Source organism: Oryza brachyantha, chromosome 9 (assembly GCF_000231095.2).
Source record: "Oryza brachyantha chromosome 9, ObraRS2, whole genome shotgun sequence".
In the NCBI taxonomy this organism is placed as follows: domain Eukaryota; kingdom Viridiplantae; phylum Streptophyta; class Magnoliopsida; order Poales; family Poaceae; genus Oryza; species Oryza brachyantha.
The window spans coordinates 5,027,044-5,099,132 of NC_023171.2; the positions used below are offsets into that span (position 1 = coordinate 5,027,044).

General features: G+C 39.9%; 4 protein-coding genes and 1 long non-coding RNA gene across 5 annotated transcripts in view; 3 read left to right on the top strand and 2 right to left on the bottom strand.

Annotated features, from left to right (window-relative positions):
* Positions 1-14,539: 14,539 nt before the first annotated feature.
* Positions 14,540-17,386, bottom strand: LOC102720630 (putative disease resistance protein RGA3). Its single transcript, XM_006661014.2, has one exon. It carries the CDS (start codon positions 17,384-17,386, stop codon positions 14,540-14,542), a length of 2,847 nt encoding a protein of 948 aa, XP_006661077.2.
* Positions 17,387-17,509: 123 nt separating this feature from the next.
* Positions 17,510-19,697, top strand: LOC121055346. The gene is made up of 3 exons (XR_005812484.1): positions 17,510-18,193; positions 18,282-18,399; positions 19,454-19,697. It is a non-coding gene; the product is annotated as an uncharacterized LOC121055346 (long non-coding RNA).
* Positions 19,698-37,313: 17,616 nt separating this feature from the next.
* LOC102720907 lies at positions 37,314-43,813 on the top strand. The gene is made up of 3 exons (XM_015840797.1): positions 37,314-37,430; positions 42,762-43,244; positions 43,385-43,813. The coding sequence occupies exons 1-3, from the start codon at positions 37,314-37,316 to the stop codon at positions 43,811-43,813; spliced, it is 1,029 nt and encodes a 342-aa protein (XP_015696283.1).
* A 7,951-nt stretch (positions 43,814-51,764) lies between these two features.
* Positions 51,765-54,121, bottom strand: LOC121055341 (probable E3 ubiquitin-protein ligase RNF217). The gene is made up of 2 exons (XM_040527694.1): positions 53,107-54,121; positions 51,765-52,443 (listed from the first exon to the last, which is right to left on the bottom strand). Exons 1-2 carry the CDS (start codon positions 53,988-53,990, stop codon positions 52,317-52,319), a joined length of 1,011 nt encoding a protein of 336 aa, XP_040383628.1. The 5' UTR covers positions 53,991-54,121; the 3' UTR covers positions 51,765-52,316.
* A 15,064-nt stretch (positions 54,122-69,185) lies between these two features.
* LOC102721193 (enhancer of polycomb homolog 2-like) overlaps positions 69,186-72,089 on the top strand; it is an 8,591-nt gene continuing 5,687 nt past the window's right edge. The window contains exons 1-4 of the mRNA XM_006661015.3: positions 69,186-69,679; positions 70,383-70,512; positions 70,591-70,693; positions 71,098-71,221. Coding sequence (XP_006661078.2) covers positions 69,485-69,679; positions 70,383-70,512; positions 70,591-70,693; positions 71,098-71,221 — 552 coding nt within the window. The 5' untranslated portion in view covers positions 69,186-69,484. The remainder of the gene's footprint in view (positions 69,680-70,382; positions 70,513-70,590; positions 70,694-71,097; positions 71,222-72,089) is intronic.

Sequence of the window (72,089 nt, forward strand, 5' to 3'; positions counted from 1 at the left end):
CCCTGCCTGCACATATAATATCGATCTCGGTGAAATATTCCATCTGTTTTGGGAGCTGGTGCTGCTAATTTGCCCTAATTGCATGCATATTAATTAATTGCAACCGTTGTTCATGCAAGCATGCATGGCAATGGCTTCTGCACTCAATGAGAGGACAGGAATGTTTCTTCGGGATGTGCCCACATCATGTTTGTTTTTTACCTTTTGTCGGGGCTCCATTAATTTTAATTCGGAGCTTCTGCATATATTGACAGTTTATATTCGTTCAAGACCACTTATTGTTTGAGCCTAGCTGAGAGGACCAATTATTCAGAGGAACTCAAATATTGTTTGAGCATAGCCTTGCTATAAGCACATTATTATCCTTACCCTAATAGACTACTACTATATATATTAACTAAGAGCAATAGTGCTAGTGAAGAGTAAATTTCATAAAACTGCAAATATTTTGTAGATATCGTTTTTCTATGGCTCTAGCCATGGGTATTTCACGAAACTGGGACGATTGCTAACTGAAATATTTGATAGAAATCTACAAGTTACACCTATATAACAACAACATGCGTGAGTGTTGCATCGGCGTATGACAGCTGATCCCATCTATCGGCGTATGACAGATGATCCCAGAATATTATGGTAATTTGCATGAATAGGTATTTATTTTGGAATAAATTCTTTTTGAAAAATCTACTGTCTAATTAATTGATATACCAGACTACCTCAAGAGAAAGGTCGGTTAGGTTTATACTTTATTTTTTTCAGATAATGGATGATAACATCCGGTCTTTACGTTAAAAAAAAAGCTAGAACCAATTATTTATTACATGAGTTTTAGACCAAAGCCGTTTGTCATAACACAAATATAAACTAAATGATGCCAACTAGCAAGGAGATAATATGAAAAATAGGATATGCTATTGCTAACTCTCCACCTAAAATTGTCAAAAATTTGTAATGTCATTGACTCTAATCTTCCGCATGTAACAACAATAATTAAGTTTGTTGTCATCATCGTACCTTTGTAACTGACCCAAAACCTGAGCAAATGGATGCTCTAAATATTGCGTACATGAATTAATAATTGGAGCTTTGTCAAAAATCATATTATTTCTAGTACTAAGCCTAAGGCTCAAACTCTAATTATCATCACGGATTTTACCATTTTATTACTTAAATTTTAAGTCTAACATAGTCTCTGCAGAAACCCGAATCCGCAATAAATAGTTCACTATATATCCTGACTGATGACGATCAGTTGATCCCAAGCCAGTATATATTCCTTTATCCTCTGAACATATATATGCGCATGTCCTGTGCATTCGATCCCGTGATGCATGCACAGCCTTTCTGCAAACTACAGTACGTACATGTAGCTAGGGCTCTCCGTGGAGACTCGGCTTCGATAAGCCGCGATAACCGAATTTAAATTTGAGGATAATTTAAAAATTTTGAGGAAATTTAATGAAAAAAAATATGTTGTATATGTTGATATATAATGTAGTTTTGTCAAAGAAATGAATGAAAAAGTCTATTTCCGGCATAATTAAAAATCATATATGAGAATTTTGGGAAACAAAATTAAAAAATAGCCTATTGCATTTCATAGGAAGATGGTTAAGAATATTTTGTTGTTCAGTCATTATTAATTTGCACTAGACACTAGGGTACATAATGTTGAAATACAAATATACAACGATAGATATATGGAGAATATGCATAGAGAAAAATTATATGCGCATATTAGTAATAATGGGTAGTAGGTATAGTTGTGACGCAACAATCTGTTATCCATGTGAATTATTTGGTGAAGGGTGATATGACGGTATATGTTTGTGTGTTGCCATATCAAGAATTTAGAAAATGTCATGTGAAAATTTTCTTGTTTTCCTATAACATGACTATTTTTCCTATTTCACAAATATAATCACAAAATATTTTTCCTATTTTTCCTGTATTTTTTTAGATTTTTTAAAGTTTTTTCATTTAAAATCACACCCACGGTAACCACGGTTTTGGCCGCAAAAACCGCTCAGGAAACTACGGTTTCCGCCGTTCTCATGCGTTGTTCTAGCAAGTAGTTACCGCGGATACCGTGTGAAACCGCGCGGTAACCGCATTTACCGTGCGGTTTTGAATTCAAATTTTATGTTTTCAAATTCGTTGTGGTTTTTACGGCGTTCGCTACCGTGCGGGATCCGCGGCTGCGCGGCGCCGTGGTTTTGGCGGCTCGCACGGTAAGTGAAACCCTGGCCGTGTGTGTGTATATATATATGTATATATATATATATATGTGTATATATATATATATATATGTATATGCAGCTACTTTTGTATATCGTTCGCCTCTCCATCTTTCGTTTCTACTTGTAACCTGTTGTTAGCCAATATTTAAATTTTTAATCTTAAATTTGGAGTTAAAATTTGGGTACGGTTCAGCATTGTTTATTTCTTTCAATCTTAGACTGTTAATAACACTTATATAAAAGTTTTATTCATAAATTATTTTTTATTTATAAATATACCATTTGGCATTTTTCTTGAAAAAAACGAAAAGATGACCCCTGTATGTCCTCTATCTGACAGTATATAGTTAAACATGGTTTGCTAGCTGTATGCATATATGTACATACATGTGGGACTAATCTTTTGTTGGATCGATCTTCTAGTGTGTAGGTATTGCAAACTACATATATACGCTCATCCAACAGCAACATGACGAAAACTACTGTGTGTCTACCCTTGAGGAGCAGCCATATACGTACGTACGTATTTCAGATCTAATTCAGACTTTCAGTGGTCACTGCATGCTGCTGTAAGCTCTGAAGTTACCCAGAGTGTCTAGAGATTCTACCGTAACTAACTAACTACTTGCAGAGACCGTTTTTACTCATATGAGCTCGACTTTTACTGAAAGCAAATTTGTTCAAGGCTTACAGCTAATCGCACCACAAAATGCAAGATAGCCACGAACTTCTTTTGGTTAAGAGAGACCGTTTTACGAGGTAGTTCTGGCTAGCCCGGCCGTAGGGTTCACAAGTGAGAGATATTGCAGAAAAACTGTATTTTGATACCGATCAGATACGTGAATTTATCTTAATTAGCTGCTACTATACAATGTTTATCAGTTGAATTTATCTTCGTCCCTGAAAGTTCGCAACTTATTAAGTGACCAATTTGCCTCCAAATTGTCATTCGTTTGAAGTAATCAATGCGCAGGCATTCAATTAAAACGTTTGTCTGGTGGTGAAAAAAACATACAAAAGCGAAGGAGTACATTGTAATTATACATTAGGAATTAAAGAAACTCGCACGGACCTAGCCAGTGACGCACTTTGTGTTTTTATTTAAGTGAATTTACGCCGCCCTAGGTACCTGCATTTAAATAAACTCGTACGTATGACGCACAATATAGTTTTTATTTAAGTGAATTTACGCATCTCTAGATACCTGCATTTAAATAAACTGGCACGACCCCAGGTCTATTAGGCCACCTCTAACAATAGAGATAACATACTATCTCTAAGCATTCTAAAAGACAACTTCTCTAATAGTCTAGCTCTTAGCAAATAGCTCATACCCTACAATTCATTCTCATTTAATATTAAAATATGTGCAAGAGACTATCTCTTGATTAAGAGATAGCTTTTATCTCTTTTCTATTAAAAAATTGTATAGTACACCTTATAGATATCTATTGGAGGAGGCCTTAGGAGGATGAATCTCCTAGTATGCTCCCGGTGTCCCGGCCAGAATGTAACGTCTCTTATGGAGATGAGTACGAGTATTAACAAAGTAAGTGAAAATAATTAGGAGAAGAATGTGATTGATGTAGAAGCTAGAGAAAGTGGATGAAAAATTCTACAACAAATGGGTACGTTCTGGTCGAGATGAGAGGACACAACTTTCTTTTCAAACAAATGTGCTAAGCAATAGAAATAACATTATTTTAGGACGGAGGAGTATAGAATGGCTTATAACTCCCGACATTATTGACAACCGATGAAACCCTCCCTCCCAAACTAATAAGTAGAGCAAGCATGCACTGTCGCAACAAGCAGTTAGCTAGCTAGCTAAATAGGTTCGTGCTCGTGCACAGGCACATGTATATAGCTAGCATCAATACATCGATACATCCATGATCCATATTTGCCAACGGGGTCCATATATATATCACTAAATGCTGGTTATTGATCAACCATATATTATTGTTCAGGCCAGTTCAAAAAAAAAACCAAATAATTGCCGGTCGATCGATGCATGGATCGGTTGATCCTAGACAATGCCGAAAAACTACATATTCTGGCCCTGTACGTCGGCTGCATCCCAAAACACTGTGGACATGCATGACAGTGTTGTATTCTATGAACAGCTAGCTTTGGTAGTAGTGATCTGCTACCAAACAAATTAAGTGAAACAGTAGTAAGTGCACATGCATCTGATCGATGGACCAGCTAACCGAGCATGATGATCATCGATGCAGTCTATGTAAATTAATTAAGGGCAGTCCTAATGGTGTATTAATGATGATTTCTATCCTCATTAAATAGCTTGCCACATAAGCAAAATGATAATATGACATATTAATGGTAATTTTTATCCTCATTAAATAGCTTGCCACATAAGCAAAATGATGATATGGCAACGTAATTAATGAAGAAAGAGAGGAAAAACCATAGAAATGGTTTCCTCATCAAGAAACCAAGTCTTTTATTTACCCAATGCACCAAGAAACCATGAATTCACCATTGAGAAGAAACCACTAGTTTCTAGGGGGCATGTCTCGTGCTAACAATTGGTGAAAGAATATAGAGTTAAGAGAGACGAAGAGAAAACAATTATTATTCGAAGACACCTCCATTGTGAAATATGGTTTCTATAGATGATTTCTTATACTATGGCAAACGTGTCGGTTTCTTTCACTGTGACTGCCCTAATATGGTTGTTTATCGTACGTAAAATGTATGTACATATCTTCATAAAATTTTAATTTAATTGACAAGGTCAAATAAAAATGGATCTTGCATGACACAGTTAATCTCAGGTTGCATGCACAGATCGAATAATTGTCGTCATCGATGCTGAGTTTTGATCGGAGATGGTAGATATATTGCATGCATTCATGAATCATGGCATGATCGACAGTTGATGGATCAGTCGATGCCCATGCACGGACAGATCACTCCAAGGCACAGCGAATAATATTATTTCCATCTGTTTCTCATATCAACTTAGCTAGCATGCAGCATGCAACGTATGTACTCGTAGTTAAATTTTCTTATTTATCTTTTTGTTGAGTTATATATATGGAAGACACATGTAAGATCATAGTGATCTCATGATCAATATTTTATGATGAACAATTATCAATTAACTTGTAAATTAATTTATTAATAGAAATTGGTTTGAAAAAAATTAATGCGTTGGTGTGAGTGTGTGTGACTAATGTGTGTTTGGTTGTGATATATATATATATATATGTCCAGAAACAGTTGGTTTATCTCTGTGTATGCAGGTGACTTGAGATCAACCTTGATCAATAGTGAGCACTGAGACTAGGTTCAGCCGTTCAGGGAGGAATCAAGGTCTACAACACATACTATATTCTTTTCGAGTTGTAAGAAAAGATTTTCGCAAGCATATGGACATACCGCCTTTAACAAAATGGCCAATTTTCATAGCCACAAGTAATAAGTACTGTTAGAAGCATTACTCAAAGGAAGCACAGACCAGAATTGCATGGTGATGTTTACCATATCTTTGATCTCTGGTTAATTTTGGGGGTTTGGAATTGGGGATTTCTCTTACTGTAATATCGTGAGGGTTTGGCCGGGGTAAATTGTAGAATAAGGGCAAATATGTTATTGGTTCGACACCGATATTGATCTACTGCAGATTACAGAGAAGGATAATTCTTTGTGAGTAATCTACCCCATTGTCCAGACCAGATCTAGAAACGTGGCTGCATTTATGCACAGTAAGAACTGAACCTGGGATAGTCTCAGCCGATCTCCCAATCTCCTATAAAGGTATATAGGCATCTCCTTTTTTGTTGTTAGCAGATCTTCCTGTCATTCAAAAATTTTGTTTGATTTGGACATATATTGTTGTAGATCGAACAGCAGTTCAGCAGATTTTCCTATTTAAGACCTAATCATGCAGTGCTATTTTGGTAACAATTTGTGATCTGCGGAAGTTGCCATGAACTATATACATTTGGCGTAAAATTGCAGGCATCTCAGCATTGATAGATAGGTTCAGTTAAAAATCAATAGGTAGATGAACCTGTCTTTACTGTAAAAAAAATTACAAGCAAGAGAATGTGAATGGACTTACAGTGAGATTTGAGGGCATGTGGTGCATGAACATACCAGTACTGTTACCATTATTAACATGCGAGATATAAAAGCAGAAGGATCGATCCCATTTAACTTCACTCAAGTATTGAATAGGTAATCAAGTATTACTCCTATAGTTCCAGCTTCAACTTGATTTTAGACATATTTTAGAAATGTCCTAAATGTGATTTTGAAACATTTTAGCAATGCCAAACTTAGGTATTTTGTATTCAACTTTTGTTATAAATGGGTTAGGTAGCTTCTTTTATATTATAACTCAATTCACACGTATACCTATTTGAGACGGAGATTTTTATATGATTGTGATTGGATATATGTATGTGAATGGATATATGTGGATTTGTGAATGTACGGATTGATATATATATTTGTTGGGGGTTATAGGAATATATATATATATATATATATACTTCATTATGTTATTTTTTGGAGGGCATGGCTAACAACAGCCTAAGGCTAGCCAATAATTCAATTATTATGTTTTAGTATATCGTTATCCGGGAAGGTCTACAATATGTGCTTGTCACGGACAAGTCATTCGTAACATGCCTTGCGTTATCTTTGATATACATGTGTTCCTGTCAAGGATGAGTCATCCGTGACGAGTTCTAGGTTACTCATGCGTGGGTATGAACATCATCGGTCACGAGCTTTACTCTAGGCCTGTTAAAGACGAGACACATTGGTGACAACATTTGGCTTGACACAGATGAGTTTTCCTCATTAGTAACTAGGCTGCCGGCCATCACAAATATAGGTCTAGGCTTGTCACAGATGACCCATTCCGCATTAGCGTACAATTGTTCCAATTTATTATTTTAATAGTTCTTATAATTATTTGCTTTATAGGATGATGCTTCGAATGTGCTAGCGGAAGTTAGCTTGCAATATATCTTTCTTGATGTGACGAATGAGATTGAATATCAATTGACCTACTCTCTATCTACTTGACGCCTACTGTCGACGAACATGACTTCTAAACAATGCTATTGTACGAGCCTGTTTCTCGCCATAAGCCATTAGTCCACTAGGCAGCTATAGAATCTTGATATTATTCAAATATAGGGATCTTTAATATATAGAATTTTGGTAGCAAATACTTAACATAGTTTGATTTGCTGGACATTACTAGCGATCAGCATATATGTATTGTCAATATCCTTTAATTTTTTTTTACTTGTATGTGCCAATAATTTACCTCTATTGTCAATTCCATCCATTCACACATCTGAGCAGATATATGCATACAGTACGTAGACAGGTTCCTGTGCAAAATTCAGGGTCTCACGTGATTGTCTGCCAATTTGAAGTCGCGGTTCACCGATGCTTGCATATGCGTCCAAGAAGAAAAGCCCAACAGCTCGCTCAGAGAGTTTGATCGTATGACCAGTTCTTCTCTTGGGCTGTACTGCATGCACACCATTTGTCTGAATTCTGAAACCCCTGAATTGAACTCTCCTAGTTAGGAAATTGGGGTTGTCATTAGACCGATCTAGAGTTCAGAATTGTTACTATATTCTACATATACTGCGTATTGATCGAATAAAGTAAAAGAAGTACTGGTTCGTTTACCTGCATGCATGCATATTCGGCAGAAAATTAAACTGTATCTACTTTTGCAGTCCCTGCATGAATTGGACATGCAGCATGATCTAGGCCTGTTCCAATCAAATTTGTACATATATTCACCCTATACGTACAATGACTTTTTACTATATTTATACGATAAAAATGTTTCTCTTTTAATTGGGCCTTTGAGTCTATAAGCATCGTTACCTTTGATTGCACCAAGATCTAAACAAAATATAGTATACATGCATAGCACTTTCCTATTCACCCTCGCCTTTTCGCTATTGCTTATCATTATAAGCTAACATTTGAATTTCCAACCTTAAATTCGAAATTGATTTTATGGTTTTTTTAAGTCGTAATTTACTTTTCAGCCTTGGCTTTTAGATCCCTAAGAGCATGTATATTCATAAATTATTTTTCGCAGATACGCCATTCGACACGACATCAACCCCATCGCCGGCAGCATATATACATCTCTCGGGCCTAGTGGACGTCCTTGATCTGCATATGCATGCAGACGTACACAAGAACACAAGAGCTTTTGTCGATCTTGCCGATGTGATCATCGTGGATTAATTATACAGATGAACACGTATCGATGATGTGCGTGCATCCGTGGCCGGACAAACTGCTGAAGAATTGAAAGACGGATCTACCGGCTGCATATGCATGCTGTCTGTCCGCCGGCCCTCCGGTAGAGTTCAGAAAGGATTTGGGAGCAGACAAGCTGAAACTGTAGGAGCTGGTTTGGACCATTTCTTTTCTTTTCTTCTTGTGGTGGTCGGCCTGCAGGAAGAGATCGATCACAAGAGTGACCTCTGCATGAACACCATTGGTTTGGGACCAGCTAGAGCGATTCCAGCTTATTCGAATACTATGGAAAGGTCAGCATAGTACAGCTGTGTCTCAACTAATTGGTGTTTCATTCTTTGAATCTATATAAATTAATGGGTTTGTTTCATACTTCTTGTGCATGGATCGATGCACCTACTACCTATGTCCTGAAAAAATCTTTATTTTTTTATTTATGCGTCCAGTGTTTGACCATCCTTTTTATTTGAAAAATTTATGAAACAAACTTTAAAAAAATTAGTCACACGTAAAGTACTATTCATGTTTGATCATTTAATAATAAAAAAAATATTAATCCTAAAATTTTTTAAATAAGACGAAGAGTTGAACATTGTATCCAAAAACTAAAAAATCATATTTTCGAACAGAGGGAGTCGATTTCTTATCCCATCTGCATAGTAGTTTGGTTTGTTGCCTAAATCAATGGAACCAAACATTTGGTATTATCAAACTTAGGCAAGGTCGAAAATGCGGAAGTTTTATTTGGTTTGAAAGCTTACCAAAATTTTAATGTGTAGTTTATTTTTTATAGAAAAAATTATGCAGTTTTGTGAGTTGATTTTGGTATGGATTGGATTGTTAAGTTTGCTGTGAGTTTATTCCATTCGTTTTGTTTCCGCGGGGAAGAGTTTATTTTGCTCACTACCCTACCTAGCATTTAGCAATGTTAAAATTTGGTAAATGTCACAATAGTAGTACTGTGTCTGAATTAATTAGTGATTCATTATTTCAAACTGAAGGGTTTTTGTTTCAGATTGCTTGTGCATCCAATTCATGTATATTTGAGTTCATTCTAATCTGGACGGTTAAACGCCTATTTTATTTGATGCCTAAATCAATGCTACCAAGATTTTTGGCATTATTAAAATTGGTACGGTTAAGAATGAAGTGTTGTAATTTATTTTTTAGAAAAAGATATGATTTGGTTTTGTGAATGCAAGATTATAGCATTAGCAAATTTTGATTGTAAGAGTAAATTTTCTCGTTTTCCTCGTAGGGGAAGAACTTTTGTGGTGAATTGATTGGAAACAATAAGACGCCAGGAACGGTGCCCTCCAAATTAGCATGTTTTTAGGTTGTGTTCAAGCCAAGCCATGATTTGGCGACAATCAAAGGCCACAATTTTTTTATTTACCATTTATTTGCGTATTTTTTATGGTGATGTTTGCAAGACTTCGATCCATATCTCATGTCATAGGTTGGTTGCCAGTTGTTTTATGACGAAAGCTACAAATTGAGTTAGAAATAGTAAAAGTGGTATATACATAATGCTTCAAAATAAAGCTCGCAAGTCTACAAATTAGAAATAAAACGAAAGTATCCATGATGGTTTTCAAGGATTTATGTTGAAAAAAAAGCCATTTTACTCCCCAAAACTAACTAATTGGACCATTTAACCCTTTAAAGTATGTTCTTTCTCGTTTTACTCCCTGAACTATTTTCAAATAGTTCACTTGATCACTACTTCATAATATTTCTCTTTGTTGTTATTGTTAATATAAGTTGTCAAAGTTTATCAAAGTTTACAAACATTTTCAATACTTTGTGACTATTTGCTTAAACTTTAAAAAAATTGATGTTTAAATAAATCTAAGGTGCTTCAATCCTATGAAACAGTTTGAAAAATTCTAAAAGATTAGCAAGATGTAAGTTGTAATGCATCTGTCTCCTCTTAAAATTTCAATGCAAACTATGACTAATTCGGAGAGAAAAAAATAAAAGTATTGTTAGAGGGTAAAGTGAACTATTTTTAATAGTTCGGGATATAAAATGAGAAAAAAAATAGTATAGGGGACTAAGAGCTCTGCAGTGTGGAGGCAGAGCAGGAGTGGCTCAATGTCCTCAACCATTAAGGAGAGGAGAAGAGAAAGAAGAGAGAGGAGAATATTGATAAAGAGTGCTGTTGTATTATTTCACCTACTTTAAACTTTTCTAACTACAGTACCAAGTAAATTTAACGTAGGCACTACGTCAGTTAAAATAATAGTGTAATGTACCATGTAAGCACTACGTAGGATGGAACCACTGTTAAGACCGCTAGGGAGTCAAATTAAACCAGTTTTCAGAATGGAGGGATGCTCCTTACCTGGTTTTGCAGTTGAGCAAAGGAGACAGGGCTATAGTTTAGAAAGGCCTAATATACTTTTTTTTTTCTTTCAACCGGCATGGTTTGATTCAGGCTAGGAACAGGCCTTGGCTTGGGCTTTTCAGCCCTGGACGACCAAGGGATCAAGTTATATATATAAGTGCAATTTTCCTTTCATTCTCCTTCTCTTACACTTAAATGGTTTCCGTTTGTATGAACTGCTGCGTTCGTTTCATAATATAAGATATTTAACTTTTTTGATTGCAATGTTTGACCATTCGTCTTATTCAAAAATTTAGTATAAATATAAAAAAATAACAAGTCGTGCTTAAAATTCTTTTGATAATAAAGTAAGTTACAAGTAAAATAAATAATATTTCTATAGTTTTTTAAATAAGATAAGTGGACAAACATTATAAGAAAAAAAAGTCAAACATTTACGTAAACAGAGGGAGTATATATTATGTCTACATGACGTACAGCAACTAGTTAACAAAATCCATCCCTTTTCCTCTCTCGAATAAACAAAGTCCATACCTCACTTCCTAACTTACTGTTGTGAAGCATAACAAAATTGCATTAATATAAGGACAGGGTGCCAGGCATAATGTTATTCCCAATTGTATACTTAACATCTGTTTCTATAGAAACATTAGCGCTGAGAGTATCAGAGTAGCCTGGTGACAGATAAATACAAAATGGCAGACCATCTTTTCGCTTTCGTTTATTTTTATAATTCAAAATTTAAATTTTTAATCTTAAATTTAGAGTGTATATAGTTTTAGTTTATTTTCTAGCTGGCTCTTAGATCACGAAGAACACGTATGTAATAAAAGTTTTATTCATAAAAAATATTTTTCATTTATCAATATATCATTTTATTTTGTCTAAATAAGCCGAACAATCACCCCTAGATTGGCTACTGGATTACCCTCGAAGGGAACCAAAAAGATAACCTTCTCTAAATGGTTATATCACTACTATATATTGAAAGTGAGCAATAGTCCTTCAGAAGGTAGCATGAGATACCAAAATTCTAGTGTAAAGATATCCAGATGTATTAAAATTTTACACTTGTTAGCTTGGCTGCTTAGATCACAATGCTTGTGTGATAATACTTGTTGACGATTGCTTTGCTTCATATATTGGTGAATTATATATGCAACTTTTATGGCCAAGCTTCTAATCTCAAAATAATAAAGTACAATCCACCCGTATTTTCTCTTTTGCTTATGTTTATAAGCCAAATTTAAATTTTTAATCTTAAATTTAGAGTTGATTTGGATGTTTTGTTTGCACCGAAGTTTATTGTGTAGCGTTGACTTTTAGATCAGTAAGAGTACATATATAAAGTTTTTTATTCAGAAATTAATTTTCGTTTACAATACCCCCAAGCTGCTCGATCAACCAACTCTATGCAAAGGCTACAAAACTAATTTGCATGTCTTCTGGTCACCTATGGAATACACACGACTATATAACACAAATAATAATATATACTTTATCTTAGATTTTACGCATACACTTTCTATACTTTTAAACGATGTATTTATTTTTAAAAATTCTTTTATTATTTCATATTTTAAAATAGATTTTTAATTTCACAGTGGTTTATTCCACGGTTAATAGCCCAAAATACTGTGCGAGACTGCAACTTCAACAACCTTTTCTGCATGGAAGCGAGGCACGCTTGCCTTCCTCGCCTCGCCGGCGGTCACCGCTTCCGCTTCCTCGGGCCCGCCACACTGCGGCGCACACTACCGGCCGCATGGGGTTGGGGTCAGCCAGGCGGCGGCGGTCCAGAGTTCCGCGCCGACCCATCGTGGGGACGAGCGACTGGTGTGGTGAGCTTCGTCCCCGGGTGCGCGCCAGCTGCTCGACGAAATGCGCGCGCAGGCATCCTCGTCGTCGGCGGCGGCTGTCTGCGTAAGCTTCTTGCTCTTCTCACCTCATCGTTTCCAGATTTGTTTCTCTGCGTGCGCGGATGTACCCGCATCGAATTTTCTGTCTTGCGTTGAGCCGTTGATTAAGGATGCAGAAATTCCTTCTAATTTTCTGTTTTTTTACGTATTTTGGGCGTAGCTACCTGGCTTTTAGTTAATCTTAGTAGATTGCTACTATATTTCTGTTTCTTCGGCGCCTTTGGCTGATAGAGGTATCTATGAAAACGTTGACAAGAATCTTCATTATCCGTTGAATCAAGTGTACTATGTTTAGGAATGCAGATCTGTTTTTCTTTCTTAGGCGATGGGAATGGCTACATCAGTCCATGCAACATTGCTTGATACTGATACTCATTAAGACGGTCTTAAACAATTGTGTAGCAAAACTGCTGTGAATTTCTTTTTACAAAGAGAGAGAAGTCTCCAAAAGTTGAAAGAACAATTTAATATAGCGATGCAACACCCAAAAGTAGCAATTTCAGCATTAAAAAACAAAGATCTAACATTTATGTGTATATGCAACAAAACTAAGATTCAGAGAAAGGATGCTATAGGCATCTACAGTCACCAAATCCAACCTCCACAATCATCGTCATTAAACTTAAAGTCACTTGATTCAAAGTGTTTTCTTTCTTGCAGCTTAGATTCAATCTCAACTTCTGGCTAGGCTGAAGCATCAAAGGGGACCAATCCAGCCCTGTGTCAATTTGCTTCTGCTTATCTGCACGCAGAGGGCTCCAGCACCAAAGTTGCCAAGGACTGGTAAGGTAAGAAAAGTTGCCAAGGACTAGGCAGGTTGTGGCCAACTGTCGCACGGTAATTCAGTAAGTTCGTTCCTAAATAGTCCTACTACACGTTGCAACTTAAAACACATTTGCGTTTCAAGTGGCTTCATTACAAGTGAAGTCAGTAAGTTGACCACACTTTTCTTCGACTGTGCACATCCTTGCTGGATGTAAAGGCTGGGTTCTAATCCACTATAAAGAAAAAATTGACCACACTCTTCTGTTGGATTAAGCTTGCTTAGCGTTCTTGATTCTTTCACCATGATTAGTAGCACTCATGAGGCCATACAAACATTGTTGTCATATATTTACCTTTAGGTGAGTGCTGTAAAACATTTATCATCCTACCACAGCCAGACAAGGTCATCTTCTCTAGTTGTTGTTGTAGGCCTTGATTTGCATAAGTTCTGGGTATCATAAAAGAGCAGTTGCTATCAAGGTAGTAGACAACCAACTCAAGAAAGTTCTCAATTCTCTCATCATTTTGGTTGCTGGAGCTTTGGAAACACCGAAAATTATTGTGTTCTCAATGGTTCCTTGCCTTGAATCAATTTGGTCGTATGAGCAGTGACCAAGGCACCTTGCGGTATGCTGTTGGGGCTAGGCAGCTCCACAGCTTACTACCAGGTAGCTAGAACGTCAATCAGAATTCCAATTTTTGGTCACTGGTTTTTAGTTTGTGGTGTGAAGTAGCAAACATCTTGTGTGTATATATGGGTTGGGGTGTGTGTGTTTGGTATTGTACATCATACTTTTCTTCTTCTCTAATGAAATAACATTCAGCTCTACTGTGTGTCCAAGAAAAAACATTTTTTTCGCCGGGGAAGAAAAAACATTTTTCATTTGGAAGAAATGAGATATATAATTCTCCAGAAGCAGTTGTGTTTCACGGTATAGGAGAAAATGCAATACTTGTTTATAGGGCTAAAAAGTGAAGCACCCTTTCTATTGTAGGTTGGTGAAATAATACCCAGTTTTCTGGTTGTATTCCAATACTGCTGACCTGTCATGTGTGTAGGCAGTAACATGTGGAAAACACCTGATGGTAGTCCAGTCTGGGCCCTCTCTCACACATCTTTGCATCATAGTGATGGTGCATCTCAATGTCAGGTGGAAGTCATTTGCGAGGTTTTGATTTGTGCGAGCAAGACCTTGCAACCATTCTGGTAGTTTGTCCAATGAACCACTGCATAACTCCAGATATTGAAGTGCAGGCAAATGTTCAATATGCTTCAGTGCGACCAGGTCAGTTATGATCAGCTTATTCAGAGTAGGGAGGTTAGAGATTATTTCTAGTCCACTACTCTTCTCAATAACAAGTTGTTTATGCAGATAAGGGAAGTTCCTAATACAAGTGAGATGATGGGATCTAGTGATACCAATAGTTTGGATGCTTGTGATATTTTGCAGACTCTTCGGAAGAGCTCTTAACTTTGGGCAACCCAAGACCTGAAGCTCAATCAAATGAGGCATTGATAATAGTTCCATGAGAGGTTCTTGTTCTTCATTCTCAGTCATTGACCATTCTTCCCAATTGGGCATTCCATTGAATGTAAGGTATTCAAGCTTCGGGAAGGCGGCTGAAACTACATGCATGCCAATAAACTCTCTGCCAATTTTAACAATGGCTAATGCATCCTCAATATTGAGGTATCTCAGTTGGGGCAGTTGTCCAAATGGTGGAAGTTGTGTGCAAAAGGAGCAACCGATGAGATGTATATATTCTATGCAAGGTAGATTGGTTTCCATACAGGAAGAAATGAGCCATCCTGGAAAGCTTTTCCCATGAAAGTTGATTAGCTGTAGCTTCTCCAATGAAGGTGGTGGGAACAGCTCCTCAAAGATGGCCTCAATTGTACTGACCTCTGCAAAAGATGATTTCTCATATAGCATAGTAGAACATGACAAGATCAGGTGCCTAAGGAAGCATTTGCTTTTGAGCATTGTTGTCGAGATCATTGCTCTCTCCAGCCTAGTTATGGAAAGCCACCTTAGTTGGGCCAAAGGCTCTAGCTCTTCCAAGCCCCATCCTTCCTGCAATTCGGTGCCACATGTTTTGTGCCCACCTGCCACAAATCCACCAATGTCATTGAGAAGTTTCAGTTTTCCCAATCCTTTTGGAACGTGTGTCACAGGAGTACCATTGAGACCAAGACATCTGAGGTCATGAAGCTGAGTGATACTAGCAGGAAGGCTATGCAAACACAAGCATCTTATTAGATACAAGATCTGCAGGTTCTTTAGAGAGCCAATGGATGTTGGTAGGCTGTCTATGCTAGTATAATTGAGATTAAGCATGCGCAAGTGAAGTACACTTCCTATGGTGCTTGGAAGGTTCTTGATCCCTTTACCATTGAGGACCAATACCCGAAGGCATGGAAAAGTGAACATTGCTTCCTTTTGAAAGATTGAAGTTCCCTCCAGCAACATCAGCGTCCTCAAGGATAAATTCTTTGCCTGTGATCGTGCGAGGGGAACTGCCTCCTCCTCTACCTCTTCATCCATAAGAATGGATAAGCGGCGAAGTTTTGACATGGAATAGGCATCCATTTTTCTTGGATCTCCATACCAGCTTTCACCTCGTGATAGATATTGAGCAAGAGACCGGAGAAGATCATGCATTCTGCATTTACGTTGGTCAGCGTAGAGGGCAACTGGCTGCAAGAGGCTTCTACTTACTAACTCGGCATAACAATGTTCAGCCAGTTCCTCAGGTATGAACTGCCCCTTTGGGTGTAAAAATCCTTCAGCCACCCATAGTGCACGCAGATCCCAAATAGCAAGATCATAATCTGCAGGAAAGAGTGACAAGGACAAAAAACATTGTTTTAGATGTGGTGGCAAATCGTCGTAACTCAAGTATAGGGCACCCCATGCCTCTTTCAGCTCTCCTGGTAGCTCCTTCATGTTCCATAATCTTCTTCTAAGAACATCGCTCCATTGTCTTGGATTCTTATCCTTCCTTGCCAAGAGACTACCAATCAGTTTGATAGCAAGGGGAAGACCATCACATTTTTGAACAATTTCTTTCCCTATTTTCATCAACATGTCAACATCTTTCTTTCTATCCACCCCTGCTTTCTTCCAAAGTAGCTCCAGGCTTGAACTGGTGTGTAACTTCTGAACCTCATGAGTATACACTGCTTTAATACCTCTTGCGACATCTTGATGCCTAGTGGTTACTAGGACACATCCGCACCTGGAAGTAATATGCAAGGGAGTGCAGAGCAATGCATTCCACACATCTACACTCCAAACGTCATCTAGAACAAGAAATAAGCATTTATGGGCTACTGTGTTGGCCATGATCGGTAGAAGTTCAGCTTTTGTTTTGGCCTGTCCATAGTCTCCTCGTGCCTGCCGGATTATCTCCTGTATTAATTCCACCTCAGAGAACTTCCGTGAAACGCATATCCATATGGCGGTAGGATAGAAATTTCTAATTTTCACGTGGTTATAAACCCTCTGAGCTAGTGTAGTCTTACCAATCCCTCCCATTCCAGTTACTGCAATAACTTTGAAGTTATCCTCATGTGAAAAGATTGTATTAACTATTTTTCTTGTGCTATCCTCAATCTCTGTGCCGACAACATCAAGATCAATCAGCGGCGAAGTCTGCCTTATGTTGACAGTAGTCTTGTCTTCTTGGTCATATGGTCTCAAGTGGCATAAAGTTAATACAAGGTGGTCATTCTCTATCTCAGTTAATCTACCACATAGTTTTCTGATCTTGCTTCCGATTTTATGTCGCAGACGAACTGTACTAACGAATGAAGGCAGAGCAAAATGCATTTTTCTTTGATGAGCAGGAGATGGTTGTTCATCGAGCAGTTCTCTGCCTTTAATTCTACACAAGTCAATTATGTCATCGGCTTTATACAACACATCTTTCAAATTGTTCAACCAAATGTCGATTGCTCTATGATGGAGTTTCTTTCTCTCTGCATCCTCTAGAACTGCTTTGATCAGCTCCACTTTTGCCTGTAGCTTCTTGAGATCGTCTTTTACCCCAAGAATCATTACAGCCTGCTCCTCAAGCAAATTGGCAATCCTATTCACACAACCAATAAGAAATGCTTCTGACTGTGTTCCCATTTGTGATTGGTGAGTCCAAGGTAAGTGTTATACTTCCTACCTTCAATGAGAACACAGAAATTAATACGATAGTCAAATTTATGGTAACTACGATTCAATTCAATTATTGAGGAATGAAGGCCATGCATTGTTTGAACAAATACGATGTGATCACCCAAATTTGATGACAAAAATGTGGGAGTCTGCAGCCATACTAATATCTGGTAGTAATGTTTATGTGTCCATGCGTAGAAAGGCCAACAAAATTATCTTTAGTATTTATATCAATCTGGGTTGAAATGCTAGTATATTACATTATGTATGCAGTGGTTTAAGGCAACATTGGTATGCCTCGGAGCCATAACATTCAAGGCATAAGGCATGATGATGCAATATGAGGTGCCTGAGTTGTGATTGATAGAGAAATTTGCAAAGAAAAAAGACATGGAAAATGAGAAAAGCCCACTACCAGGCTGCAAATTCCGTTCAAAGTCATGAAGTCAGCTTACTGGAAGATATGTGTTGGTATTCATTGTGGCCTGTGAAGGTTGTTATTTGAAGCATGTGTGCCTAACACAAGTTACTTACACTTCTTAATTGTGATTGTTTTTAGGCAATGTTGCAAGAGCTCTTTCAATCACTACTAGGAAGACTGTTTGCTTCTGATTTCATTCTGTTCAAATTGCCACCGATGTTTGCCTCTGCAGAATGCATAGTTTTCTTAAATTCTGGTAAGTTACAAAGTAGTCCCCCCATTGTTTTTACAAATTTGGATTTCGTGGTATGATTTCTCTTGACAAGAAAAGGATATGAAGATAATTAGCTCATGAAACTGATTAGTGGAGTATTAGGATTATTGCTATTCCCAAGCTCCAATCAATTGGAATCTCAACCTCTTTCTGCTCAGTCCTCCACTGGGCAATTATACACTTTGAAAAGCTTATCCATCTTTTTATGGTATATTTGAAGTGGAAAAAAATCATTTCTGGAGATTCCACATGTATTTTGAGGAAATCTTGTAGGTGTAAATCACAAAACTCCAAAGCATGCAGTAGATTGAATTTATCTGATGTACACTTTATCAACCTAATTCATCTGATGAATGATATATGCACATGTGTAGGGCTCAAAGATCGAACTATTCTTTTGTTAGGCAAGTATTTTAAGCTGCCCCATAGCACTCAGAATATCGTCTTGAATATTTTTTCCTTCTTGGTTAAGATTGATTTTTGTTCATATCACAATTAAAGTCTTTCCGTGGAGGTATTCACCATATAATCCAAAACAAGATCGAGTATAATAATCTTGAATTCATTTGAATGTAAAACAATATTCTATACTAGCACTTCCCTGTTTAATGGTCTTACACTAATATGAATCGATTAGCAATTGCAATAGGTCATGAAACATTACCTGCCAATAGGCTTTATGTACTTATGCAGTAAAAATATGTTCTTAAGAAAAATATGACTGGATCTGGAAATTTTTTAAAAAAAACTACCTAACGCCCTATCAATAATCAGTTGTTCACTATTTCTTTATGACCTTTTCTACAATAAGGAAAAATACATGATTAATTAACAGAGTATAACTGGTCAAATTATACTTTAGTGCAGTGATAAGATTCATACCTGAAGGATCAGTCGTCAATTAGAACACTGCATGCACCAAGTTCAAAACGTGATGAACTTCACCAGAGAGAATCTAGTGGAAATGTAGCTGTAATATGGGTTATATCTTATATTCCCTGGGTATCATTAGAGGTTAATTGATTACACTGGACAGGTTGATGCCAAGTTTGCTTGTCCTACCGAGAGAATGCACCAATCGATAAGACACCTTCTCTTCAACATGAAGCTGATGGAATCAATGGTTTCACATTTGATATAGTGGTACCGCTGCAAAAGCCAGCAGATTTGTGTTGTGATCAGGACTGAATTGTCAATCTAGTTCCATTTGATAGAATTGACATGAAACCACGGTGACCTTAATTATAATCTATAGCAGGGAGTTTGAATAATATTGGCTGTTCATCTTGAAGTGTGACATTGGCCCAGGTGGCAAATTGCCTGTCGAATTGATCGCCAAATCACCATCGCGTGTAAAATTAACAACAGAGTCTATTGCCAATTTTAGTCCTCAAATTAAAGCGTTAACTAAATTAACTACTGTTGATTAACTTTTAACATTAGACAAGTATTATGTAGCTGTAGTAGGCACGTATCGCTACTTACTGCTCATTTGTTTTGTTTTATAACGGAAGACTTTCTGTTCTCGTCTAAATTTATATGTATATTAATACATCTAAATATATACAAATGATATATTTTGACAAGTGAAAAATATCTTATGTTATAAAATAGATGGAGTACTTAATAATTATGCTACAACATATTTATCGGGGGACATAGGCACAGTAAGTAGATTCGAATTGACCACTCCCGAGTTTCTTTCTATTGCAAAGTTGAGTTTTATAAATAACAAAAGGAACACATTTCTTTAATAGTCTAACTACACATTATAAAAAACAAACCATGAGATTAAAAACTTCCGAGGTGTATGTTACATAGGACAAAAAGTACTTACATTATATGAAATTATTTGTTAAATTAGAGGTTAGATGTGCGATTTAAAAGTTCGGTTTCATTGAAATTTTAGCCGATGCATGTGAAACGAGCGTAGCTGAGCTAGTTAGTCTTGTCAACAAATTTGACTACGTAAGCTCAACTCCTAGATTTAACATGGACGCTCGCAATACTACAGATAACTCATTTATTCCGCCTTATTAGTATTGGTTAGAAAAAACCGGCACTCATAAGGGTTTTTTTATGTCCAGATCAACAACGATTTATTATAAATTAACCAATAGTTGTGAATAAAGATGACCCGAGCCGGTTAGTGGACATGCTGTAATGGTAGGAGTGGTAATGGGCCATCATCCTTGGGTACTTTCGTAACCTTATTTAATCCTAAAAGTTTTTAGCTCGAAACTTTATAAAATTTTATTTTCAATTCATTTTGAACTCAACCCTTCAATTTTATAAGCAAAAAAGTTAAGCCCATTACCACCCTGTATTGAACTGAGCACAGTATAACATAGCCACCCATCTTTCGACAATATTATCTCTTCCCATGACAGTGACATCTATCTCTCTCGCTTACCTCTTCCTTCCTAACATCCCAAATGCATCTAGGCAAGGAAGAGCAGCAGGAGTGGCATCCTCTATCCAGAAAGTGTCACTCGCAAAAATTCTCGAACATAATTTCTAAGCTAGAGAATTTTTACAGTCCCACATATTGTACTGGTACCTAACAGTACCAAATCTAGGCCATACATGTGTTTAGATTGGATGGACAGGAGAGGGGCGGTACCGATCGGTACTAGTGTTTTGTGAAAGTGGCACCGTAACTTATCTGCCTCTCACAGGGGTAAAATTTTCTTTTCACACTGGGATTGATGGATCGATCCCCTCATCCAATCTCTCGCATACTCATCTTCTCCCGTTCTCTTTCCACTACCGGCGTCGACGGCATGGGCGACGGGGAGCCAGCCGCGGCACGGCAGTGGCGATTGCGGAGGAGGAAACCACGGCAGGGTGGCGGCGGCGGAGGAGGATTTGCTAGAAAATGGTGGTGACAGGGTGTCGTCTGTCCTACGGCGCTGAGATTTGGAGGGGAAGAGGAGACTTGCACCGCTGAAAATCGAAGGGGAAGGAGAGAAGTGCGCCGCTGAAAATCGGAGAGGAAGAGGAGACATGCGCCGCCCAGAAAACGGAAGCGCCGCCGCAGCGCCACCGAAAAAAGGGAGACGCATGCAGCTTATCTAGTTAATCCTATGCTAGGCAAATTACCATCACACCCCAAGCTAATTCTCCTCTAATCTAACGGTTAGAGTTGAGTTAGTCCTGCCGATACTAGTACCGAGAGGTACCAGCCGGGGGACCGAAGTAATTCCCTCCAAGCTAAATGTGTAATTAGGATCTCTGCCCATGACTAGCCAGGGTACACAAATGACAAAGTTAGACATACAACTCCACATGTTACAAACAAGTTAAAAGAGTATTTCAAATACAACGGTATAAGTAAAACAATCTAGACTAGTCTTGGTACTCAAAGCGTACGTGACGACTTCCTTCCTCATGCATGCTTAACGGCAGGGCAAGATCTAATCCTAAGAGTTCCCTCCATCCGAGAAATACTCCAGTAAGGTTGAGCACTATCCACGGTACTCAGCAAGTGACACCCGATAGAAGGATATGAATGCAAGTCGATTCCAAGGAAGGCTAGGGTTAATTTACATAAAGCAGCACACTAGACAGATAAAAATGGCAACAATATCATAAATATTGAAATAAACAGTAATTTCCAACAATGTCCAACAGTACCATACGTTGTGACACCAGTTTCAATTAATCAATATTATTAAAGATGAGACTAATAATGGTGAATCTGGTAGGTCACCCATAACCGCGGGCACGGCTATTCGAATAGTTTTACTCTAATAAGAGGTGTATCACTGTACCCTAAGACATAACCACACAACATGTTACCGTGCGACGTGACACCACGACACATCAAAAAGGAACTATGATAGAACCTATTGCATAAACCCTCCTATCCAATCGCACTACACTTTAGGTTTCGCCCCTCCCTTGCACCAAGGTAGAAAGCCCCTTCTTGTGCCTAGATGAATACGAAAGTAGTGTAGGTCATCGCAGGACCTATCTATACCCCATCACGCTCACCATTGTCTAGGTACGTTGAATAGAACAAAGCTATACCACCAGTCACACGTTGTCCATTCTCACTTGTGGTTAGTACTATAATTCTTCCAATGTTTTCCACGAATTGGTCCTTAACTGACATGGTTGTGTCTAGCAAATCATACACCCACAACCCATGATTAAGCAAGTTTTAGTTGAATTAACCCTCTCGGGGATCATCCACTATCATAATTACTACCTAGAGATGATATTAATTACGGCTTTTCCCATGAGCTAGTTTGAGCTAAGCATGGCTAAGCAACTCCAAGTACTACCACTAATCATATTAATACCCAAGTTTAGCAATTGGTATAGGGTAATGAATATAGTTAATAGGCATCAACCCATAAATTGTTGTAAATAAAACATGCAGTTTTAAATGTAAAATGGGACATTTGTAAATTTGGGATTGTGGAATACCCGTACTAGGGGTATCCGTAGACTACATATATACATACAGTCATAGGGGTACCGGATAGGAAGAAGATTATATCTGTATGGTATCAACCGAAGTTTGGTTATGGCTGGATTGCATGCCACCTATACCGGATCCGAGTTGTAACCAAATTAGGATAGATCTTAGTCTCATCAGATTAGGACTCTATCTGTAAGCCCTACCCCCCACTATATAAGGGGGATAGGGGCACCCCTCATGGGGAGGGCCAGACGGACGGCATATTCAGATCGACTATCTTCTAGTTGATCTACCCACAATTCAATACAATCCCAAAGCAGGAGTAGGGTATTATCTCGTTAGTCGAGAGCCTGAACCTGGGTAACCCTGTGTCTTTCATCCTAACCATCGATCTTTATGCCTCGCTAGCCCACCCCATATATATTGCCGACATCCAAATCGTCGACAGTTGGCGCGCCAGGTATGGGAAGCTACTTCGAGGTCTTTGACGAGATCAATGGACCCAAACTCGAAGATCATGAAGACAAAATTTGTCCTAGGGCAAACCTTCAAGTTTGGCGATATCAGATTCCTTGCCGATCAGGGCGGTGCACTCTCCTACATGTGTTCAGATTCATCTAGGCCTGAGGAGGTGGTGTGCCGCTCCGGACCAAACAACTCGACGCTATTTCAAGATGAGATCCAATCTAGATCTCACCACACCGAGCTGCCATCTCCTAAGTCGGCACCTCCCGCTCGAGATCAAGGTCAATGCGAAGCCGACTGCTCAAGTCACCGCATCAAACACCTGCAGCAGCTCGGGAAGCTTTGTTCCTCCCAGAGAGGTCTTCACCATCACTCGGGCAACAACGAACGAGGTTGAGAAGAAGTGGCAAGAGGAGCAAGCAGCCAAGCTGGCCGGAGAACATCAGCAGGAAGACGAGCGCCATCAACTTGAAGACGAAGCCAGACGCCAACATGAGAATCAACCTCATGAACATCTAAGGAGCCAGCCGTGCAAAGTGCAGCGCAATCTAGTCCACACCCGGGTTGAGGGGCATGCCATCTTTAAGACCCCTCAACAAAACGTCTAAGCAGCGACGGAACTACTCGGCGACGTCGTTCAGCAGCTACCTCAACAAGATCTATCGATGGTTGAAACCATCAACAAGATCAAGGCAACGGTGACAACAGCTGGGATCCAACACTCGTTGCAACACAACTCGGGAACACCACCGGTACGGTCGGAGGCTTAGTCAACTAGGTCACCTCGATCTAGATCGAACGTTTCCAAACAACCATCTGGATCTCGGCCACCGACTGATAACAGATCGCGCCAAGCATCTCTTGACCCTGAGCAGAGGAAAGACACAGCCAGTAAGCAACACCGCCTCAATGAAAAAATCCGCCGACTGGATAAACAACGCCAAGGCCTTGAGGCCGAGAAGAAGCGTGTCTACTAGGAAGATAGCTTCAACATCCGCCGAAAGATCGAACGCCAAGGTCAAGCCCGCTAGGAAGGTTGTCGTCGGAACCACGAATATCAGAGCCATAGCTGGGGGTCTATGCATCGGTCACCCGAGAGCTCAGACATCGACATGGTCGACGGTATAGCGGCCTTCACCAAAAACTTGAGCCAGCTTACTTGGCTGACTAGTTTCAAGCCGACTGGTATCAAGAAGTATGACGGCTCCACCGACCGTAAGGCTTGGCTAACGGTGTACACCATGGCTATTCGAGCAACCGGCGACGGCACTAAAGCAATGGCCAACTATCTACCGGTCGCTCTGGATGACTCGGCTAGACATTGGTTGTTGGGGCTCCCTAAACAGTCTATTGACTCCTAGGTAGAACTCTACAATCGGTTCATAGCCAACTTTCAGGGTACTTACGATAGGCCACGGCCCAAATATGACCTATACCAGGTCCAACAGAAGAAGAACGAATCTCTACGGGCCTACATCAAACGGTTCTCTAAGGTTCGCAATTCCATCCTCGACATCAAGGATGACGTGGTCATCGCCGCCTTTCTCAAAGGCGTGAAAGATAAGCCATTCATTGCGAAATTCACTCGCAAAGAGCCAACTACAGTCAAGGATCCCTTTGACATGGCTAACTCCTATGCCACATCGGCGGATGCAGTCTCCGCATCTCGTTCCGACCGGCACGACGACTCGGATGACAAGAATCAGGGAAATCAAAGCTACTGCTCATGAGCTCTTCATCAATTTATTGGATCGACGTCTGGATGTGGTTATACGAGTTCGTGGCTACACCCTACTTACCGTACCGAACCAAGTAAACGACGCTACGCTCCACGCTGGCTAAGTCCGCCCGGGGGCTGTCGGGATGGGCACACGCCGCAAAGCCAACTCATCTCACGACTAAGAGACATACAACAGTAAAAGACTCCAAGCAAATAGATTAACCCAAAACTTGATTGAAGTCCACCGAGTGGTCAAGTTGAAACGAGTGGTCATCAATGACCCTAGTTTCCAACAGAAGGTCGTAGGTTCTTCATCAACTTTGTCACCGCCGAGATCATCGTCGTCGAATGGAGATCTCTTCGCCAAGTCGGCCACACCCCCGACTTCATCCTCGCCGAGTGGTGATCCTATCACCACACCAAATGCATGAACCGCCACCATGTTGGATGCATCAACTTTGTCGCCGCTAAGTGCCGTCATCATCACCATCAACGAGAGAACTCGTGAAATATAGAACAGCTAAGTCCGTTTCGTACTTAGTACTTTTTTCGTAAAAGTTTCCTCTTTCTCCATCCTTCGACGGCCCATGCCGAGTGGTTTTCACCCTCAGCAAGCCAGTCAGGGGGCTACACTGTATCATGTCATATGGTCTGTTGTTTAAAAGCTATTTTTCGATCACGAGACCAATATTTGAATAAAGCTAAACAAACTTCGCGGCTACGCCCTACTTGCCGTACCAAATTGAGTAATACGCTACACTCTGCGCTGACTAAATCTACTCGGGGGCTGTCGGGATGGGTACACAGCACAAGTTTACATAGCTCATTTTAGATTGCGAGATCTAATCAGAATAAAGACTTAAAACAATAGCAAAACAATTTACATTACAGACAAACAAAGGTCTTGCAAAAGACAGATTACTGCTAATGGCTATATTTCCTATTTGTAGGTCAAAGGTCCGAACTATAAAGTCGGCACTGGCTTTAGCCTCCTCCACTAGCGCCAACACCTTCTCTGAGTCACAATTGGCTATAAAGTCTTTGACGGTGGCTAAAAAGACTACCTAGGGGTAAAGGGACTTCATTATGGTGAAGGCTTGACGAGCTACAATCATCGCCATGTCCCTCACCTGCTCGGCCACGCGCCCGGGTACCTCTTTAAAGCCTCTCAATGATTTTATTAGGTGGCATGGAGCTGAAGTTAGTCGCCATACTCTCGAACGACCCGTAGATCGCCAAGGCTACAGAAGCAAACCGGTCCCGAGCAGCTTTGACTACATTAAGTCGGGTCCCGAGATCGGCTACTATGGCACAGGTGCTCTATCGCACCAAATCTCCAAAATCACAGAACTAAAACAGTTCAACGGCTCAAAATCTCCAAAACCGACTAAGTGTTACTATGTCCCTTCGTGGGCCTAGCGGACCGATGCGTAAAACTCGGTGCTGGCATAGTTGATACCATGTCGATGAGGACGTTGCGAGTTTATGGTTCGCCCAAATGGTGACATAAAATTCGTCATTTCTCACATTTCGGGAGTCAACGGTACGCCTATGTTATGCGCCCATGGCCACATTCATACAGGCGTCAGTTGATATCGCTCATGACACTTATTTGCGCTTTTCATCCTGTGCCTAAACTTTGAGTAAACTCGAATATACTCGGTACTAACTACTCGGCTGTAACGGTTAGGCAGTACTGCGTAACCTACCCCATGGGCAGAACATAGCCGAAGGCTATATGTCTGGGGAGACACGACACAAAAACCATCTCCAAACCACTCGGGTTCAAATCGCTCGAAGAGAGCAACCAGAGCTGGGTACCACTCGGGTCCGAAAGCACTCAGAACAGTGTTGCTCGAGTCGGAAAACTCGAAACTTCGAGAAACATCTCTTGGGTAACAGTCCATAGAAGACTCTATGTTTAATTGTTACACATTTAAGCATAGAGTCGGGGGCTACACTTATTAGGTGCATCTCCGATGCACCTAAGCCTTTTTTTATATAGTCTCAAAAAGACTATGTTTAATTGTTACGCATTTAAGCATAGAGTCATGGGCTACACCTAATAGGTGCATCTTCGATGCACCTATTCCTTACTTCCATTCGGAACCATCCACAACCTCTACAATCATCACAGGGTACTCGGGATCACTCAGGAAGCACTCGGGGAGCGCCTGGGAAGCACTCGGATAGCGTCAAGCATACTGTGTGAAGATATGCCTGATGATCAACAATCTACACGGATGATTTACGCGGCTATGTACGACTCCGAGGGCTGCTGTGGAATACCCGTACTAGGGTATCCGTAGACTACATATATACATACAGTCGTAGGGGTATCGGATAGGAAGAAGATTATATTTGCATGGTATCAACCGGAGTTTGGTTATGGCTGGATTGCATGCCGCCTATACCGGATCCGAGTTGTAACTGAATTAGGATAGATCTTAGTCTCATCAGATTAGGACTCTATCTGTAAGTCGTACCCCCCACTATATAAGGGGGATAGGGGCACTCCTCATGGGGAGGGCCAGACAGACGATATATTCAGATCGACTATCTTCTAGTTGATCTGCCCATAATTCAATACAATCCCCAAGTAGGAGTAGGGTATTATCTCGTTAGTCGAGAGCCTGAACCTGGGTAACTCTGTGTCTTCATCCTAACCATCGATATTTATGCCTCGCTAGTCACCCCATATATATTGCCGACATCCAAATCGTCGACATGGATCAATATGATCAATGAGGATATGCACCATGCCTTGCTCTATGTAATATACTAGAAATATTACTGTACTTTTCTTGCGAAAATATTTTTAAGTAGTCATTCTTTGTTTTCGTCAAGTTTGAGCCTCTTAAAACTCTCATATATTTCTCTTTTTATTTTTCCCGACCCCGCCATCGATCTAAAAGTCCGCCATCAATCCCATTTCCTTTGCAATCATCTGATATCAAATAGTCATCACAAATTTCTGAACCCTAAATCCTCTACTTGAATTGTCCAAATCCAAAACATGTATTCATATTCTATCCAAATCTATGTCGAAAGTTACAAAGCCAACTCAAATACCAGAAGGTTCCAAGTTCATTACCGGGAAAATTGTATAAAACCCTAAACGAATCATCATTTTGTCCGCCAATCAAATTTTCTTTAAAAAATCCCTAAAACTTATTTATCATTCCCTTTGGACCAAAATCCATCTAATCCATATTTTTCCGGCCCAGCTGGCCAGCCTAGCCAGCCACCTCTCCCCCTCTCTCTCTCGGTCTCATTCTCTACTTCTCACTTGCTGCACGCAGCGGCTGCGGCTCAAGAGAGAGTGATGCACCGTGGACCAAGTCCACAGGCACGGGTGGAAGCAGAGCAGTATGTAGTGGCCACGTGGGTGGCCGATGCCGACGTGGTAGCCACGAGGATTCCACACGACGTGCACGTGGCAGCACGCAGCAACACGGAATGGGGGTATGTGATCCGGCAATGATGTTTGCCAGTGAGATTGTGAAGTGGACGCTACAACAAAGTGGACACTGAAGGCAAACAGAAGTTTTGTGCTGCATAAACCCACATATTTTTTTTTTGGGTTTTCTTCTCCTTTTATTAGCGAAAAATAGAAAAAGGCAGACGAGTGATCCAAATTGCCTGCCACACATCCCAATTCATCATGCGCCATCCCACACAATTGGAACGTGCAGTGGACGACTCGCTATACTACTGCCATGTCATGAACATGCACATGGTTCGGGTAAAGTAGTTTACAGAGTTTGGTTTGCATATTCTATTAAAAATTTCCGTGTGGTTTATCTTACACCATGGTTGTGTGTAGAGCTCAAGATTTCAACCATGCCTTGGCGAGGAAGAGCATTATCACTATTATTGAGGTAGACAATGATACGTCTATAGAAAATATTCCAATTAATGATAATGAGTGTATGGTTCTATGTAAGCAAGCTACGGTCCCAAAAACATCGACAAGGACAAATGCCTCTTCGCCAAATAAACATGCAACCCCTCGTCCTGATTTTTCAAGTCAAGTAATATTTTCTGCATGTCATATATATTTCCTCCTTTTACATGTTTATGTGGTCTCCTTGTACTTCTTAGTTATGTGGACTAAACTGGATTCTCTAGGTTGGAAGAGAGGTGATACTTTATAGCACAATTGCACCTGCTACTCCAGTTGCCAAGGCAATGATTATATCATCTGATCAACCATCATTATGCGAGGTGAATCTCTTGGACAATAGTATTATGAGGTTGTTGTCAATGTAGTGATCAAAAAGGGATGTTGTTTTGTCTCGTCCATATCATGGTGTAGAGATTATGACTGATATATGCTTTTTACTTTGTCCATAGCATGGCCATTCACAAAAGTAATAACTCACTGAAATATATTTCTATGTTTCTATGACTATGAGTTGCTAAATAGTAATTATGGGTTTTGTAGATGAAGGATCAAAAGCAGGGAAGAAGGAATAACCAACCTGCAGGTATTTACATTTATCAATAAAACATGGCTAAGCATTCACAATAATTATTAACACATTTTTCTTTACTTTTCTAGATATCCTAGGACATAAGCAACACAACTAAAGTGTCGTTGAAGCTTTCAGGTACAGATTTGTGGAAAACAACTATGGTTGGCATGCCTTTTGTGAACTTACCAGTGTTTGGCTACCTATGGCCTTTTGTGGAGGAACTTATTAGCTACTCATATATATATATATATATATATATATATATATATATATATATATATATATATATATATATATATATATATATATATAGTTTAGTGATGACTGAAACTCAATGTAACTTGATGAGTGGAAGGGTTATAAATGGAACATTGAGCTTTTGGATAGATGATATGTATGTTGAAGTGAATGTGCACTTCTTTGCTTGTCTGATATGACGTTGCTGAAGTCCTGTGATGACAATTGAATTTATTCCAATGTGTTTCTCATATTTTTGTGTGATGAAATGGTTGCTAACTATGTATTAGCTTACTAATCATACAATGTGGATTTAATCCATGAATTTAAATAAGTGCAGTGATTTATTTAGCATATTTATGATGATCTGCCGGTGCCTGTTAAAGATGTCTACCGAAAAAAATCTATCCACCAGGAAAAATAATCAATTCACTATAAAACTATTTGCCAGGATAACTTTTGCCATCAGGACTTACACCGGCGGACCTCCTCATATGCCGGGAAAACTTTTGGCGGTAGATAGACTGACAACTAATGTCGTCTTTGCTGGTAGTTAGTTAGCCAACAATAACGTGTCATGGTGTAGTTACACAGTAATTTGCAAACTCAACGGATCGAGGTGTCATTGCCAGCCACTGCGGATCGAGTACGCACATCTCGTGGCCTCGGCGGTAGCTTGCAAGCGTTTGATGGCGTTGGCAGCTTTGCTCTTGGAAGCGTTGTCTAGGTGCCACGCATACGTACGTCGATGTCGACGGGTTCTCTACTGAAGATGTGCGAACACCTTCGGCTCAATCCCCATTCTGGGTGAGGGAGCGATCGCCGGCTGCTGCAGAGCTACATCCAGCTCCAGCTCCACAACGTGGGCCATCATGAGAGGAATTTTTGAATTTTTATTTATTAAATAATTTATAAATTTAATTTTGTATTTCAAAAATTCACATAACTAACCTCCTGCCGCCCGGCCGGCAACGGCGGGTCGGCCAATTTTGCATTTAGCCCCTTTTCGCTCTCTGTAAGGGCAGCAAGGGGATAAATGCAAAATGGTCACACACGCTTGGTAATTTTTCAATTGGACGTACTTTGGTACATCTATGTATAATGTATGTAATTGTTTAATCACAAGCACTTTATTGGTCTATTGGTTAGCATCACTCTCTTCTATCCTAAAGACTAGAGATCAAACCCTTATCATAGGAGCAATTTTCTTTGATTTTTTGTTAGAAGAGGTGGATACTAACCACTAAGCTAAGGTAATATTTGTAAAATACGGTTAGATCGAAAAGCTCTCGGGTGCATACGACAATTTTGTACTTTGCTCCTTTCCGCCCTTACAGAGGGTGCTAAGTGGCAAAGTGCAAAATTGCCACGGCGCCGTCATTGCTCGTCTCCGGCTCCTTCTTCACCGTTTGCCACGTCAGCATTACGCCCTCCTAGAGGGTGGCAGGAAGTTAGTTTTGTGAATTTTTGAAATGCAAAATTGAATTTGTAAATTATTTAATAAATAAAATTCAAAATTCAAAAAATTCATCAGGAGAGTGGGTTCATTATCGTCTTTGACTGCTTGGGCTTGATGGGCTTCGGTAGGCCTCTTGGGTTGTCTACAGTTCTTGGCCCAATGGCTTACATTCCTAGCATTGACGTGCTCAACAGCCTCCCACAAGCCATGTGCTTGGAGCATGACACGCATCATAAGAACCCAATCTCCATAGTTAGTATTTCTCAGCAGTGAGTAATTAATTAGCAGAACCACCTACCTCCTTCACTACACGCTGAATGGAGACAGGGTGTCCTCGGCGCGGTGATGGCGATTGTGATAGACGATGCAACGCCATGGCGGAGAGATGGTGCTGCGGGGCATTAGAGCCAACATGGCTCTTATACCAAATGTGATCCAGCAAGGATGTTTGCCGGTGAGATTGTGAAGAGGACGCTACAACGAAGTTGACACTTGTTAATGCCGGATTTTGGCAAATTACTGTTATGAATTGAAATGTGATTAAATAACGAATCGGACAAGAAAAAGCGAATCGGCTAGAAACGGGAGATTGAAGATGATACGGATGCAGCCGATAGAGTCTAAATCGAACAAGCAGTGGAGTCCGATTGGGCCCGAAAGTTAGAGATAGATTCGGTATTAATCGAGAGTCCGTGTAAAATAATTAGCTTTTATCTTAGAGTTTGTTTCGGGTTTTATATCTCATTAGAGTCCGGATGTAAATAGTTAGTTGTTAGTACGGATCCTTATCCGGTTAGGTTAGTAAATCCCGATGATATAAATATGTGTGTCCGGAGTCATTGTAAATCAACAATCAGATCAAACACACAATTTCAGCGTATTGCCAACTCTCCCGATTGCTTGAGCTCTTGGCGCGAGGTTTGTCAGTTTCGCAATGTAAGTTCAAGTTTGTCAAATCCATCGATCGGCTAGAACAGGACTGTCTTGATTAAGTTCGATCTCCTGCCTAGCTAATCGGCGATTTGAGTTCTATTATTGCTTTAATCTGTTTGTAGTTTGGAGTAGTGGTAGATCTCGATCAAGTCCTCGCGAGTTCCTTTATTCGATCTGTTAATGCGAGCTTGTTCATCTACATTTTGTCTTGGTTTAGTCTGATCAATCTAGTTGCTCGAGTTTATGTCATCAGATTGGATTGAGTGCTCGTGAGTGCTTATCGCTGGAGTTTTAGCCAGCATTATCCTAAGTAATTCGCCGGTTTGTTTATTAAACTTATCAATCTTCATGTTTCCTATGATTATATCGTACTCGACTGCATAGTGTCTTGGTTAGGTCCAATCTATGTATGTTTGGATCAATCTGGTTATAGGAGCTCGTCCGATCGGTTAAGATTAGTAAGTAAATTGGCGGATTACGTTGGTCTAATATTTAACCGCTCATATGTTGTAATACTTTACTGATTTTGTGCATGATTGGGTTTAGACCTAAACTCTCTTAATTAGGTCCGATCTTCTAGGTTTAGCGTGAATATGTGTACGACTGGTTAGTATTGTTCTATGCTAGTAATTCTATATTAGTCCGATTTGTCTTAAATTCTATGCTTAGCTTTCTATCGGCTGCTAACTCTATGTGCGTTAAGCATTACAACAGTCCGATCGGCTGGTTAATTGCGAGACTGTCTTGGTTAGGTCCGATCTCTTGAGATTAACTGGTTGATTGGGCTATCCAGTGGTTAGGTCTGATTCAGCCGATCGGACATATTATTATTCATTATCATGAAATTCCTATAAAGTCGATCGTCTACTTCATTGGCTAGGGTCCTGAAGCGGTATCGGCTGTCCGGCCGATAGTGATTTTGGGTTTAACTGCTTCCATATTATATCTTGTTAGTTCAGCATCAAACTGACTAACACGCCCATCAAATCTAAGAATTAGATCCTACACTGCAGTGGTCTTAGAGTAACTCTCAGGCCTACGTGTGTGACACGTTATTGTTATTTTCAGTGTTAACAACACCGGAGGCGAATAGAAGTTTTTGCTAAATAAACCCACCTAACTTTTCTCTTGGTTTTCTTCTCGTTTTATTAGCGAAAAACAGAAAAGGGCGGACAACGTGATCCATATTTCCCGCCACACGTCCCAGTGCATCATTCGCCATCCCACATGATCGGAACATGCAGTTGGTTGACTCGCTACACTACTGTCATGCCGCGAACATGCGCATGGTTTGGGCTATTCAACACAGTCATCAAACAACAAACTCCTAAAAACAGGAAACCGAAAGCAAAATCTAAACTAACAAAAACGATTAGATGGGTGATAGCTTACATAGCAGCTAACTGGGCAACATGCTGGAATGGACGGCCTGGATCAACCCAAGGGCCGATCTGGCAGGATGCAGCCGATGGCAAGGTACGAACCATAGCTAATGATGGTGGCATGGCTAGCGGCGACTGACGACGGTTATCGTGGCACGGCTAGTGGAAAATGGGTGGCAGTGAGCGCGGGGAGTTCGGGAAAGGCTTGACCGCCGTCGACGGGAGGAGAGACAGAGGACCTCTATGGCGGGGAGTCCGGGAGCATAGAGGCGACGACCAGAGGGGAGGAGATAGAGAGAACGACGGTGATAGCTTTAGGGCTCTAGGGGGCACGGGAACATCAGTGGATGTGTAAAGGGGAGGGGAACCCCAAGGAGAGGCCCCTAGGGAAAGGCGCTTACACAAGCAGTGGCACACGTGTGTGGGAAGGTCAGGGAGGTGGTTGCGTGGATAGATGCATGCGGGAGACCGGGATTGACAGTGCGGGATCGGCCGGAGGTTGGGAAAGGGCTAATAGGTGGAGCCCGGCCAAGAGCAGTTGGCGACTATCAGGCCGAGTGGGCCAGGAGAGAGATGAAAGGGGTGATGGGCTGGCCCAATGGAAAAGAGACGGGAGAAAAGTAGCGGGCAGGCCTGAGGCAGTCCGGGGAATGGGGAGAGAGACAGAAAAAGTTGTGGGCTGAAAATGACCCAAAGTCACTCGATTTCAGCTTTTTTATTATCTTAAATTATTGATATGGTTTTTAATTGCTTAAAATTACTTTCTTTGCTCTGAAAGATTCAGTAAAAATCATGTTAGTGTATTTTTTGTACCAAGAATATAAGAAAAATATTCTTATCCATTTCCCATTATTATTTAAGCAGTTTAATTTAATTTGTTTGTCTCTTGATTTAGTTAAATAATTTCTGAAGTTATATTTCCTTTACAATTTAAGTCTAGGGTGAAGCTTGGGATGTTAATCCCTCTGTTTATGCAATATGAGGAGCTAGCCTTTTTTGGTGTTATTACAAGTTCCATCGTACATAAAAAGACAGCTCCCATCTACTTGATAACATCAAATTATAGAACACATGAACAGGATAGATTATCTTTAACAGAGATGCACTTCCATTATATTAAGAAGCAAGCTTTGAAAATATTCCACAGCTAACTTGTTTCTACTGGCGTTATTGGGGCACGGAATTAAAACCAATGATGTTAAAGAAAGAAACAACATTATGCTAAGGTGGTGAAGAATTTATCATTCAGATAGTAAGATTATGTTATCAAATAATTATAATATCTATGGAGTTTGTGGTGCAGCAGTGAACTAGCTATAGTAAGATTCATAAAATGGTCGATTTTGTTGGAGAAATGTCATATACTCAAAGTGTGGTTAAGCTGTCATTGATTCATCAGCCATGAAGAAACAGCTTTCGAGACCAACTAGAGTCTCTCATGAATTGTGGATACCATGGTAGTAGCAAAAGATCATTAAGAGAAAACGAAAAAGGAAGGAGTTTATCAAGTCTAATGGGAGATACAAAACCTTTAGTTATTATACTGTTACCTTATACAATGCCATACATTTAATTTTACTACTAACTTGTTCTAATTTTAGGAGTAAAGTCAGTTTTGCTCAAATTTGAGGAATGCAAAGTGAACTTGCTCTAATTTGAGAAGTGAAGCAAATGTTGAATTCAACATTGTTGTATACCCCCCAGAAGTAATCTTACCCTCCCCAAAAGTAAACTTGCAACATGAGGCAGGTTACATCTTCATATACTCCAAAAAGAACTATATAACTATTGCTGATCTCCGTAGCTAGCTGACATACTTGCTGCGTTCGTGTGAGAGGTAGGTAAGTTAACTTACCTGGCGCGGAAAACGTAGTAATAGATTTGTACATGATTAATTAATTATTAATTATTAAAAATATATAAAATTGATTAATATGATTTTTTAAAATAACCTTTCTATAGAAATTTTTTGTGTTTAGCAGTTCGGAAAAGCGTGCGTGTGAAAAATAAGAGGTAAGTTAACTTACCCATAGTGCTGAACGTGGCCTAAGGGCACTTCCGAAACACAAGGTTTATAGGATTAATTCCTTCGAAATTTCCAGAAGAAATCCTCCAAACCGAATAGACTCTAATAGGACCAATTGCTCTGGGTGGTGCCATTGGTATGATCATCTCGCCGCCGGACTTGTCATGTCATAGCAGGGGCGGGCAGATTGCCACTCTGTCTGTAACGACTACTGTTCCTCGGCGTGCAGCCGTTGCAGGGCCACAGGCGTGCTGGCAGAACGTCCGCCGGCAGTGCTTCAACTCCTGCTATACGCTGAAGCTCCGATCCGGTGAAACTATCGTGTCTGGTGTTTGTGTACGTACTCTGTGGGTGTGTAGACTGTCCTTGATGGCCAACTGATAAATGTGTGCCCCTAATAACCCCTATCATGTATCCTCCCATAACAAATGTATCTAGCTACTGCTTCTATCTGGACAGACACCATCTTCAAATGTAGAGCTAAATATATACTTATTATGGGACAGGAGAGGTTGGAACTTGGAAGAAAACATATGTCGTATGCTTGCCTGCCTCTAAATACAGTTGTACGTGTGTTATGTTGTATTGGAAACAATTTCATAAGGTTAATACTATGAATGTAATGCCGTCTATACCTATGCATTAGTCCTTCATAGTTTCTCTACGAAGGATGGTATACGGAGAATACAGTGTACAGTATTTTCATGATGCCCGAATGTAATTTTTCAAAGACTTACAATCTTACTAAACCAACATATAAATTTTCAATTTAAAGCTATGATATTTTAGCTTAAAAAGGAGAAAAGTTTAACAATATATTCATATTATAACATTGTCAGATTCTTTTCTTTTTAAATGCTCTTTATTTTAATGAAATATCAACTTGAATTTGTTTTATATATAGGTAAAATAATATTTTTACTTGAATACGTGAACAAAATTACAAGTACACCATTGGCTCCTATCGTTTCGTTTTTTTGGAAGAATAAGCGAAAATATGTTTTTGCAAACAAAAAATAATTTACAGATAAAACTTTTATATACGTGTCCATAGCGATTTAAAAGCGAAATGTGTAAAAGAAACCATGATAAAAAAAACCATAAAATCAAGTTCAAAGTGAAGTTCTAAAATTCAAATTTTGGTTTATAAGCAGTTGTAACTGCGAAACTTATAAAGTTTATATGCAGTAGTACATACGTACGTTTTCACATGCACGTATCTATCTAATCTAATCTATCTAAATTAGTGAAAGATGAAACGCTTCGTGCAAAACAACAGTGCCACATCATCATGAAAATATGGGACGTCAGATTTCCACTCCCGGTGTTACAGACCGTCCGATCCTTGGTCGGTCTTTCTCGTAGGTCCCAACAATGCGCCAAGTCTCCCACCTTCCCCATTGTTGCAAACTGAAGATTAGTGATCAATTAAGTTAATGACTGTAATTAGTAGATTATTAGTTAGATTATTGAGCCAGGAACCGACCTTCCATGGGACGCGTCCGCACGTCCGTACGGGCATGGGTCCCATCCTTTGGTCTCATATATATATATATATATATATATATATATATATATATATATGTATGTATGTATATATGTATGTATGTATGTATGTATGTATGTATGTATGTATATTTACTGTCACCATCAATAAAGGACTGTTCATTCTCATTTTTACTTTTCACCGTTCACTTCACCGTTCCTTTCGCGGCATCCGCCGCAATTTCAGTCGTCGCCAGTTTGGTCGCCGTGGACTTCGCCAATATGGACGCCCTGGACGTCATCCTGTTGGCTGCCCTCGACGTCGCCATGGCCCTCGCCGTGGTCGTCGTGGAGGCCGTCGTCTTGGCGTCGTCCACCGGAATCACCAGAATTGCTTCGGTGCGCCGGTGAGAAACCAACAGCAACGACGCCTCAACGTCTTTCGCCGCCTTGGAACACCACCATCACCACCCACTGCCGACAGTGGGACTTCATCGGACTCTACTGCAACGGCCACCCCCCCGTACAGTCCGGTGCGGCGGCCTTCTCAACCACTGCCCACGACAGATCACGGCGAAGCCACTTCCTCCGAGCGTCTTCCGACGCCGACGCCGACCACCGAGGAACCACCGCGCCATCCCATCGTCTTCCGCTTTCGCCACAGAAGAGAGCCCCCCACTAGCGACGGCGAGGTCTTCCACCTCAACAGGCCACCGGCACTGGCTCTCAGCATGGCAGCGAGGCGCAACGCGGCAATCAACCCCGGCATCTTCCTCCGGCACCGTCATCAATAACCCCGGTCCCCCTCCGGCGGCGCTACCAACGCCGCACGACCTCCTCTGAGACCGAGACAACACCCCGGTGAGCCCGGCTCCACCAGGCTTCAGCCGCGACTGAGCGGCAGCGGCGGGGTGGGGGTGGCGGGGTGGGGGTAGCAACGACGGTCGTGGCCCTCCCTCCGGTGGCGGCGGCGGTTTGCGGCAGCTGCCTCTTTATACCTCCTCCGCCGCAAATAGGCCAAAGAGGCCAAAATCAACTTAACTTAAAAAAAAAAAGTAGAAACAGCCCGCAGGCTGTCTATTTACATGCATCTTTTTAGTTTTGTCCTTGGATACTTAAGTTATTTACCAGTTTTATTTAGTTCTTTAGTTTATACTCTGTAGTTTTATGTTTTGTCCTTGGAGTACTCTGTAGTTTTATGTTTTTTAGATCCTGTAATTTTCAGTATTTATATCTTGTCTTGTAAATATTTGTGTAATAAAAAAACTAGACCATCAGGTCTAGATACTTTTATTACTGCAGTGATAATGTCATCATAAATATTTCATTACTTTCTTACCTTATTTTGGGAATAAATACAGGAAATTTAATTTAAAAAACATAAAATGAAAAAAAAGCTGTAAGGACGTCCCAAAGTTTAGGTGGTGCAACGCTCCGAGGCATGTCAGCGCGAAATATCTGGATGGATGGGGTCTCAGATAAAATCCAAATTGTTACTGTAACCATCCAACCTCATCGCAGACCCCGACATGTCTTGAAGAGGGCACTACAAAGGCTCTAAGCCATCGGTTATGAAATAGAGGACATAACCATTGGAATAGCCACGCCAGTCATCTACGTCATACGCCCGTCAACCACTCGTTGGTGGCAACCAAAAGCGTACCCCATAGACTCGATCTCAACAAAGGCATATTCCCCGGTTATCTCAACCATTTCAAACCCATCCTCATGTGGGACTAGTCGCCCAGGAATGCAACAAAGTCTCACATAAATCATCTCAAGCATGATATCCGAATCATAAGTGGTTCTAAGCATAAAGCATAAATAGTCTTAATAAGTTCTAAGTAGTACTTGGCGATAAGCCATACATATTGGTTCATGCGGTAAGCGTGCTACCCAAAAGCCCATAGGCAAACCGGCTAGGGTAAATCCCTAGTTAGAACCATCCTAGAAATCACAAGCTGCATCAAACTTCTCATCCAAACAGTCATTACCTGCAGCAGGGTCTGAGCCAAAAAAAAAGTAAAAGAAAGTAAGAAATCAGTACATTAATTAAATTAATGTACTGGCAAGTCGGTGACAACCCTAGCATGCTACATGTTGGTCATATTCAAGGATAAGCTGTGTATAGGTGAATTTTTGCATAAATGCCAATTTTAGTTCACAACATGTTTCGCAACGGAAATTTTTTTTAACAATAGTATAGAGTAAGTAAAGCTCGTAATGTAAATGAATAAATAACACACATCTACCCCTCAAGGTAGATCATCACCACTTCCATCATATCATCACCATCCACCGAACTTTACCCAAGTTCACCAACAAAACATTCCAACCATTTTCCAAGTTCACAAGAATTTATCAAAATCACAAACTATATTCATGACACTTCACCATGCCGCTCATGACCGTGAGCATGGCTAATCGATTAGTTTTAGACTCTGCAGAGTTTGTACAACTTTTAAGCCCACATGATATGGATCGCTCTAGTTTGTTCGATACCCGTCGGTATCACCACACTCTACACATTGAGTGTGATCTAGAGGTCATAACGAAACCGTTACGTTGTTTATGGTCTAGCCTTACACCGGCACGATGTGTGTTTTACCCACGCTACTAGCAAAGTAGAGCCAGTAGGTAGCGGGCCCACGCTTTAACCTAGCGTCGTAAGGAACCCTACTACCCGGAACCCTCACGAGGCACGGCACCGTTGTATTGGACAGACTGCCCGCTCAAATCATCACATACCACAAGTCATTAATCAATTTCATCACCAACCATAGCAAGTTCCGATAAGTTACCAAAACTCGGTAACTCATACTCTTCGACCTACCAAGATGCAAGGCTAAACACTAAACAACTTAATAGATTAAGGCCAGCACATACTTAGCACATGTGGTTTGTACTGTTTTTATTAGTTGGTGACAATGAGTGAGGTCCTTAATCGACCCGGGCGAACGCTCCCCCTATCGGTGCACAACTACCACTATATGTACACCACTCGTCGCCCAAGCCTAAAAACAAGTTATCTCCATTTTCAGTTCACAATACTCACACATTTAAAATTCTGTCCAGCAGCATCAAAATAACCTTTTTCACATATAACATTTATCAAAATGAGTAATTTGTAAGACGGTAACCGAATATAAGCATATAGCGGCAATATAAGCATAGCATAATCACAAATAACACAATAATTATATCCAAGAGCACCCTATGGTTACAACCAGCAAGGATTCACTATTTTAAGGTGAATTATGCAGCAGTTAGGTCATATCTACCATTCCCACATTTATATAATTTCTTTTACCAAAATTAATACTAGCTAACGTATGCATGTCTGTAATAGAATCATTTAGCCCAATAAAACATACGATCAAAGTGGTCAAAGGTGGGGCTGACTTGCCTTCATCCGCAAACACCTGAACCTGGACTTCAACAAACTCACCCTCTTCTTCTTCGACGTATTCTTCCTCTATTCAAAATACGCGTATACGATAAATACAAAAATGCATAAAAACCAAAAATGCATGAAAATGCATGAGACTTATGCAGTGAGTGTGTGCTGGTCTTAGGAGGTCTCTAGTGAAGGAATTTTTATTTTATCACTTTTTTTACAGAGATATGCATTTTTTAATTAAGAAGGTTTTAAAAAGGCTAAGTTTTATTAAGAAATATTTCTGTACATAAGTGAAGAAAATTCCTTTTACAAAGTTATAGAGAATGATTTTAGAAAATTAACAAAGTGGTTTCGGAATTTTTAGAGCTATTTTCAATTTGTTATGTATTTAACAAGCTCTAGGAGACATTTAGGGCAAAACAATAATAAAGGAAAAGTTTGTACGAAAAGTACCCAGTTTTATATTTTTATAAAATAGTTCATAGTTCCACAGATCTAAAAAAACTAGGTTCACAATTTTCGGAGTTAAAATAAATTTTCTACAAATTTTTGAAGTTCTGCTCATTCTCAGCTAAAAAAACAGAAATCAGTTTTCAAAATTTAATTCCAGCCGGGCCCACAAGTCTGTGAATGGCGTTTTCTGAAGTGAGGGGCGTTTTGCAGAAAGGCCCTCGGAAGATAGGAAATCAACCCGCACTCCCTTGCTACAGTAATATGTGTCTAGGCAGTTTTCGATAGTACCCTAGCTTTAGTCAAATTCTCCGAAGGAGGTCCCTGGTCGGCTCAAACAAGGGGCAGCCATGGGTGAGTTAGACTTTCAGCTTGCCGGCGACGATCGGTGGCCCATGCATGTGCTTGTAATGGCTTGGTTAGTACATGCAAGGGCTCGGTTAGTGCAAAAAAGTTAGTGTAAGAGCTGTCTCAAGGTACTAGGGTGCTCACTAAGCGAAGAAACGGAGGAAATGATATCCATGGGAGCGGCGAAGACGGTGGCCGGCGGCGAGGTCGGTGACGCCCACCACGTGTTCGATAGATTGCTTCTTGGGCAAAAGAGGCACGGATGAGCTCGGCATGATACGTAGATCACGTTCCATAGGAAGAAAGTGAGAGGGACTCACCGGGGATGGAGAACGACGACGCCTAAGTTGCTGGTGCCGGGAAAGACGGTCGAGCTCCGGGCAATCTGGGCATGGGATGCGTTTTCTCGGGCTTGGAACGCGATGTGGTGAGGATGCCCTTGCTACTGTCGCGCTGGCTTGAGAAATAAGAAAAAGTGAAGTGGGGGGAGTGAGAGAGAGAGGGGTGGCTAGTGAAATTATGGGGTTTCTTGGGCTTCCATTGGGCATGGAGGGCGGTGGAGGTTGTGAGGAGAGAGTGGGAGGTTGCCATGTGGGTCCTAGGGGTGTGGAGCCCACTTGCAAGTGAAAGAAATTTGAAATCTGGCTTGGAGGCTAAGAAAGGCTGTCTGCCAAGGATCTTTGGAGGGGATTGAAGGGAAATTTTGTGCAGCAACAAACGTGTACTAGTGATCCTCTTGGTCGGGAGTGATGTGAAGAGTAAAAGGGCTAAAATGGTTTTGGTTAGAAGTCTTTGGTTTAGACTTAATGAAGGGATGAACATGGGTTGACAGCATGGTTAGCAGCCGTTGACAGTGCAGTTAGTAGCTGATTCGATGTTTGGAGGGAGAAAAGAAAGGGTTAAAGAGTGATCCACGGTGTGCCACTCCTTGTGCTGTTAGAGGAATGTTAGTAGAAGAGTTTGGATGAAACCAAACTTCAAAAAGAGGTTTCGAAATAAATTTTACTGAGAGAGCAAGTTTGAATCTACTAAGCAATTTTCCAGGATTTTGGACAGATTAAAATAGATCAAAGAGATAGCAAACCTTAATGAAAAATTTTGAAAATGTGAGGGTTGATTTCTGACATACCAAGGTATTTTTCAGAATTTTTGTAGAAGTTTTGGATGCATATAAATACCAAATTAATTGTTTTTGTGACTCTAGGTCTATTACTGCATGTGATGATGAGATGATTAAGATCCAAAAACAATTAAAATCTCTCCCAACCACATGATGCATTTAAGTTAAATTTAGTTCTCGGGTTTATGGGCTTGGGTATGTTACAAAATATAAGTCTTATATGCCAACTAAAGAAACAAAATGGTATATAACATTTTGATGGCAAATATATTGCTAATTCTCGTTTACTTATTCATTTAGTTATTATTCTACAATATTTACTTGATCTTAATACATTTCATAAACCTACAATACCACATATTATTTAATTTACTCTAGTAAATTAACATTATACAAGATTTAAATCATGTAGGATATGGCTCACATTGCCAATAAAGATTTTAATGAACTTGAACGAGATGGTAGCAACTATCTGACATGGGCTATGGATGTAAAGATTTATTTATCATCCAAAGGTCTCATTGGTGCCATCCAAGAAACTGATCTTAATGGTCAAGAAATTCCTGAAGCAAATAAGTATGTTTCATTACATTTTATAAGCCATCATCTCCATCCAGATCTCAAAAATGAGTACATGATGGAAGAGAACCCAATGGCTCTTTGGGTTGCACTCAAAGAGAGATATGAACAACAAAAGGCAGTAATCCTACCAGAAGCACAATGCGAGTGGTCGCTACTCCGTCTTATGGATTTTAAATTTGTAACAGAATATAATTCTGCAGTTCATAAAATTGCTTCCAAACTCCGTTTCTATGATAAACCTGTTGATGATGCAGAAATGATTGAGAACACATTGTCCATATTTCTCCCTACAGAGTATTGTAGCAGCAATACCGTAACAGAGGGTACACCAAGTATTCTGATTTGATATACAATCTACTTCAAGCAGAAAAACATGATGAGCTCTTAACAAGGAATCATCAAATGTGCCCTGTGGGTGCTACATCACTGCCGGAAGTTCACCACAATTTTCAGAATAATCACAAATTTGGTGGAAAGAAGAGAAACAACTTCAAGGGAAAATGGAACAACAACAAGAGACAAAAGTACAAGGGCTCATACAAAGGCAAAGGTAATTTCAAAGGAAATTTCAAGAGGCAAGTCCACAATGACAATTCACAGGCTTGTCAAAGATGTGGCTGTAATAATCGTATTACAAAGAAATTCCATATTGCTAAGCATCTAGTTGAACTATACCAAAAATCCATCAGCAAAGGAAAACAAGTACAAGGGGACAAGTTTGAAGCTCACTTCAACACTCAACCTATAGAGGCAACTTTCTCCAAAGATGTTCTTGCAACACAAGAGGATAATAAGATTCCGCATGAATTGGAGAACCTCACAAGCATGAACGACATGATCATGGAATTCCAGTCCAACGACATGTTTGGAGACCTCATATAGTTTCCATATTTCCATAGGTTTACTACTATATAGCTATAAAATAAATGTGTGTGTATTGTACTGCAGAACAAGTATTATTATTTGAGGATTGTAATTAAGACATATATAATATAATACATATATATTATATAATTTTTTTGTCCAGTCTGAATATATTTTGATTTACTCATTATAGATTATCATACAAAATCAATCCGAATTCAATCCGAATGGAGGAAGAAATTTGTTTAGTGGATAGCTGCACCACTAATACTATACTCAGAGAAATGAAGTATTTCCACACCCTAACTAAGAGTAAAGGAAATGTCACAACCATTGCAGGTCGTGACGCTGTGATTGTAGGTTCGGGTCGAGCCACAATCATTTTATCTATGGGTACACAACTAATAATTGAGGATGCACTCATGTATCCAGACTCAACTCGTACCCTACTGAGTTATAAAGATATCCGTCATAATGGTTTCCATGTTGAAACACATAATGACCACAAAAATGAATTTTTATTCATTACTAAACATAACGGATACAACAAGCAAGTGCTTGAACAAATTCCTTCTTTATCTACTAGATTGTATTACACATATATCAAACCTATACAACATATTGCATCCAAGATAATTTTTCAAAATCTTAATATCTTCAAGATTTGGCATGACCGCAATAGGGATGATGCGAAAAATTATCAGCAATTCAATTGGTCATTAGATGCAAAACACAAAAATTCCCAAACCTTCAGATTTTGTGTGCACTGCATGTGCCACAGGGAAATTAATTTTAAGACCATCTTATCTTAAAATTAAAGCGGAACCACTACAATTTCTTATACGAATTCAAGGAGATATTTGTGGACCTATACATCCATTAACAGGACCATTTAGATACTTTATGGTTCTTATTGACGCATCTACTAGATGGTCACATGTATGCCTTCTGCCAACTAGAAACCATGCTTTTGCAACATTAATTGCTCAAATTATCAAATTAAAAGCACATTATCCTGAACACGGGATAAAATCCATCTAGATGGATAATGCTGCTGAATTAAAAGCACATTTAATGACTACTGTATGGCTCTAAGCTTAATGTAGAGCACTCCGTACCTTATGTCCATACACAAAGTGGATTAGCTGAATCTCTAATCAAGCAAATAAAATTAATTGCAAGACCATTATTACAGAATTGCAATTTACCAACATCCAGTTGGGGACATGGGGTTTTACACGCCACAGAATTAATTCAAATTAGACCTACTACATATCATACGGCTTCACTGTTGCAGTTCGTACATGGGAATCAACCAAATATTTCCCATCTGCGAAAATTCGGTTGCGCTATATACGTACTGATATCACCGCAGCGTACAACAATGGGCCCTCATATAAAACTTGGAATATATGTGGGGTATAAATCACCGTCAATCATTAAATACCTCGAACCCCTTACAGGGGATTTATTCACTGCCCGATACGCTGATTGCATATTTGATGAGGATAATTTTCCAGCATTAGGGGGAGACAATATGTACCAAAAAGAATGCCAGGAAATAAATTGGAATGCCACAGGTGTTCAGTCCTTAGATCCACGTACTATTGAATCCGAACGTGAAGTTCAAAGGATTATAAATTTGCAAAACATTGCAAATAACCTGCCAGATGCTTTTACAGATTATAAAGGTGTCACAAAATCACACAATCCTGCTGTTAATGTACCAGAAAAAGTGGAGGTACCAACTAAAACCACTAAACTCCTAAATCAAAATAAGAGGGGGAGAGGTATAGTTACAAAAACAAAGGCTCCTAAAAAGCCACAGTGGAAACAAAAGGAAGACCACTTTCAAATCAGATAAAAATCAACACCAATTTGATAGACACCAGTTGGATAATGAAAATCCAAACCATATGGATGTTCAAATAATACATCATATACCCAGCACAAATGTGCGCAATAATATAGTTTCTAGGACATCAGAAGACCCCAACTCAATCATTATGGGAAAACATACAAAGTTAGAAGGGGAGAAAGAAATTTCCACTAATTATATTAATTCTGGGAATCATTTAATAGAAAGACTACAATTGTCGACATTCATTTTTCTTCCAAGATTGCAAATGACATTCAACCATATCCAGAACCTAAGACCATGGCAGAGTGCATCAAGCGCTCAGATTGGATCAAATGGAAGGAAGCAATCAAGATAGAATTACTCTCGCTTAAGAAACGAGGGGTATTTTCCGCAGTAATACCTACTGCTCGAAACACCTTTCCTGTAGGATCTAAATGGGTTTTTGTCCAGAAAAGGAATGAAAACAATGAGGTGGTAAGATATACAGCGAGACTTGTAGCACAAGGGTTCACGCAGAGACCCGACATCGATTTTGATGAAACATATTCTGCAGTTATGAGTGGTATAACATTACGATACTTAATATCATTGGCAGTACAAAAAGGTCTATCCATGCATCTAATGGATGTAGTGATCGCATATTTATATGGCTGTTAACGCCAGATTTTGGCAAATCTTCGTTATGGATCAGAGCGTAGCTAAAAACCGAATCGGGCAAGAAAGGGTGGATCGGTTAGAGACAGGAGATTGGATGCGATACGGATGCAGCCGATAGAGTCCGGATCGGATAAGGGTTGGAGTCTGATTGGAGTAAAGGCTTAGGGATAGATTAGGTTTTGATTATGTGTCCGTGTAGGTTAATTACGTTTTGTCTTAGATTTCGGTTGAGATTCTATTATCTAAATTAGAGTTCGAATCATGTAAGTTAGTTAGTAGTGGATTCTTATCCGGATGGGTTAGTTAATTCCTAGGGCTATAAATATAGGTGCCCGGGGCCCTTGTAATTTATCTCCAGATCAATCTAACTTGGCACATCGCCTCAAATCTTCGACTTGCTTGAGCTTTTGGCGTGAGGTTTGTCAGCTTCATAATGTAAGTTTTAGTTCGTCAAAACCCATCAATCAATTAGAACAGGATTGTCTCGGTTAAGTCTGATCTCCTGCTTGGTTGATCGGCGGGCTGAGTTCTATTATTGCTTCAATCTGCTTTAGCTTAAAGTAGTAGTAGTTCTCGATCAAGGCCTTGCAAGTTCTTCTGTTTGATCTGTTAGCACGATTCTGGTTGACCTGGTTCTGTCTCGGTTTAGTCCGATCAATCTGGTTTATCGGATTTGTGTCATCGGATTGGATCAACGACTTGCGAGGGCTTATCGCTGGAGTTCTAGCAACCATTATCTGAGGTAATCCATTGGTTGGTTTGTTAGTCTCATCGATCTTCATGTTTCTATGGTTATATCGTGCTAGATTACATACTGTCTCGGTTAGGTCTGATCTATGCATGTTTGGTACGATCTGGCAATAGAAGCCTGTCCGATCGGCCGAGTCTAATTAATCGGTTGGTGGATTACACTAGTTTGTCATCTTGTTGTTTGCATATTATAATGTTTAACTGATGTCATGTATGATTACACCTAGATTTGTACTGTCTCAATTAGGTTTGATCTTCTAGATCTGGTATGAGTATGCATGTTGTTGGTTGTTATTGTTTTATGCTGATGATTAGTATAGCATCCCAGCTTATATTCAATTCCATATCTAGTCTCATATTGGCTGTCGATTTCATGTGTGATAAGTCCTGTGGTGGTCCGATCGGCTGATTAATCTTAAGACTGTCTCGGTTTGGTCCAATCTTTTAAGATTAATTGGTTGGTTAATCCGTTCAGTATTTATCTTGCTTCTGACTCAGCCAATTGGGCATATTTATATTTGCTATCACGAAATTCCTATAAAGCCGGTTGTCTAGTATATCGGCTAGGGTCTTGGGACGGTATCTACCTGGCCGATAGCGATTTGAGGGTTAACCGTTTTCCATGCTATATCTTGTCAGTTATAGGATCAAACTGACATGCACGCCCAGTATTTCTAAGAATTAGGTTGATTATTATTTTCAGCGTCAACAATGGGTCATTAGATTCGGATACCTATATGAAAGGCCTTGAAGAACTTAAAATTCCGAACCAGAACCAACATCGCAATATGTATTGTGTAAAACTTAAAAAGTCGCTTTTTGGCTTAAAACAGTCAGGTAGAATGTGGTACAACCGACTAAAAGAATTCCTTATGAAAAAGGGATATTCTAACAACGATGATTGCCCATGTGTATCTATTAAGAAATCCTTAACAGGTTTTTCTATTATCTCAGTGTATGTTGATGATCTCAATATCATCAGAAATACACAAGATATTAATGGAGCACGCAATCACCTCAAGACGAAATTTGAGATGAAAGATTTGGGTCAGACCAAATTTTGCTTAGGTATCCAACTTGAGCATATCACTACAGGTATATTGATACATCAATCTGCATATATACAAAAAAAATATTGGAGAAATTCAATATGGATAAATCATATCCTTCTAAAACACCTATGGTAGTTCGATCCCTTAACATGAATAAAGATCAATTTAGACCTAGGGACGAAAATGAAAAATTATTAGGACCTGAGGTTCTATATCTAAGTGTCGTTGGAGCACTAATGTATATTGCAAATTGCACTAGACCTGATATTGCGTTTGCAGTAAATTTACTAGCTAGGCAGAGTGCAGCCTCGACTAAACGTCATTGCACAGGAGTTAAAAATATTTTCAGGTATCTACGAGGTACTAAGGATCTTGGTTTATTCCATAAATTTAACCAAGGTAAAACCTTGATTGGATATACCGATGCTGGATATCTATCCGATCCACACAATGCAAGATCACAAACTGGATTTGTATTTTACATGGTGGAACGGCTATATTATGAACATCAACCAAACAAACTTTAGTAGCCACATCCACGAACCATTCTGAAATAATTGCATTATATGGGGCCTCACGCGAATGCATATGGCTTCGTCGAATGATTAATCACATACAATAGTCATGTGGTATTAATCCTATCAACAAACCAACAATTATCTATGAAGATAATTCCGCTGGTATTGCACAAATGAATACATGTTATATAAAAATCAATATCACAAATCATATTTCTCCTAAATTATTTTACCCACATAATTTACAACAAAATAGAGAAATACAAATATTGCAAACAAAATCATGTGATAATCTTGTAAATTTATTCACAAAGTCTCTACCAACAATATTATTCCGAAAATATGTTTATGGAATAGGTATGAGACAACTTAAGGATTTGCAATAACTAAATTATATGAATACTTATAATACTATCTAACGGTATATCATATAATTCTCCTCACTTACTAAAAACTAAGTTTTTAGGGGGAGACTGTTATATAGTTTTCTTTACAGGAATCTTACGAAGACAATCCAACTACAGATTACAAGATTTAATTGATCAAGGGGGAGTGTTGCAAACTGAAGATTAGTGATCAATTAAGTTAATGACTGCAATTAGTAGATTATTAGTTAGACTATTGAGACAGGAACCGACCTTCCATGGGACGCATCCGTACGTCCGTACGGGCGTGGGTCCCACCCTTTGGTCTCCTATATATATATTTATACTGTCACCATCAATAAAGGACTGTTCATTCTCATTTTCACTTTTCACCGTTTACTTCACAACACCCATCACCGCCGACGCTTCCTCCAACCCCAGATGCTTGGCTGGGCTGTTTACATATACTCCCTTCGATATCTTTTTTTTAACATGTAATCTACGTATCATTTCGTTAAGCAGGGGAGTGGAACGCATAGGTAGAAAGTCTTACAGGGAACCCACACATTGAAAATATCAATAATCCATAAATTTTGAAATGCATATTTTAAGCACAAAAATATCTTATGTAGTATGGATTTTTCTCGGAAAGTCCTATCTCGTAGACATGTTAGATTTGACGAAAATTTATTACAACAACAATTATGATCACCAAAGTTACGTACACCTCAGGACATGCATGCGAAAGGAAAATCCAAACATAGACCATATTATTATTTCATGGAGGAAATAGCACAACATTTATCATAGAGGAGACGGATATAATGCCCCATCTTATTAATTTCTTACAAAACAGCAGGCAATTAAAAAAAAAGATCGATGCACAAGGCACATGCTTGTATTGCATTTAGAGCAAGTATAATAGCAGGCTATAAGCTAACTATATACTTATGTGGAGGAGACAGAGGATGAAAAAGAGCGTAAGCAGGCTATAAGCTTGTAGCCAGCTTGGACACAGGAATCAAGAAAATTTGTAAGAGTGACATGTGGGTCTTGTATTAATAATAAAGAGCTAACTAGTATATGGGTGAGCTAAGAAAAGACTATAAAAATTACGGGTGAGCTAAGAAATTCTATAGCCAACTTGTTGGCTATGTTATTAGCCTTGCTCTTATGGGTGCTGGCTGCACCCGATCGTGCAGCCACTGTAGCAGGTGGTCTGGCACTGCTGGGTACGTGGCCGCATCCCGGCACTGGGAGCAATACTCAGGTGTGCTGCTGCAGTTTGAACTGCATGTATTCATGGCGTCGTAATAGCGCCTCAACGTCACACAGCTCGAGGTGCAGGCGGTGGCGCAATCCATCTGCGCCGTCGCCACCGCCGGTGGACGGCCGACGGCAGCCGAGACGACCAGCACGAAGCACAGGGCTCTGCGGCGGCGGCAGAAGCCATCGGAATAGGTACCGGAGGAGCTATAGCAAGGGGGAGAGAGCACAGGATGATCAGAAAAGGGGAAACCAATTTAACCAAATGGGAGATTAATTAGCAAGACAGCCAAGACTAGAGTCCTGGTGGTGCCCATAACATGGGTTGAGGCCCTGTCTTTTTATAAACAGGCATGCAAATAGCTCATTCTTGATTTCTAGGATACCTTGTATCTCTAAATGGTTGGTATGGAGCAAAACACGATTAAAGATCGAATCGGACAAGGAGGCACGAATCGGCTGGAGGTATGAAATCTGGAAGCAGCAGAGTTACAGCCGATAGAGTCCGAATCGGAAAAGAATTGGAGTCCAATTGGTATATTCATATCGGCTATCTTCTAGTTAGTCTATCCACACTCGAATATAATCGTTAAGCAGGAGTAGAGTATTATCTCGTTAGTCGAGACACTAATCCCAGTGAAAATAGTGGGAGTTGTTTTTATGAAAATGCTATACGGTACCATTTCGATAGTATAGTTTTCTACATTGTGTCTGACATGATTAACACTAGGGCGAAATAATTAACTTAGTAGTTTCAATCGTTGGGACGTTCTCTCCATTCGTATATACAAGAAGCAGCTGGCATGGTTCCTACCGTTTTCAGAAAAAAAAAACAAGAAAAGAAAAGAAAACACAGGTGTTGTCCACTCAAGGCCTAGCAAGTGCGTAGTGGGTAATTCTCATTAGTTAAAGGATAGTTTATATAATAATTAGGGGTTGTTTTGGTTGGCTACCATAACTCATTTAGTTAAATTGATCATGTTAGGTGTGTGTCTGATTTTTGCTATACTTGTGATAAGAGTATCGTTTTAAGATATAGGGAACATGTGTCAATGACGCAATAAAGTGTACCAAACTTGTACCAAACTTGTCACGTGTTAACTAAAGTATAGCTCTATTCTTTTAGCCAAATCCTAAGCAACGTAGTTAAAATATTGTGGCAAATTTAGTCAAATTGAGCTTGTTAAGGCCATGGTTAGTTTCCAAAAATTTTCCCAAAAACATCACAGTGAATCTTTGGACATCTAAATGAGGCATTAAACATAGATGAACCAAAAAACTAATTACACAGTTATGTGAGAAATCATGAGACGAATTTTTTAAGACTAATTAGTCCATGATTAGCCATAAGTGCTACAGTAATCAAGATGTGCTAATGATGGCATAATTAGGCTCAAAAGATTCGTCACGCGGTTTCCAGGCAAGCTGTGAAATTCGTTTTTTCATTCGTGTCTAAAAACTCCTTCCGACATCCGGTCAAACGTTCGATGTGGTATTTTTGGTAAATTTTTTTGTCATCTAAACACCCCCTAACTTGACATTCCAAACGGCCAAAACTGGTGTGACACATTGCACGTATAATCAATCAAGACAACATTTTTTTCAATACACGAACAAATACACGCATGAAAAAAATGTATCACTCGTACACATGAAAAACATTTTCACCCCTAAATACACTTAAAGAGACAAGTAGATAAACATTAAGAGATCAAGAAACAGACCCCTTTCTGTGCCTAACATGTAAGCTAGAATTAATTTAAACTCTTAACACATGAGATGTGGCTAAGATAACAGCTGATCATGAGTGATAATGTGATATAACGACAATTAAAACAGTTTTGACCGTAAGACTAACTGACTACACGCAGCATAGAATGGTCCTTTATTATAATAGCAGTGGCGTTATGGTCACCGACGTGTGGGCTTAACAAGCAAGCATCCCTTGTTCCTGACGGTCCAGTATTTTGGGAGCAGCTCATGTGGGTGGCTGATGGTGGGCCCACGTGTCAGTCACTCTGACTTAAGCTAGAGAAGCTCGCTCCCGTTATTTTAGGGTGCAGGTTCGTGGCAGCAGGAGTGATCAGCGGAATTCCACTCGCGGCCACAGCCGTAGCAAAACTGCATCTCACACCTGCAGGTGATGTGCACGCACCCGTCGTACCTCTCCACAAAGAACCTGCACGCAGGGATGAAAACGGATCGAATACGGTCGGAAACCAGCTCTATCATATTTATTTTCATTTTTTTTTCGGAATCGAAATCGGAATCGGAAACTCGGATATGAAAACGGAATCAAATATTATCGAATACAAATACGGAGTGAATACGGATTGAAACGAATACGGTGACGAATATTAATTGGAACATAAAAACCTCTTAAACTAAGCTTCACGTATCATTGAAAAAATATAACTTGTTATTTTTTAATATAAGTATATAACTTATCAAAATTTTTAAATATAAGTAATTACTAATATCATAAAAATAAATATCCGTTACGGTTGTATGGTCGTGGACGCGTAAACTACTTGAAGCCAGTTAATCAGAACCAGCTAAGGTTAACACTAGTTTGGTCGTTGGGATGGACTTCTTTAGGTTGAGCTGATTTGATTGAATAGTTAATCCATAGGTCCGGATATCCGGGAAAAAAATCCGAATACTATTCGACGGATATCCGAATCCGACGGATATCACCCGTATCGTATTTGTTTCCGTATCCGAAAAAATATCCGAATCCGATTTCGAATCCGAAAATTTCCGGAACTATCCGACCGAAGCTATACGAATCCGAAAAACGATCCGGTCGGACGGAAATTATCTGAATCACTTTCAACCCTACCTGCACCGCGGGCACCGCCGCCACCTGCTCGCCCTCGCCGCCTCCACCGCCGCCAGGTCCCCCTCCTCCCTGTCCCCGTCCGCCAGCTCCCCGTACTCGCCGCAGCTCACGCCGCCGTGCCACGCCACGCCGCACCGCTCGCAGAACTGCCGCCTGCACGCCGGGCACTCCGTCTCCTGCACGTGCCCGCCGCCGCCGCGCTCGTCGGCGATGACCTCCCCGCAGTCCAGGAAGGGGCAGTACACGTGGCTGGAGCCGAGCACCGTGGCCCAGCAGAGCGCGTCGCACCACCGGACGAAGGTGTCCTCCGGGATGATGTGTCGCGAGAGCTCCGGGTCGAGCATGCTGGCGCAGCCTTCCTCCGGGCAGTTGACGCCGGAGGTGGGGGAGGCGGCGGCCAGCTTGGTGGCGATGTGGGCGGCGAGGCACGCGGCGCAGAAGGCGTGCGCGCAGCCGTGGCTGCCGCGGTGCGCGTCCGACGGCGGCACGTCTTCCAAGCAGATCTTGCAGAAGAGGAACGACGTCGTGGCGGGGACGGACGGCGGCGGCGGCGGCGGCGGCGGCGGCACGGATGACGAGGAGCAGGAGCACTCGGCGGAGGACGAGGTGGACGACGACGAACACTTGGCGGCGGGGAGGAGATCAACGGACGACAAGGTCTCCATATCGGCTGCTGGCGCGTCAGCGCTATCAAGCGGTGGAGGAAGCGCCGTGATCGAGTACCCCGCGGTGGCGGCGTTGGCCGCCATGGCGGACGACACGATCACCTCCTGGAGCTGGAGCTCCTCGGCGAACTCCTTGTCCGACATCGCTGCGACCCCGCCGGCGTGGTCTCCGTCCCGTCCCTGACTGGTCACTACCAAGAACAGCTCGTCGACGTCCATGGAAGACGCGGCAACTATATATGGATGAGAGTTCTTCTTGTCGGCTCCTGCACCGCGTGGAGAAGAAGACGATGAATCGAGCTGTCTGAATGGAAGCTGCAGCTTAATTTCTTCTTCTCTCAGGAGCAACTATATAGTGCATACCTTATTTGCCGATGCTACATAATTGCAACATCGATCGTACGGCAAAGTGTATAACTTAATTATTTACCGACGCTTTCTGATAATATCACAATTCACAAAAAGACCCATGTCACACGCTACTCTATTTTTTTTACTCCCATTGTTTGATACTGTAATTAAGACGTTTCGATTATTTGTAGATTCATGTATTAATTAATATATATTGTTTATATATGTGTGTTTATTAGCATGCATATAAACACACAACATTGATATCTGCTAAATTTATAATGCTTATTTGGTTCTCTAATAAATAAAAAGTTCATCGATGAATATAGATATCATATTTTATTAAAAGAAAATTAGGAACGAGATTTTCTAATGAATATTTGAGCCTCTAACGAATGTCGGATTAAAAGTTCTCATCTATAAAGTTTTAGATCTCGTGAGGATCCACAATATTGATATAAAGTTTTAACCCATCTTTTCGTTTCTACTTAAGCTTACATGCCAAAATTTAAATTTTTAATATTAAATTTGGAGTTGATTTTGGGGTATATCACTTAAGCTTATTTTCTAGAATTGGCTTTTAATCTCTACAATATGTATATAAAAGTTTTATTCATAAATTATTTTCGTTTGAAAATATGTCGTTTCAGTTTATCTCCATCCAACTTTACACAAAAGATGGGCTTTTTTTTTGAAATTTGATTTTAACACCAACACTCTTAGTTGCTCACCTATGAAATTAAAATCAATTTTCATAGGCGCACGCTTAAGCCGTTCGCATGTGAAAATGACCTCATTTTCACAACCAGTTAGCTTGATCATCCATGTGGGTAAATTGATTTTTACATACAGGTGTGTTGGCATGAGACTATCTCTGTAATTTTGCACACAAATTTTCTTTCGATCCACTTGTAAAAAAAATATATAGGGGTGTCCACAAAAATGATTTTTTATTAGCGAAAATCCAGCCTTTCATTTACTTCCACGGAATCTATAGCTACTTATTATAGAGTTCATGGTTCAAATCAAATTTGAAAGTATCTATCAAAGGATGAAGAGGCATACAAAGAAACTACGGCGATGTATTTTAGCTTTTTGTCTATATTTCTCTTATGGATATTTAGTCTACGCATTTAAAATATGATTTATTAGAAAACATTTGTATGATGCATTATTTAGACTACTTGTAAGCTATTTGTGAAGTTTTTTATATCAAAATATAAATTTATTGTGTTAATGTAAATATTCCCGCTCAATAATGTGCGCAAAAGTCTCTTCTTGGTAAATCATAATACGTAAGTACAATAAAATAAAATTCATGCTAGTAAGGGCAAAAAAAAACAAGTGGTAGGTTGTAATTAATAAAATATACTGCGAAATTTCTTCATAGTTACTGGGGAAAAAACGGAGCCCAGTGGAAAATGCCCTTTGGCTTTATTCAGTTGCGTGGTGTTTTCTATTTCAAGATGTCAGTGCTAACATAATTAGGAGACATCTATTTATCAGTCAATCACTTTTTGAATTCTTATCGGTATGAAAATAGATATTTTGATTTATATAATAAGCATAATAGCGCATCTAGGTTAATCTCCAGAAAACAAAACACAAATTAAGCAAACAAAAGGCTGGCACTATATTCGAGTTGTTGCAGTGTCGACTTTATATTGTCAGGTTTAAGTGATAGGCGGATAAGAAAAAACGTTAGGTCACTAATAAATAGTAAAACTGATTTATATGATTATAAAAGATATGCAGTAACTTCTGAATTTATTAAAAAAAAGAAAGAAAAAGAAGTGTCATTCCTTCTCCGATAATGAACTGGCGGAGGAAGGAAGGACGGTTTGCATTCCTTTCAATTCTGAAAAGAAAATAAAGAGTCTGAAAGCTTTCTTTCACGTACCTTTACCTGATTCCTCCCTTCACGACTAAGCAGCACTTGACTTGGCTTGACTTGACTTGGGTCATCAAAAGAGGAATTAGGTGGTGTTTAGATTGTAAAAATTTTTGGAAGAAGTATTACCTTAAATGTTTGATCGGATGTTGGAAGGGGTTCTTGAACACGAATGAAAAAACGAATTTCACAGCTAGCGTAGAAACCGCGAGACGAATCTTTTGAGTCTAATTAATCCGTCATTAGCACATGTTAATTACCGTAGCATTTATGACTAATCATGGGCTAATTAGGCTCAAAAGATTCGTCTCAAGATTTCTTTCATAACTGTACAATTAGTTTTTTGATTCATTTATATTTAATGCTTTATATAGGTGTCAAAAATTCTTCGATGTGATGTTTTTGAAAAAACATTTTGAAAACTAAACAACGCCTTAGTGCTTCCGTGCTTGCTACGCGTGATTTTTTTGTTGGCTGACAAAAAAGACGCACAACTGAAAGCTAGCCGAGATGCATGGCCAATAGCGTCCAAACGGACGAATACACGATCGACAGCCACACACTACTTACTTGGCAGTCGTACTGATGAGAAAGCATGGCACTAGATCACCAGCTGGTCTGCGTATCCTTAGCACCATTTCACAATGCTCGGGGTTGTTTAAACAGAGCTTAACTTTTTAGCCTAATGCTAAATCGGATGTTTGGACACTAATTTAAAGTATTAAATATAGACTAATAAAAAAATTAATTTTATAAATGAGTCGTAATTCACGAGACGAATTTTTTAAGCTTAATTAATCCATAATTAGAACATGTTTACTGTAGCATCATATAGACTAATCATGGATTAATTAGGCTCAATAGATTCGTCTCGTGAATTAGTCCAAGATTATAGATGGGTTTTATTAATAGTATATGTTTACTATTTATAATAAACATCCAAACATTCGATGGAACAAGGGACAAAAATAAGTCTCTTGTCCCAGACACTACTTGGTTCCCGTGCATATTAAGCACTAAGGTTGTCATTAATTGTTTGGCTTTTTAAAGAAAAAGCGAAACGATAAATGATTCGTAAATAAAACTTTTATATACGTGTTGTTTTTATGAAGCCACCGGAGCATACCACGTCAGCGGATGGAGCAGGCCGGAGCCGATTGGATCTATATGACACCCCTGAACAAGTTCAGGGACCCAAAAATGTATTTTGAGAGTTCAGAGACCTAGATGACATATGCACACAAGTTTAAGAATCGCCGGTGCACTTCACTCATATATATATATATATATATATATATATATATATATATATATATATATATTCATTAGCAATCATATGAATATAGACTGAGGTTAGAAAGTCTTACGATCTGAAATAGAGGCATTATTTTCTAATAATGGGTCAAAACACCTCTCCTAGGCCCATTTTTCTATTTTTCACTTTCTTCTTAAACTAAATTGCCCATCTCCTTTACTAGTGAAGTCGGCAGAATCAGCTAGCAAGTGCGTGTCTCTCCAACCATCGACGGCCACTTCCTCTTCTGCCCCACCGGGTGGCGCTGCCGCCCCAACCGCCCGGAGCCACCGCCGCTGCCCCAGTCGCTAGCTGCCGCAGCTGCAGCCGCACCCTACTTCCCCCGTGCTGCCTTGCCTCGTCTGCTTGCTCTGTCTGAGAAAAGAGAGAGAAAAGAAACAGAGAAAGAGGGGAGATTGGCATGTGGGCCCCACGAAAGTAAGAAATATTCCTTTTCCTTTAATTCAAATCCAGTTCTATAAAACAGTTTTTCTCCACCATTTTAAATCCAATTCAGATGGTTTTTTTCGGTTCTGGAATTTTCTAAACGTAAGATCTTTATTTCCTATAAGTTTTTAACACTTTAATTTAAAATATTTTATTTATTTCTTTGTTCATATGAAAATATATTTATTTACAGCTTGCTCCTCAGCCTATTTACTCTTTGGATTTAAACTAAATTAAATTTTTACATCTATATTTCTATACTCTTTTTACTATTTTCAATTTTGCTTCAAAAAAATTATTTGTTTATAAGCTTTCCCATTGAAGATTCAAATTTATTTAATTTATCAAAAAAATTTATAAGATTTGAATTTAAATTTATTTATTTCTTTTAGAAATGTTTATTCTCTTACCCAAACTTTATGACTTTTATAAAGACAATCATGTGGTTTACAAACCTCATCGTCAAACCATTAACTGTAAGGATATAGATGACGACCATCGAGACAATCAAGTTTAACCTTACGATAGCTTAGTACATTGTCCCATGATATGAGAGACTATTGGGTGGCTTTTGATAAGCAGGTTGGGGTGAGCATGTAGAAGGGACATGAGGTGCCATGAAAGTGTGACGATGGCTTTTGATAAGTAGGTTGGGTGAGCATATGGAAGGGACACTAGGTGCCATGAAAGTGTGACGATACAATACCTTTTCTAGCGCCAGCAAGAGTTTGACAACTATCATGGACCAAGAACCCATTGTGCAGTAACTAGTAGTATATGAGACTTTTGATTGGCTATCTTATCTTGATACCAATTAAGTCATTTTATTATGTATTTAAAGCTAGTTAGTCTATGAAAAAGTGATGTTAAACCATTAGAATATGCCATACTCTCGGTATTTAAAGTTGTGTCATTTAGGTGATTCTAATTCTTCTAGCATAAGAAGATTTTCATAATATAAAATGTTCTGAAGAAAATTGATGAGTTGTTATTTATCTATTTACATATAATAATTGCTCACTTTTACTTTTATACTATTTGTGTGTTTTTCTAATTTAAGTAGTAATATATCTTGCTAAGTACATAAGTACTGATTCTTGCATAATTTTGGCATATAGATAACTCCAGAAGGGGATTGGATCTTCTATAGAGAAGACATGTTCTAGGCTTGGTGTACACTCTAGCTTTTGCATGTGGAGTCTTTCGGTGTTGGTTTTCTTAAAAAGATTGCTCTAGGTTGGATCTTGTAATCTTTTAATTGTAATAATAAACTTATATGAAACAATCTAATCTTGTTGTTGACATCCAAATCATCGACAATATCATTTTGTGCGTGATCGAAATCATAGACGATCATGAGTATTTTCTAGGGCACCAATGTTAAAACTAGGTATCCCTACAACGTGGTATCTAAGCGTAGCTTGACTGTATGTTGACCTAGATTGTTGGAGTCAAATATAAGGAAAACTTAGTTAAATTTGATAATTTGTTAGAATTAGGTATTTCCCTTTTAGTTAATTTTGTGTTTTTTTTTGAAATTTTTGCATCTTTTATTGCCAAAATTTATAAAAACTACTCCAAGTTTGGCTGCTGAAGAATAGAAATCAAGATGGAAGATTCTAATGACGATGGAAGGAAGAATTTAGTTAGTTCAAGTTCTGGTTATCTTTGAAAGAAATAAACAACCATGGATGACAAAAAGGTATGCAGAAATTTCTAGGACGAGCTACAAGTCATCTGGCAATATTTACGATGGAAAAAGAAATCTTGATTTGAAATTAAATGGTCTTATTTTCAAAGGAGGAAACCATCTATGTTTGCCGGGATCACACTATAACTCAGGACTGACAAGTGGATTCCTTATGAAAATGATCCAATAATCAAGAGAAGGTATTGCATGTAACGTAGTGAATTGCATATGGTGCAATTGTTCGACAGTTAGAGATACCGGCGGTATGGGATATAATGAAGAAAAAAGGGAAAAATATGAGTGTATTGTTATTGCATTAGGATTTTTGAATTGCGGCTCTGATCACCATTTATTTCACTTTCTACACTGTCTGAACAATTGGGAAGCAGCTGCCTTAACGTTTTTCCATAGAATGTTGAAGACGTTGTGCCCATTGACTCGGGTCTATAAGATTGCACGTTGCATTCTGCAAGATGCGTTCCTTATATCTAACCAAGCTTCAGCTTCACGGTGCCCCTTGTCCTCCTCTTCCTAATGGACTTATCCTTCTTGACGCTTCTCCTTGTCCAAATATGCAAATTCCTCTTCTATTCATTTTCTTTCGGCCACCTGTTCTAGGGTAATGACCCGAGATGTGACAAAGATTTCTCTTGATGAGAGAAAACTTTCAGTGTTGCTGCAAATATCTGATACCTTGATCTGGACATTTTTTTGGGATCCGTCTTCATGCCCAAGTGGTTTTGAACCTAACTTGGTTTGGATATTCTTCGTGGATTGCGATCTAGATCTACTGCTTTTCAGCTTTTGTTTGACCTGGATGAGATGGCTTGGAAGAACTTCTCTGTCTTGCTTGAATTCGAGTAAGAGAAAGATAAAACTCCGAACTCGTCAGTTTGAAGTCGAATTCAGCAGAACTTGAAGGTTTGTGTGGAATACCTGTACTAGGGGTATCCGTAGACTACATGTATATATACAATTGTAGGGGTACCGAATAGGAAGGAGATTATATTTGTATAGTATTAACCGGAGTTTGGTTACTGTCGGATTGCATGCCGTCTATACCAGATCCAAGTTGTAACCGAATTAGGATAGATCTTAGTCTCATCAGATTATGACTCTATCTGTAAGCCCTATCCCCCACTATATAAGGGGGACAAGGCACCCTTATGGGGGAGGGCTAGACAGACGACATATTTAGATCGGCTATCTTCTAGTTGATCTATCCATAATCCAATACAATTGCCAAGCAGGAATAGGGTATTATCTTACTAGTCGAGAGCCTGAACCTGGGTAACATATGTTTTCATCCTAACCACCAATCTTTACGCCTCGCTAGCCACCCCATATATATTGCCGACATCCAAATCGTCGACAGTTGGCGAGCCAGGTAGGGGAAGCTACTCCGAGGTCTTCGACGAGATCAATGGACCCAAACTCGAAGATCATGAAGACAAAGTTTGTCCCGGGGCAAACCTTCAAGTTCGGCAGCATCAGATTCCTCGCCGATCAGGGTGGTGCACCCTCCTACACGTGTTCAGATTCATCTGAGCTAGAGGAGGAGGTGTGCCGCTTTGAACCAAACAACTTGTTGTTTCAAGATGAGATCTAATCTAGATCTCACCACACCGAGTTGCCGTCTCCTGAGTCGGCACCTCCGCCGCTCGGGATCGAGGCCAATGCAAATCCGACTACTCAAGTCACCGTATCAGACACCTACAGCAGCTCGGGAAGCTTCGTTCCCCCCGAGAGGTCTTCACCATCACTCGGGCAACAACGAACGAGGCTGAGAAGGAGCGCCAAGAGAAGCAAGCAGCCAAGCTGGCCAGAGAACGGCGGTGGGAAGACAAAGCTAGACGCTAACATGAGAATCAACCTCATGAACATCTAGGGAGCCACCCGCGCAAAGTGCAGTGCAATCTACTCCACACTCAGGTTGAAGGGCAATCAGTTTTTAAGACCCCTCAACAAAACCTCCAAGCGGCAGCGGATCTACTCGGCGACGTTGTTCAGCAGCTACCTCAACAAGATCTACCGATGGTTGAAACCATCAACAAGATCAAGGCAATGGTGACAACAGCTGCGATCCAACACTTGTTGCAACGCAACTTAAGAACACCACCAGTACGGTAGGAGGTTCAGTCGACTAGGTCACCCCAATTTAGATCGAACGTTTCCAAACGACCATCCGGATCTCGGTCACTGACTGATAACAGATTGCGCCGAGCATCTCCTGACGCTGAGCTGAGAAGAACCATATCTACCAGGAAGATAGCTGCAACCTCCGCCGAAAGATCGAACGCTAGCGTCAAGCCCGCCAGGAAGGTCATCGTCGGGACCGCGGACATCGGAGCCATAGCCGGGGGTCTAGACATCGGTCACCCGAGAGCTTAGACACCAACATGGTCGACGGTGTAGCGGCCTTCACCAAATACTTGAGCCAGCTTACTTGGCCGACTGGTTTCAAGCCAACTGGTATCAAGAAGTATGACGGCTCCACCGACCCCGAGGCTTGGCTAACGGTGTACACCATGGCTATCCGAGCATCCGGTGGTGACACCAAGGCAATGGCCAATTATCTATCAGTCACTCTGGATGACTCGGCTAGACATTGGTTGTTGGGACTCCCCAAACAGTCTGTTGACTCTTGGGCAGAACTCCACAATCGATTCATAGCCAACTTCTAGGGCACTTACGACAGGCCACGGCCCAAATACGACCTATACCAGGTCCAACAGAGGAAGAACGAATTTCTACGGGCCTACATCAAAAGGTTCTCTGAGGTTCGCAATTCCATCCCCGACATCAAGGATGACATGGTCATCGCCGCCTTTCGCAAAGGCATGAAAGATAAGCAATTTATCGCGAAATTCACTCGCAAAGAGCCAACTACAGTCAAGGATCTTTTTGACATGGCTAACTCCTATGCCGCATCAGCAGATGTAGTCTATGCATCTCGTCCCGATCGGCACGATGACTCGGACGACATGAACCAGGATAGTTAAATCTACTGCTCATTAGCTCTTCGTCTGTTTATTAGATCGACGTCTGGATGCGGTTATATGACTTCGTGGCTACACCATACTCACTGTACCGAACCAGGTAAACGATACTATGCTCCGCGCTGGCTAAGTCCACCCGGGGGCTGTCAGGATAGGCACACGCCGCAAAGCCAACTCATCTCACGACTAAGAAACATACAATAGTAAAATACTACTAGCAAACAGATTAACACCAAGCGTGATTGAAGCCTGCCGAGTGGTCAAGATGAAACGAGTGGTCACCAATGACCCTAATTTCCAACAGAAGGTCATAGGTTCTTCATCAACTTCACCCTCGCCGAGTGGTGATCCCATCACCACACCGAATGCATGCACCGCCACCATGTTGGACGCATCAACTTCGTCGCCGCTAAGTGGTAATTTATTTACTATGTCGGCCACGTCTCTCTTCAACATTAGGATCATCACCACCAAATTGGGATCGCATCCGTATGTCGGACGTCATCATCGCCATCAACGAGAGAACTTATGGAATATCGAACAGCTAAGTCCCTTTCATACTTAGTACTTTTTTTTGTAAAGGTTTCCTCTTTCTTCATCATTCGACTGCCCACGCCGAGTGGTTTTCACCCTCAGCTAGCCAGTCGGGGGACTACACTGTATCACATCATACGGTTCTTTTAAAAGTCTATTGTTTAAAAGTTTTTTTTGCTCACGAGATCAATATCTGAATAAAGCTAAACAAACTTCGCGGCTACGCCCTACTTATCGTACCAAACCGAGGAATTCGCTACGCTCCGCGCTAGCTAAATCTACTTGGGGGCTGTCGGGATGTGTACACGGCAACAGTTTACACAGCTCATTTCAGATTATGAGATCTAAATCAGAATAAAGACTTAAAGCAATAGCAAAACAATTTACATTACAGACAAACAAATGTCTTGCAAAAGACAGGTTACTGCTAATGGCCATATTTCCTATTGCAGGTCAAGGGCCCGAACTATGGAGTGGGCACTGGCTGTAGCCTCTCCGAGTCGCAATCAGCTATAAAATCTTCGATGGTGGCTAAAAAGACTACCTAGGGGCAAAGGGACTTCATTATGGCAAAGGCTTTGGCAAGCCGCAATCATCGCTGTGTCCCTCACCTCCTCAGCCACACTCTCAGGTACCTCTTTAAGCCTCTCAATGATTTTATTGGCGGACGTGGAGCTAAAGCTGGTCGCCATAGTCTCGAACGACCTGAAGATCGCAAGGCTACAGAAGCAAACCGGTCACGAGTAGCTTTGATTACATTAAGTCGGGCCTCGAGATCAGCTACTGTGGCACGGGTGCTCTATAGCACCAAATCTCCAAAATCATTGAACTAAAATGGTTCAACAGCTCCAAATCTCCAAAATCGACTAAGTGTTACTGTGTCCATCCATGCGCCTAGCGGACCGATGCGTAAAATTCGGTGTTGGCATAGTTGATACCATGTTGACGAGAACGTTGCGAGTTTATGGTTCGCCCAAATGGTGACATAAAATTTGTGATTTCTCACATTTCGAGAATCAACAGTACGCCTATGTTATGGGTCCATGGCCGTACTCGTACAGGCGTCAGTTGATATCGCCCATGGCACTTAATTGCGCTTTTCAGCCTGTGCCTAAACTTTGAGTAAACCCGAATATACTCGGTACTAACTACTTGGCTGTAACGGTTAGGCAGTACTGCATAACCTACCCTACAGGCACAATGTAATTATAAATTACATGCCTGAGGAGACACGGCACAAAAACCATCTCCAAACCACTTGGGTTCAAATCGCTCGGAGAGAGCAACCAGAGCTGGGTACCACTCGGGTCCGGAAGCACTCAAAACAGTGTTGCTCGAGTCGAAAAACTCGAAACTTCAAGAAACATCTCTTGGGTAAAAGTCCATAGAAGACTCTATGTTTAATTGCTATGCATTTAAGCATAGAGTCGGGGGCTACACCTATTAGATGCATCTCCGATACACCTAAGCCTTTTTTATACAGTCTCCAAAAGACTTTATGTTTAATTGTTACGCATTTAAGCATAGAGTCGTATACCTAACGAAGATGCACTTATTCCTTTCTTCCATTCGGAGCCATCCACAGCCTCTACAATCATCACGAGTACTCGGGATCACTCGGGAAGCATTCGGGGAGCGCTTAGGAAGCACTCAGATAACGTCAATAATCTACACGGATGATTTGTGCGGCTATGTACGACTCCGGGGGCTGTTGTGGAATACTTGTACTAGGGGTATCCGTAGACTACATGTATACATACAGTCGTAGCGGTACCGAATAGGAAGGAGATTATATCTGTATGGTATTAACCGGAGTTTGGTTACTGTCGGATTACATGCCGCCTGTACCAGATTCGAGTTGTAACCGAATTAGGATAGATCTTAGTCTCATCAGATTAGGACTCTATCTGTAAGCCCTATCCCCCACTGTATAAGGGGGACAGGGGCACCCTCATGGGGGAGGGTCAGACAGATGACATATTCAGATCGGCTATCTTCTAGTTGATCTACCCACAATCCAATACAATCGCCAAGCAGGAGTAGAGTATTATCTCGCTAGTCGAGAGCCTAAACCTGGGTAAACCTGTGTCTTCATCCTAACCATCGATCTTTACGCCTCGCTAGCCACCCCATATATATTGCCGACATCCAAATCATCGACAGTTTGCTTGGGGGCAAACTTTGTCTTTGTGACCTTTGAGTTGGGATCCATGAATCTTTAGATAAAATCTCACTGCACCCCTACCTAATACGCACAACTGTGGGATGTTTCGCATCAGTAGTAATAAAGAGGGTGGCAAGTGAGTGAAAGATAAATGATATGCACAAAGATTATCTAGGTCTGGGCCTTCAACTACAAATTAACACCCTACTTTTGTCGACTAAATTGTAGCCTTGTATATTGGAATTGAATAGTCAAAAAGTCTGAGAATATGCTCTCGAGTGACGCCCCTACCTCCCATTATATAGCGAGGGATAGGGTTACGTGGGTTAGATACTAGGTAATATACTGTCCTAGCACCCATCATATCATATCCAACCATGCCCAACAGGTCAGCTATATTTTTACCATGATTTTTCCTACCAGAGTCAAACTGTAAACGGTTTCTTACCTCTTTCTCTGTATAGACCTCTTATCCTATACAAATATGTATAGATCATGCAAATGCCTTTTAATCCGTATCACTCGTAATTAGCATCCATATGAATTTAGGTTAAGCCAAAACATATTATAATATGAAACAAACGTAATGCATCCCTAATGATAAGTTAACCACCCACTACCACTGCTATTTTTTTAAAGGAGACCACATACTTTTTTCTTTGTCATTGCTTTTTAAATATGAGATTACATGACCAAGGCTGTGTAAGTATTTAAAAATTAATTACAGAAAATTTAGATTTGTGCCAATACATATTTTAAACTCCTAGACCAAAATTTTCCATCTAGTTGTAGCAGTTTATTCACGCATTTATAACTAAACTTAAAAACTATAAAAAACCAGATAATCATCTAATCTAGGGAGCGTTCTTTAACTTGAATTTTCTCAGATTTTTCCTCGGCTTTTATGCGTACGATTCTCGAATTACTAAAAGGTGCATTTTTTGCAAAAAAAAAGTTTCTATACGGAAGTTCACCGTCTTACCTTTTAAAATAGAATTTTAACTTTGTGGTAGCTAATTCTGTCATTTATACTCTTAAATAGCTATCAGACCAGTGGCATATCCAGAATTGTTTTAGATGGTCCAACTTAGATAACCTTTTTAATTGTCACAAATGTAACATACAATGTATATAATAAAAATATAAAATTAATCAAAAGTGCATTTTACATATGTCAATAATAATAATTTTCTCTTATTTTTATTATACTAGCAACCACGCCTGTGCTTCGCTACGGGTACCAAAATCATTACATATTCAAAAAATGCACGAAAATATATATGTACCTAAGATATATAATTATGTAAAACAAATGATAACTATATGTCATGATTGCAAAATTTTAAGGATGAGCTTAATCAAGCTCATTAAGGATGTGTTTGGTTACCCAGATTGCATGTGCCTGGCTCGTATCATATGGGTCTGGTTCATCTAATCTTATCTTGCTTGTGAAATGGTTGTGTTTGGTATTTGAATCTTTTGAGACAGGTCGAACAAACAAGTTGTTTGGTTATTGTACTGTCTTATGCATGCATGCCGTTGGATGGTTTTGGGGTAGACATGATGCAGCCACATCATTGTTTTTTGTTCGCCCCAGCCAGGCTTGCATGAAACGAATATGAACCTCGTTTCTCCTCAGCCAGGCTCACAGCTCTCTTTTGCACCATTGGAGACAGGCCCATGATTTGGTCCAAGCCAACCAAACAATGGCATCATGCATATACTGAGCTTGGTCAGGGCCATCTGCAGCAAACCAAACACTCCCTAAGAGCATAAATTATCATTGTATGACAATCAAGCTCATGAAGAGCATAAATTATCATTGCAGGTTTTCACAGCTGTCATAAAATTAAATGATAACATAAATTAAAAATCTCATTGCAAAAGGACATAGCCTTAAGGAACTAATTTAAATTTTACAAGGTTTAGTTCCACAAGTTTTAAATCCGTGTTATTTGTTTGGAGTACACATGCATTTCTTAATGAAAATATTTACATATTTCCGGAAAATATCACTAAATATAACAAGAACTCCCTTTGAATCCTTTTTGTGCAAATATTCAATTTTTATCAGTGCAAAAGGTTTAGTTCCACAGGTTTTAAATGTGTGTTATGTGCTTCAAGTACACATGCATTTCTTAATGAAAATATTTAAATATTTCTAGAAAATATCACTAAATATAACAAGAACTCCCTTTGATTCAGTTTTGTGCAAATATTCAATTTTTAATGGTGCATAGTGACAGGTAGTAAGAATGTTTCAATTTCTATCTTTTTTAACTTTTTCGTTACGGTGAACAGTGGTGAGTGGTGGCGGTGGCGTCGAGTTGGGAATAAAATCCAAATTGGACATGAATTTCATGGATGTTGAGGCATTGTTGTGTTGTTGGGAGAACCTCAGGACGCTGGTGTTCATCCAGGCTGTCGCCCACCCCTACGACGAGCTTTGAATGAACCTCTTCTTCTACCGTGATGTTAACTCGTTATCTTAGTCGAAGGATTTGTCATTCTAAAAACTACGGCAGAAGTGAGGTTTCTTTTCAATCGAGGTGGAGCTAGTTATACAGTCACGAATTCAAATGGATTGACATATAACATAATCAAATTTTATTTTTATAATAGTAAAGATAAAGATATTATTTTATTCAAATATTCATAAAACTATATTTCTACAAAGTTATACAAATATATACCCAACCCCATATGGGGATAGCAGTTTTAAAAACCACACAAACATTTTACATGACGTGACATATGATCATTGAAAACTTAAAAATGAATTTGTGCTATGTTTCAAACTCGAGAATGTACCAATAGAAAAAATAAATTCATAAGGTGTGCCAAAAAACTTAAGAATGTAGGAATAGGAAAAAACAAAAATTTTAGCAATTGAAAATAATTTCGGGAATGTAGAAATAGAAAAAACAAGAAAGGAGGTTTGAAAAAGTACCAATAGAGAATTTTGAGATTGTGTAGAAAAATAAAAAAGAATTTTGAGAATGCTTAGGAAAACACAAAAATATTATGTGTAGAGAAAAACACAAAGAAATTTGAGATTGCGTAGAAAAAAACCAAATTTTAGATTGTGTAGAAAAACACGTAAAAAATAAATAAGAATGTGTTGAAAAATCAAAATGTTGTGCGTAGAGAAAAACACGAAAAAAATAAATGTGAGAAAATAGATAAAATGAGAAAGTGTAAAAACATAAAAAAAATGAATGTGTAAAGCTCACCTAAACATTGAACAACTATAGAGACGCACTAATAAAATAGTGTCTTTATTAGCCTTGTAGGCCTCGAACAACTATAGAAACGCGCTACTAATATAGTATCTTTATTGACCTTGGTAGGACTCAAACTCACGACCTCCACATTAGAAGCACAACGCTCTAGCGAGGCAAGCAGGTGATGCTGGTTGATTTCAATTAACTGAGGTGCAGCCCACGCTAGTTGATTCGGATTGTGTTTGACCGACGACGCAAACGCTATTCTCTTTTATAATAGGTATAGATATATAATTAAGCTAAGATCATTCGTAGGTGGTCCCGAGACCACCTCTAGATCCTCTTATAGATATAAAAATCAAATAATATTTCTTAAAAGAGAAAGACTATAACACGGGATACCATACGCACGAGACAGATTAGTGAAAACTTAGAAACGCGATGGAGCACGTGGCACCGGTGGCTCATTATCCATCAATTAGCAACACCTAAATTAATTATTCATTAACTATTCCGTCCGAACGAACTCCGTTTGATAGCTTTTTCCCTTCCTAAAAATAATAAAGCAGCTGTAGTCGAGCTCAAAATCTATCTTTGTGCCCGGGCCCGTGAGCCCTACCGCTAACTGGGCACGTGGGCCACTCCCGTCGCGCGACTAGGCCGGCCGAACCGTTTCGATAATAATCGGCTTAATCCCTGTGACCAAATAAACTTTTATACGATTATTAAGACGGCTTATACGTATGGTCCATGGGGTATACGGCGTATACACAGCGCGTATACGTACGCGCGCCCAACCTCCCTTCCCTTCCCTTCCCTTCCCTTCTTCCTCCCGTCCTTCCCTCCCTTTCACCCCCTTTCAAACCCTAGAAACCCGATTCCCCTCCCCCCCCAAAACCCTAACCCTAGCTCCCCCCGCGCCTCCTCGCTTCCTTCCTACCCTTGCGGCCGCCCCGCCTGACGGGGCTCCTCGCGGACCTAGGGTTTTGCGCGCTTTCCCCTCAGGCCCGCCCGACCCCCTTCGTCGCGAGTGTGGGGTGTGGGGGTGTGTGGGGGAGGGGAGGTGGAGAGGAGATGAGATGAGGCGGCGGGGCGGCGGCGGCGGTGGTGGTGCTGCTGATGGCCATGAGTAGGCTCTCCTTCAGGCCGCGGCCGCTCGACATCCACAAGAAGCTCCCGATCCTCAAGTCGGCGCGGGAGTTCGACGACGATGACCCCACGGCCGCGGCGGTCGCGGTCGCAAGGGCGGGGGTGCTGCTGCGGCAGTCCGGCCCGGAGCTCACTGCCGCCACTGCTTCTGCCGCGGAGGGAGAGGTAATTCGATTGATAATGCCTGGATTATCTGATAAATGTTGCTCCGGACCATTTTGCTACCTTTCTAACGTTGTTGCGATCTGCTCTACACCCAATTAGCAATTTTAATTCAGCTGAATTGTGCACATGATGAAGTCATTTGGCTCATTTCACAAGCTTAGCTTTGTAGTCATGTTTTATGAATGGGTGGATACTATTTTGTTGCAGTGATATTAGTTGTTTGCATTTTTCTGTACTAGTATATGCATTTGTACTTCTACCTGTATGTGGCTTACCAACATACTGTTGTGTAAGTACCCAATTAAATCCTTTTTGAAGTTGCAATAATGATCCTATTAGATATATGTGCTGTTTGGCTTTATTTGCGTCTCAGATAGATTGGAATGCTGCAATAACATACACTTTAGTCTCTGAATATTTAAATCTTTCTTTCAATCTAAATGAAACCCTAGGGTTATTTTAACCTTCCTTCTTTAAAACAATCAAACTTGTTGAAACTGCTAAGATTCTGAAAATAAAAAAAATATTCATCATTCTCATAGGAACAAATGCATGACCAACAATACATAGACTGTATGCATGTTGTGTTGTTACAATACACAAGTAGAACAGTGGACAAAGCACCCATTGTTTCGGTGAGCCATAAATTTTTTTTTAGTTAGCTCTTGCTGTTTAAAGTGATAATCATTTCTTCTCTTTCCAGGGAAACCCAACACCCACTAAGAAGAATGTTCAAGAGATACCAACGCCTCAGTTTGATGCTGTGGACACCTATGAAAGGGACTACACCCGGACCTTTGCACAACCAACCTGTTATATACGTGGAAGAGGAGGTTTCTTTTCTACTCCTCTGGCATTGTTACAATATTTTGTTTGTGGGTTCTACTTATAAGATTGGTTACACTCTGCAGCCAGAGCTGAGATTGGTGAATTCGTCGAGTATGATCTGGACAATGAAGATGAAGACTGGCTTGAAGTTATCAACAATGACCGGAAGAATCTTAACCCTGAAAAGTAAGAAAGTTCTGCATATCTAGATGACCTGGTTTACTAGCTATAGGTGAAATGTTCATTATAGTGCAAGTATGCACAACTTGAAATCTAAAAATTAACATCAAGAGTTTCTAGTTTTTAGCCAGATTTTTTTTCTTCGAAAGCATAATGTCATCTTAGTAACATGCTAATATAAGAATTGCATGTAGTGTTTCTGAGTAAACTTTGGTTGCAAGAGCTAAAGTTGCTCGTTGTGTATATCACTAACTGCTGACAATAAAAAAAGCAAGGGTACTAATTTGAACCTTCTAACTTTTTCTATCTTGAGTCTAAACGTTCTGTTGAGACACCACTATGTTCATTATGTTATTTCCTCTGTGAAGCATCTATATTTTGCTACGGTTTGAAATGGTCCTATATTACAGGTTGGAGGTCCTCCTATTCAAGTTGGAAATTTTGGATCACAAAGCTCGAGAAAGAGCAGGAGCCATAACACCAACTTTCATAGGACCTGTACCAGTCCTCTTGCAGCTTGATGCTGCAATGGAGGTAAAGCCACCTGCTAAATGGGAACCTTATATGTTACTGACAGGATGGTGTTTAATAGGAAAACGGATTATAATATTGGCATTTAGGTCAATGTGCATGCATTTTGCAATACAGGCATACTTTTATGACATCAAATTATCTATACTTTATTGATGTAGTAAAAACATAACTTATCTGTTGACATCATGATCATCTGTGAGGGCATCTCATTGTTTTAAATCCGTTTTACAACATGAACACTTTCCAATAACTTATCCATCATGATGTGTCAATTATATCGGGACATTTTACCTAAGGTCTAAGGATCCCTAGAGGTGGCTTTAGCACATGTTGTGAACACTTGAAGTGATACATAGTGTTCTACCTCTGAACATTTTCTCAGAAACAAACACTTCACATGCCTAGTAAACTTTTCTTTTGTTTTTTCAAATTTTAACTATGCTGACTTCCATGACATTGCATGCACTTATATGACAGCTACAATTTGAGAAAGTATTAACATGGCTACACATCCTCTTACGTAGTTCTTTACTTGCCGTTTATGAAGTCATATTGGTCTTTTGATATATATGTCATAAGTGCACTATAGTGTCACTTCTGTGGTTATGCTTTTCTTTTGGACGCCTCAATCAAAGAATGCATTGCTATTGTTGTATTATTATGGTCAATGAAGATTGAGGAATCCACAGGAAATCGAATCTGATTCACCACACTCACACCATGGTCAATTTCATGCATTTTTTTTGTTATTAATGTTGTTGCAATGTTTTTAATTAATGTTTATGGCTTATATATATCATCGTAGAAGTCCTTCTAGACATAAAAACTTTGAGTTTCTAGAATACTGGTAAAATAAAACACGATACTC

Coding starts and splice junctions, on each gene's coding strand:
- LOC102720630 (XM_006661014.2), bottom strand. CDS start 17,386: ATGCATTTTGCTCTGCCTTCATTCGTTAGTACAGTTCGTCTGCGACAT.
- LOC102720907 (XM_015840797.1), top strand. CDS start 37,314: ATGGACGCCCTGGACGTCATCCTGTTGGCTGCCCTCGACGTCGCCATG. Junction 37,431..42,761: donor GAATCACCAGAATTGCTTCG/GTGCGCCGGTGA, acceptor TAAATCATGTAG/GATATGGCTCACATTGCCAA. Junction 43,245..43,384: donor AGTATTGTAGCAGCAATACC/GTAACAGAGGGT, acceptor CACAATTTTCAG/AATAATCACAAATTTGGTGG.
- LOC121055341 (XM_040527694.1), bottom strand. CDS start 53,990: ATGGACGTCGACGAGCTGTTCTTGGTAGTGACCAGTCAGGGACGGGAC. Junction 52,444..53,106: donor CGGCGGTGCCCGCGGTGCAG/GTAGGGTTGAAA, acceptor CCCTGCGTGCAG/GTTCTTTGTGGAGAGGTACG.